The sequence below is a fragment of the Mya arenaria genome, chromosome 15, assembly GCF_026914265.1.
Source record: "Mya arenaria isolate MELC-2E11 chromosome 15, ASM2691426v1".
Taxonomy (NCBI): Eukaryota; Metazoa; Mollusca; class Bivalvia; order Myida; family Myidae; genus Mya; species Mya arenaria.
Window position 1 is genome coordinate 40848224 of NC_069136.1, and position 58897 is coordinate 40907120.

The 58897-nt window shown below is 36.3% G+C and overlaps 2 protein-coding genes and 1 pseudogene across 3 annotated transcripts; all 3 read left to right on the plus strand.

The window, feature by feature from the left end:
• The first annotated feature begins 2600 nt into the window (after positions 1-2600).
• LOC128220264 (monocarboxylate transporter 12-like) lies at positions 2601-9310 on the plus strand. 2 transcript variants are annotated; one of them, XM_052928594.1, is made up of 5 exons: positions 2601-2887; positions 3795-3938; positions 5936-6082; positions 7478-8743; positions 9076-9310. In XM_052928594.1, exons 1-5 carry the CDS (start codon positions 2842-2844, stop codon positions 9237-9239), a joined length of 1767 nt encoding a protein of 588 aa, XP_052784554.1. In that variant the 5' UTR covers positions 2601-2841; the 3' UTR covers positions 9240-9310. The 2 variants fall into 2 exon arrangements, with proteins under 2 accessions (XP_052784554.1, XP_052784555.1); XM_052928595.1 differs by lacking the exons at positions 2601-2887; positions 3795-3938 and adding an exon at positions 4538-4657.
• A 7081-nt stretch (positions 9311-16391) lies between these two features.
• Positions 16392-21353, plus strand: LOC128219383 (monocarboxylate transporter 5-like). The gene is made up of 5 exons (XM_052927193.1): positions 16392-16462; positions 18995-19138; positions 19595-19741; positions 20915-20959; positions 21117-21353. Exons 1-5 carry the CDS (start codon positions 16420-16422, stop codon positions 21242-21244), a joined length of 507 nt encoding a protein of 168 aa, XP_052783153.1. The 5' UTR covers positions 16392-16419; the 3' UTR covers positions 21245-21353.
• An 11041-nt stretch (positions 21354-32394) lies between these two features.
• Positions 32395-39654, plus strand: LOC128219384 (monocarboxylate transporter 12-like; annotated as a pseudogene).
• Positions 39655-58897: the final 19243 nt, after the last annotated feature.

The window sequence follows — 58897 nt, forward strand, 5'->3', positions numbered from 1 at the left end:
TCGTGTCCTTTTGGGTTATCTTTAAGGAGTTAAAGACGTTAAACATGCCTTTTTGTACACCGAGAATCTAACAACTTTGGGAGTTGTTATTATACAAGCGATGTTTTTCATCGGCGACAGGCTAGCATTTTTTGTATTTGTATTGACTGGATTTCTTTGTCGCTGCGGTCTTGTGTGATTTTATGTATAATGTGCGGCTCGTTTGCCTTCTAAATCGGGCCATGGTGAAGTTAAAGTTCGTTTCTGAAGTGAAAAAGTCGTTGACTTCAAATTATGATACACATCACATACCAAACTGAAAGACTCGTGATCATTAGCGGTTCCGAGAACTAAAAACGAATCCTCTCCTCAAGACTAAACAATTGTGCAGAAGTTTGTTTCAACGAAATGTGGGAAATGTACTTGCAATAAACAAAACTGGTGGTGGTGTCGGGGGTGGGGGCGCATGTAAAGGAACACAAGATCGGCCAGGAAACGTGTACAGTCGATTAATAACCATGAAGGTTGAAAAGTACGAACAAACGCATGCAAGCACAGTTAAAACATGCACCGATATGCCATATTTGCTGAGAAAACACCGAAAATTGTCGATAAAATCAACACGTTATTTGTTAACATTGCCTCCTTAGCCACACTCTGTTGAATAACTTTTTTTATCTTAGATGTTATGATACCAAACTAAGATGTCGATCGAAGAATATGTTTTTCGCCACATACTGGACGCATAAATTTTTCAAAATTTAAAGAAAATGTCCATTTACCAGGAAAACATTGGTATCTGAATCAGAATTAAATGTTAATGGATTGAAATATTTTATTAAATTTGAAATGAGCTTTCAAATCTACTAAGCGATCATCAGGTTAACTCAATGTTTATATTGGAAATGAATATGTTTGTAAAAATTACTCTTGTAAATGTCAAGATGATATAATATGTGTGAAAATATCAGCTTCTTGGATATGTTTAGAACATGATTTGTATATCTCATTATGTTATGTCTTTACCAGAAGTTAACGCCAAGCTATGATAGATAGTCATACTTTTGAAAGAATGCTTCATTATGCTTACAAACTTGATTCAAAGATTGGTCATTATTTAAACTAAATCGTTTATAGAGATATGAACGCTCACACTTCATTTTTTATTGACTTTATAGGTCATTTTAATTCTATTAATCAGGTAATTTGTAACGTATGCCAAGTCTTAGAAGTCGAATGCACTTTTGCTTTGGAATGTTATCATTATTCTGATATACAATGTAAATAAATTCAAATATATTAGAGATGAAGACCAAATATGCAAATATTTGAAAAAAGAGGACATGAAAAAAACACTAAGAATCTTTGTGAATAATATACCATGCATAACATGTATGCTACCTAATATGATCGTGTGTGTATAGCAAACTATTTCCATATGAAAGTTTTGCAATGTTAGGTTAGCTTTATGCCATGTGTGTAATAATATCAATAAGGCAATAATTCGTAATCTGTTAAGAAAAATTCATATTTTTTTAATAAGTGTTCTCTAAGGCTCTGTATGATTTCGTTATCGTAAAGTTGGCCTCAAATAGTGAGTAATCGATAATTGGGAATAAACTGATTCATCATAGATGAAAGTATTGAACGATGGTAACATCAGTTATCAGTTATTTAATATATATTATTTGTTGAAAATCTTACCTGAACAAAATACATCTTATTAAAAGGTAATAACAAGCTTGTATAAATCAGTTTATAACTGAAAGTTGATACATATAGAAAACACGTTTTCATCATTTACATTAATATGGCAAAAAATACTAACATTTGATTCGGATAAGTATAAAATTGATATAGTTTTAAAATTTTAATTCGGTTATGTTTTATATCATTAACGAACGTTTTGTATGAAATTATCTTTAGAGCAATAATATTAGTTTCTATTTTATTTAGTCATTTAACAAATAGTCGTACATTATAGAAAGTACAAATATCCACATACGTTAGTAGTTTGCCCTATTGCTTGATGTTTTTGCTATTGATGTACGGACAGTTAATATTGGTAATATGGTTTATATATATGCGTTCACCTGTAAATAGGATAAGATTTGTCCACATTGGCCACTTTTCAAGCGTAAAATTAACTTTTGTTTCCAATACATATGTAGGTGCTACAAATTTAAACGGTCGGTAAAAACCAGATCAGTTAGATCACTACTATTATTTAGAACTAACTGGTTCCTTAAAACCTATAGCACTCAGGTGAGAGATATAAGGTCATCATTGGCATCTTGTTGTTTGTGTTAAACTTGAATAAGATTCATGGTTTAAATAAAATATAAGAGGCTTGTGTGAATTTGAATACTTTTACTATAGTTAACTTAAGCTATTAAACTATTCAGGAAAATTGAGTATGCACTAACACAATAAACGGGTTAACAATTTAAATATTTATCGATAGGATTTATTTTAATGAATGGTTTTATATAGTAAACACAAGCTATGTTCAATTATAAATGGACTATAATTTAACGATAAATGCGGACGCTACTTCATACTGAAATAAGAAATCAATTTAATCACAGCTTGAATGTGATACAACGATGTTAAGGATATCGTTATCAGCTCGTAAGAAACTCATTCACAACTAGTTTATTACATTCAAATTTGTACATGTTTTGAACGTTTTTCTACTGTATTTATATGACCCCGAATAAGGATATGTTTGCATACATTGATAATGATGGAGATATAGGTATTTCATGCTGTATTCATCTTCGGTATGTAACGTAAGTGCATGGAGTATAGAAACGACCTATTTGTGCATCTAGACCTTCAAATAAGAGGTGCATCTTCAATATGTCGGTTCCGAAAGACAGTGGATGGTCATGGATTATTCTTATAGGTAAAATTAACTTAACATGCATAATTAATCATACAGCTTACATACAGTATTTACGAGTTTAATTGGTTAGGTTTTGTTTAATTACACACCCTGATTTAAAAGTTTTGATAAGATATTACAAGAATATATACCTTTTTACAAGTTTATTTGATTAGTTTATTTTTTAAGAAAAGTAAATGCAGTTTCGATTAAACCCAGGCATTTTTGACAAATTAAAAATTGTAAAACTGGCATGCTATCTTGTATAGAAATAGGGTCCAGTTAAATTCATTAATTTTTAATATATGTTTTTAATTCCAGGCTGGTTTAACATTATTTGTCATTAAAATGTCATCATAGTGCAAAATTATTATGAGATAATCTGCGATTCAAAGATTGAATTAAAAAAATGATATTAAAAGTACAAAATGTTAGAGTATGTGTATTGCAATAATGTTCGCATAATTCTCTATTCATTATAAAGGTGTTTGCGAGCGACAAACCCTGATATGTCTCTTACAATGAATACTTTTGCAAATGATTCTTTAATATGTCAATTTGAAAAGGGAAGCAATTTCTCGGTTATCATAATGAATAATTGATCAAGTTTATATGGTGAACTTAACAGGACAATCGATCACTGACCATGACTTGACCTGAGTACGGTCAACGACCAGATATGAACTCTGTATCGATAAATGTTATTATGAGCAGAAAGTGTAAACAACCGTGAATTCCTTTATTGATCTTTGTTTAAAATAAAAGCCTACCATTTAACAATTCTAATAAAGGAGTACACATTAAAGTTGAATGCCTCCAGTTTATAGTTTTAGGCAATCACTGCATGGGAATATTCATACATAGGTAATATGTATACAAACAACATTTTCATTCATAAGTAACCATTCTCAAAATGCTGTTGTTTCAGGAGCTACTATGCAATTAATGTTGACTATTGGTTTAGTCAAGTCTTCAGGGATCTTGTTCATTGCCTTTCAAGAACGTTTCGAATCTTCTTCGTCATTAACGTCACTACTGTCATCTGTGCAGAACTTTTCATACAGCATTACAGGCAAGTTTAAATAAACATTTGATGTGCCCCGGCACATACGCACTGCGTTCTTAATGTTTATCAAATAGATTAACCTTCAAGGTTGAATATATATAAATTTATATATTATAAACTGACTCAGGATTTGAATTTCTTAAAAGTGCACTTCAGATAAGCTTTACCCAACGAGGTATTAACGAGCATATAGTGAACCATTATTAATCATATAAAAGCTTTAAGATTTTACACGTTAAATAAGAGCATCCTTCGATATGTTGGTGTTAAAATGCATTTGTTTTCCTTACCGCTGGTGCGACGTTATATCCATTTCTTTTCATTTATCCATCGTTAGTTTTCTTTCCTCGCATGATGTCAGCCATCTTGTTAAATTGTGCATATTCCGCTGTTTTAAGGTCAAATATATCTTTGTATCTGTATCAGCCATGTATAAGGTGACTCTTTCCTTTGAATTGCTTATATTCCAAAACTTATAGCTATATTCCCATTCTTTTCATCTTTTTCAAGATGGCTGCCATTAATTTCTTGAAACGTTCTTTTTTGTGGCTATCACATGACTGCCACTCCATTTGTTGACACTGCCATCATTTTTCATGGCAGTAGCGTTCAGCCAACCTACGGTTGCTGTGCATGTAAAGAACGCAACGATTTTCGGTGGAAGTCAGTCTGAGTCAAGGCATTTGTTTAGATCAGAACCACGTTACGTTTGGTCAAGTGATAACGTTGAGTTTTAATTAAAATAATAACTATAATAACATTATATAGAACGGCTTGATTTTTTATAAATACTCAGTCAGCAAGGAACTTAAGTGAACTTGTATACATTAAAAATGTATTCATTTTTTTTTTACTCAGATTCAATTTTGTAAACAATTGATTTGTAGTTTTTTACAGACGATACATGTATTGAAGATAACAAGGACAGGTTTATACTATTTTGAGCAAAGGGTGACGTGTGTGTGTGTGTGTGTGTGCGTGCGTGCGTGCGTGCGTGCGTGCGTGCGTGCGTGCGTGCGTGCCTGCGTGCGTGCGTGCGTGCGTGCGTGCGTGTGTGTGTGTTATCTCGCTTAGATTGTCATACAAAGAACACTACTTAAATCGCGTTATACTGCATGAAATAACATCGCGAGATTCTGAATTCATAGAACAGATTTTTATATTATAAATAATATAATATTGTGTTAACGGAACGTGCGCACCAGCAAAGGACGTATTTGAGTGACCTTAAATACATATAATGATTTAATTGCATATCATCTCTGTTTATATAATTGTTCTCTGTTCGAGTATAGTTTCGCCTAATAAATTAAAAATGTAAAACATAAAAGCTGTTTTCAATACTGAGTTGGAATGAGTACAGACAACATGATTGTTTAGTTAAGATCAGAGTTGAGTCGGTCACCTGACACGCAAACTGAACTTGTAAGCAAAGCTCGTTTTTCGTAAAATTTCAACTCTCTATTGCCTTAAAACATGTCACATAGAATGTTTGTTATACTCCCTTAAAAGAGAGTTCCTCAAAACTATATTAAAACATGAAATTTTGAAACGTTTTAATTTTTGGCTTTCCCAACCCACTTTTGTACTGTCGAAGGCCGTTAAATATGTCCTGTCATAACATAAAAAACAAGTGTTAATGATTCGGTTATTAATTAGTCATTACATAGCATTAAATAAACATATCATCGGTCAAAACATAACAGAAAAATGTAAGGAATCATATAACATACGAACATTAATAGGCATTGAATTGTATGAATTTGATCTATAGTCGCAGCTTATAATATATCTTGGTATATGTATTTGTCATTATTCGATACACAATTTAAATAAGTACGGATATTCAAAACGTAAAAAGCAAACAAGTCCTTAAAACGAAAGATAAATTACGAACTTTGGTGTATTTCGCTTTCGACGCAAATATACAATCCTGCTTTGATTAGTTGCAGAAACTTCCAAAATAGGTCCCTAATGTTTTATCTCGTATTATCACATTGCAGCACTAATTGTGATGACGGTTGGTGTAAAGTTAACAACATGCAGAAACCTTGTCTTCATTGGCTCACTTACAAACTGCCTTGGTTACGTGTTGTCGTCAAGGGCAACAAACATATACGTGGTGTTGTTCTCCTACGGCATCTTAGGCGGTATGTTAATTCTAATTCATGTTTTAATTGATCGTTATCTACAATGACTTTCTATATCAGGTTATTTGAATACCTTAAGGTGTCATCCAATACCCCAATGATTTGAATTACCGGATTCCGGGCCCTGAGCAGTTCTCCGGATACAGAGGATAAGTATGCCAGATTCCACCCATAGCTTATTCCACAATAAAGCAAAAATGTATTTTATTCCCAGTTCGATCGTTCCTATTGCAATACTTTCGAATAAAAGATACATATTTCTTCTTTCGGGAGAGTACCAGAATTCCAGGTAAAACATTTACATATAAATGTATTTAATAAGACTCACGAATATTGGCACTTTTCAATTCATCGACCCGTTTGCAACGACCGTCAGGAAATCTAGGAACCACCGCTTATAACGTATAATTATAATTTAGCCAAATGTTGCCAAGTACATCTAAAAAAAGACATTTGATATTGACCAACGTTAACACACACGCATCTCTAAAATAGAAAATTATGCTGTGGGGTATGTAACTGATACTGCTCTTATCTAAATGTATGAATTATATTATAAATACGTAACATGCTTGTTAAAGGTATAATGGTGTTATTATTATTACTGTTTGACCTGGATAATTGATTAACGTAGGCATACAATAACAGGCAAATTGTTTCTGTGTGTCTTAATTAATCAAAAAAGCACTTTAATAGTGTCATCCCTATCATATCTGGCCTACTCATTTATGTTCTTCTCGCTATGCGGGTGATTTCTGTTAGAATTTACCTGCGATGACGTAAATATAAAATACGAAAATCAAGAAAAAATCGGGGCGTTTTATTTATAATTAACTCAAATGGTATTCATGATTCCGGTTGAAAATAAAGCGGTATTCCGTACATCGTTCCAAACGTATTGATATTTGTGTTATGTCTTGCATGGTCCTTACCGAATAAGATAATATTATAAAAGATGTTTTGTAGGTTTATTAAATTGTAATTACCTATTCTTACCTTACTATATACCTTTCGCTGTAGGTGTTCCGTCTGCATTTCGTAAAACACGACTTGTGTAGTGATTGTTCTGGTATTAAATTGTAAGTTTGGTTTCATTAGTTTAGTTTAAACTTCCTTAATTTTATAACGATTGTGAAACAAGCTTTCGCAACTTATATTAATCACTCTCGTTGGCACGATGTTGCGCGATAGTGTAGTCATGTGTTGTGTGAGAAACCGGAGTACCCGGAGAAAACCCACTTGTTCGGCTTGGTGACCACTAACCAAACTCACATGCGCCTAGGCCGGGACTCGAACCTGGGTAGCCTTGGTGAGAAGCGAGTGCGCTAACCAATGTGCTTACCGGAAAACCAGCTTTTTTGTGTTAAGATTCATGTTCAATATGTTTTTCTTCAGGTGTTGGAGGAGCCCTTACGCTGTGTACATCGCTAACAATGATCAGTCTGTACTTTGACAAGAAGCGAGGATTTGCAAACAGCTTGGCAGTTGGAGGAGGTTCTATTGGTGGTCTCGTATTTGCTCCTTTGCTAACTGTGCTGTTCCGTGAATATGGATACCAGGGACTTATGGTCATTGCCGCGATTGTGTTAAATGGATGCATAAGCGCGGTCTTATTCAGACCTCCCGAATTTTACAAGGAAAAAAATAAAATGGCTCCTGAGAGTCGAACACTTATGAATGATGAAAATGCAGACACCACTTACATTGAACATTACAAAAAGCATAATGAAAATGAAAAATCTAAATATGTTTCGGACAACAATTTTAGAGACTTTGAGTCAACACATTGTGGAAATAAACCAATCAGTAAAGATAATGGACATATTCTCAAATCCCCGCTACTTATGCGAGCTCAAACTGACACATACAGGGAAAGAAGTTACAGTGCAAATAACGCGGATACCATCGCAAGAAACAATTGCAAGAAGGTGCTTCGAGATATTGACAGACAAAATAACTTGTCTCTTAATTCAAGACGCAGAACGGTATCTGAAAACGTATCCAATTTACAAATTAAACAAAGGGAACACATATCGCCATCTTTAACAGTAATAGCATGTGTCGATTACATGGCTGCTTCTGTTATTAACCTAGCCGAGGATATCAAAGAGTTCGAAAATGTTGCTGCAACTTCAATGGGTGAGCCAAATGACAGGTCTAAAGTTTTAACATTTTTCAAAACTCTTAAAAACATATTTGATCTCAGTTTGTTGAAAACGCCCGTGTTTATTGCATTTGAAATTTCCGCAGTTCTGCAATGTCCAGGTACAATCCTAAGTACTTTATTTATCGCACCGTATGCCAAGGAATTAAACATCAATCCTGAACGCGTCGCCTTGCTTGTTACTATATATAGCGCAGTGGATCTCCTTTCAAGGATCATAATAGCATTCATATCTGACAACCGATATCTTCGAAGATCTTCTATCGTTGCCATTTGTTCAATGACTCTCGGAATTTCTTCTCATCTCCTTCGATGGTATACAACATTTGAGATTCTAGTTGCCTACACAGTGGTATTAGGCCTGGTGGGCGGAGCCTACTTTTCCCTTTATGCTGTTATAATAGTTGACTTTATGTCACTGGACAAACTACAAAGCGCCCTTGGCTTCACTGCGCTTTTTCAAGGTTTTGCCAGCGCTTGTACTTTCTTTGTTGTAGGTATGTATTTCCATGCACGTTTGTTTTTCAGTGTCTGATAGGCATATAACATTGTGCCTAAGGGCTGTTGTTATTTGCTGGGCCATCCGGCTTGTTTATCTTTTTTGTATGGTATTCCTTGTATGTTCTGATAATCTTCCTACTTTTGTATTACCGACCTTGTTACTATATTGTTTTCCTTAAAATCACATAATCTGGTATTCCTCAATTTTGTATTACCTTTCTTAATATTGCTATGCTATTTTCATTGAATAATTTAACAGTATGGGTTCTTATCATGGTTTTTGTATAGATCTGGTGCACGTTTAAATTTGTATCGTGTCCATTTTCAGGCTATTTACGCGACACAACGGGATCATACACTGCATCCTATCACCTGTTGGGAACCATGGTCATGTGTGGAGGAGTTATCATGTTCTTCTTACCAAAGGTGCAAAACCGGGTTCAAAAGCGCGATGGGCTTGCTATTACTGTTGAAGAAGACCCCACTACCTAATCCTGAAATTGATTGACATATTGTATTATTGCATTTATGTTTTGTTATGAAACATTAAAAATCACGGTTTACAGATCATTTGGTTTGTGGATAAAATATCGTAAAAACATATAAACGTTTCATGAATCATTGTCAAGAAGATGATGTAATGATTTTCAGATAAAACATATCGTTTTCGGACGGAATATTAGTTTCATTCAAATAATTAACGATGCCGGTAGTAATAAAACAACAGACACGAGCCAGCAAGCAATACGCTATAAGCACAAGCTTGTAATAATCAAATAATGATATTGGATCAAAGAAATTGAGGTTATTATCTACGGAGACTTGAACTATATGTCGCTCAATATCTATTTCAAGCGAACTAATCTTGCATTTCTTGTTTTGAAAATAGGTCATTTACTTACCTCAATAAAATGTACAAAAATAAAACTACCCGCTGATCGACCTGGAAAAAAATATGATAAAGTTTAGATGAAAACCTGCTCACATATCATGACAGTAAATGGTGCTCAACTCCATGAATTTATTAATATTTACTGACCTTTTTCTCAGTGCTATTCTACGACTAAGAAACCATATGGCTACAATTAAATGCAAATCAACCTTGACGAACAAAGCTGTAGTCCTGATTATTGTAAATATCAAATATCTTTATTAGCCTGAATCTTTAAAAACATGAATTAAATCAAAAGTACGATAATTGATACCATCATCAAACGAATACAAATAATATTTTGTCGTGCAAACATGCGACTTGGCTCCAAGTATAATTAGCAAATTCCTCTCCAAAATAATTTTGTACAGTTTCGTCAGACATTTCTTTGTCATGACCAGCGTCGGAGATAATCTTGGTCAGTGAAGTAGTATTATAAAGATGTGCCATATCCGACGAGTCTGGACTTTTCAGCTTTCCGAATTTGTCATAACATGTTGTTTTTTTGCCAACGGACAAGAAAGATACACCGAAAACCAAAATGACTAGTGTTGCATACGCGTACTAAGCTACTTATGTAGGTTTAGGGAAAGCGATGGCGTCTTGTTGATGATAGTCTCAGTACCGAAGACGGTCGATAGTAAGCTGTTATTATGAAATTTGTTAGCCTTAGTTTGGTGATGTAAAACACGACATTGATGTCAGAAGGCCAGATCAGTAGTAGGAAGAATATCGTTTATCATTTGAAACTCAACTCGTCTTTTGATAATCAGAACATTTTGCGTAGCCGTCATAGTCTTGCCTATTTCGAAAACAGATGGACTATACGGCTAATGACGAAGTGCTTTCCACAATCCATTTACCCTTTACAGAAAACAACGATTTGTTTATTACAATATAAGGGAACGATTTGATTAGCGTTACTTGATCGTTGGTGTATTTAGTGGAGTACCTTGTAAAGAAACATTCATGAATATCCATTGGAAAGAGAGAAATATATGGCAGAAATGCCAAGAGCGTGGCACATATGGACGAGAATAACTTGGCCATCAATATCAACTCTGGACACGATGATTTGCAACACGTCTTTCTAATTGTTTTCTCCAATATTGACCTCCAATTCAACATGTATGGCAGGAACCCATGCTTGTTTTTGTCGATTTGAATCTGAGTTACTCCACCGTAACTCAAAGGATCCAATGTTAAACGTTCGTCCGTCCATGATGTTATAAAATGCAAAGTCACCTGTTATACAACTACCAGAGATGTCAACATCAAGAATCATCCGGAGGAGTTGACTGACGTTTACCTTGGACACGAGAGATACAAAATATGAGAACATATACATTACGGAAGATGAACCAACCTTCTTTACTTTTCAACAAACGAAAAAATCAAGCGAAAACGACACGTTCGCGGTAGGAAAGTTGCCGCTGGAAACGCTCAAAATCACCGATGAATCTACATGATTCAATTAGATAATCCTTAATGTCATTTGTATATTCTAATGTGTTTAATTACTCCAAGGCACTATCTTGAAGTAGTTATGTTTCTTTTCTTTTTCGGTATTTGCATCAAAGCTGCACTCTCACAGATTCACCGTTTTTACAACTTTTTTTATTTTTTGTCTGGGAATGAGGAAATTTTTGCGTGAATATCTGCAAACCAATAATAAAAGATTGCTGATAAAAGATCAGGGCGCACATTTGCATATTTCCGTTCAAAAATTAATGCTTTATGGCTTAAACTGTAACTAACGGTTTAAGAAAAATACATAAAACATGAGTTTTTGAACTGAAATATGAAATTCTGCGATCTAATTTTTTGTCAGCAGTCTTATTTCACGAGTTTCCATGGATTTTCGCAAAAATTGGGTCGTTCCAAAACAAGAAATAAAAAAGTTGTCAAAACGTCCAATCTGTGAGAGTGCAGCTTTAAGGGTAGAACAATAATAGTTTCATGTATAAGTTTAATGTATATGAAAACAAGAAATACGTTAAAAATATTATATGTCACGTGTTTCCGGTCCGGATAGAAAAATCCGACCGAGGGCACCTGCATTACCGGCTACGCAGAGTACCCTAGGGTCGGACTTTTCTATCCGGACCGGAAACACATGATTAAATATTTTCTAGCATACCTTTTTTTCTGTAAAAAAATATATAGAAAACGCATTTTTGTAAATTTCCCCAAAAAACACGCACGATGTTGATTACTGACGTTATGACGCCCAGTAATTTTATATTCACTGCATACGTCAAGAAGTTCCTTAAGTATAACGTCTTTTTAAGGGTTATTTAGTTTTGTGTTGAAGCTTTACTTTTTGTAAAGGAATCACCTATTTAAATATCAAAGGTATAGTTACATAAAGTGTTTTATAAAAGGAATATAAAATATTGCGTCATAGCGCGTGACAGACTAGTATAGGCATGCCAAAGTTTTCCAGCACGGCTAAATTCTCCGGAAATGCCTATCCGGTGTGCAAAAAGAAGGTTTTGTGAACGGAGGATGTTTGGTTCACAGCCAGTCTTATCCTTTCGATTGCAGAAAAAAAAAGATTGAATTAATCCATCAACACCATTTCTTGTCCATATGGTTGATAATTAACTATCCTGTAAGGGGACATAAAACAACAAGCATCGTCATAATTGAATTAGTATTTACCAAACACATACACGATACAGTTACTAGAAATTCGATTATAATAGATTTGTTTCCGAAAGAGACTCAACAGCAACTACAAACTGTTTTGCAATATCCATTAGTTATCACTAATAGCATAATTAACGCAACGATCAAACATATAACCAGCTGTATTCTCGAGAGGAAAGTTAACATTTAGAAATTAATTGAAATCAATTATTTTAGCCGAGGACAGGCTGAGTTATGTTTAAGGTATCCGATATACGATGTGAAATGTTGATGCATGGATACTCAACATGATATGGGTATCATTTGAAAAGATTCCACGTGTTGTAACACCATGGCCTCTTGCCAATAAGTACATTTATGTTAACGTCATCATTTCTTTAAAGCTTTTTTGTAATAGTATCGAAAAACAAAGGACTTTGACCCAGGTCAATTGAAACCGGCGGAATTAACTGATATCCAGAAAAGTATTTGATAACCTTGTTTACACATATTCTGTTTAAACGGATTAGCTTAGCTCCATTCTACGTCACAGACTCTCTTATTGACTAGTCCCTTCGATGGGTAGAGCCGGTAAGATCCTTTAATATTGTCATGTGAGGGTGAAAGCACGTGATGTCAATAAACTGACACATGCATTAAGAATGGTCAACTGCAATTTGAGGTCACTTTGAAAGTATGAAAAGCTAATATGGAGCTAGAGCATCAGTTAACTTCTGGTGAAAATCTGGGAGTCTGTTTATAAGTAAAACGTCTGCGGATCGCGTTTGAAGCAGTTTGTTTCATTCTATTCTTATTCCCTTAACAAAATAACAGTATTAATACAGAAATATAGTAAACATAAACTAACTTAAAGTAGAGTTAATAATGTATAAAAAAAACATTATGTTCGACATTGAATTTTATTGTTTTAAAAAATGTGGGAATGCAAGAAATAGAAGTTAAAAACAATGAAAATGAGAGACATACAAGTATTCTAAGTTAGATGTTTTAGATATGAAAGCCCATTTATCTATATGGACATTAAGTTCGATTTATCACGATAGCTATTTCACGTTCAAGTTTAATGCGTATGCGCAAGTATTTTTAAAAATTAGGAAAGTTTGGAATCACGTGTTGGTATGTTGAATAAAATATGTAATACTTAATGAGTAGATTTGTGAAGTAAATACTGCTATATTTACTAATTACGTTTATCCCAAATACAATGTTAACCAGGTTGAGATCAATATATATACCTATTGTTTGGAGATAGGTCTTTAGGTAATTCCATGATATGGCAGTCCCAGAATAAGTTATTTATAGTTTCCATATTGCTAGAATACATGTCGCATAAGCTAATACAATTGGTATGTTAGTAAATATTCGTTTGTAGATAAGATTCTGGCTATAAGCTTGAACTGAAAAGCTCGTATAAATTGAAGCATTTTTTTCAGGTTAATATCTTAGAGTCTGCTTTGCTCTCGCCATTCATAATCATTTAGATACTACTTTATGCTATCTTACTGACTTAGAATACAACCTCATTCGCTGGCCCTTGTCAGCGCAAAATCTGAGACAGTTAGCGTAGTGAACGAGTTCTCCTCAATAATTAATATATTACCTCACGAACGAGTTCTTCTTGATAATTAGATGTTACTTCTGATCATCTACTTATTGGCTGATACATTGTAAGGCAAACTCTGACACAGGGAGTGTATCAGATGAGTGGCACAAGGCGAATCTTTAAACACCCGCGAAATTCTTCATTCTTAAGCCTAATACTAAATGATCGTCTTTCTGAAATTTAATTGTCTGAAAATGTAGGTGGTATTCTAGAACAGATTATAGCTGCCAATTTTCCCATTCAGATCAACCATCAACTATTTGGACATCTCCAAACATTACGGTTAACACTTATAAGCTTGACACATTTTATAGAAAGATATACGGTATTTAAACATAAACCTCGTTTAATGCTACAGGGAAAACGCCAAAGACATAGAACATAAAAAATACCACAAATAAAAAACATGGAACAACAGCACAAAACTCAATAAACAGCAAAGTACATACATACTTTTTAAGAAAAATATGTATGTTTATCAAGAATTGTTAGGTACCACCTTGGAACGGTCAGTAAATTGTAAATGTACTGTAAATGTAAATTCAATGTTATTTTAGTCTAACAATGATACCATGTAACCGACATGCTGCGAAATTATACTTATGTACATGTAATTTTATCAACATGATATAATAAGGATGTAAAATGAAATGCTTTGTATCAAACAGCAGGGTTTGGTCTTTTATCTTGATCGTCTAACCTTCGGATTCCACACACCTTGGCCAGCCCAATTGCGTTCATACCCCGATAATGACATCAACCCCGCAATTCACTCCTTAATTGAAGGTCAATCAATCTAACTAAATGATTGCAATGCAAATTGAGATTTATAGGTGGATAATTTACCAAGGTTGAGATTTTAGAAAATGAGATGTGCATGATGTGAGCACCGTAGCACAGTATCACCATATCAACGCGGTGATGCGTTGCTAGCACCGAATCACCATAAAAATCAGTTTTATAAGAGTATTGATCTCGAAGTAACATGAAAGACATGTTATCGCAGAAACAAGCAAGGGGACCATAGGGACCCATGTCAATGTGTAGCCGAGACCTGACCCTAGGTTAGTGTTAGGACGGACTGAAAAAATTATATCGATACTCGGTTTATGAAACCGATCAATGATCGATTATTAATCGATTTAATCATGATTTAATTATCTTTGGGCATCATATATAAGGCATACAGATACAGTACATGCACCAGTTTTAAACACCAATGTTCCCTTACAATATTGTTTGTACATTTCTTTGTATAAATTACATTATATATTCAGAACGCAACTTTCTTAGAGTGTTTACAAGTTACCTCACAGAACATCAGACCACAGGCTCTATTTTTTGTCTTACATTTAGTATTGTATACACATGTGTAAAATAAACACAAAGAAAGATTTTAATTTCTTTTTAAAAATCGGTCAGTAACAATTTCAAAATGAAGTTGAATATTTGATATGTTTTACAAGAAGATATCCTTTCAGAAATCTGAGAAAACTAAGTTCTTACATGGAACGAAGCAAACGGAAACATGTTTTAAAAATCACTTTTAAATCACAACATGAGAATTAAGAACTAATCCTTAAGCAGTTAAATAACAAAGAAATTTTGTAATAAGGTACTGTAGTGACATACTGACTCATTAAGAAGATAACTTAACATAGTAAAACATTTCGACATCAAATAAAAAAGAAAATTTGTCGGTAGCAACATTACCCTAGGTGATGGCATATATGAATATCCTAGACTTTTAGGCAGGCTGTTCGGGATAGGGACTTGAACTCCCTACCGTTATGTATCTAAAAAAAACGATTGCAAATCGCAAACTGGCTATTATCGGTCAGTCAGTAAATGTCAGCAATCACTATTTACTAGTTTTTCATCTTTCGAAAGAAAATCATTAACTGTAGCCAGTATAGGTGCAATATTCTACAAGGGTGCACATATAAAGTATTCGACATATATTGTAGTATGAGGTAATTTAACGAAATATGCAAAATTAAGATTTCCTCCGATATAAGTTTCAAATTCAGCACCCACACAATGTTCTTCCCTTGAAAGTCTTCACCGTGATAGTGTACTTAATAGCTTTAGCCAAGATGCATTAAGTGGAAGTTTTGAAGATATTTTCAAAAATAAGTTGAGACTTGAATATATATTATTCTTAAGTTAATACGCTTCTCGTGAAATATAGCTTTTGGTGACTATTACTGATTTAGCAAATTACATAGTTCATAAACTATGTATTATCTTATCAGTATGTATGTAATAGCCTAGCTTGCGAATGCCCCATTTCTTACTGATAAAGCAATTAACAAACGATCTTCAAAAGTATTACAAACCATACATTCGTTAAATACTGTTTGATGTTTACTTATTTGTCTTTTGTCCTTGCTGGAGATCACATATCATATAAAACATAAAACTCTTTGGAATACAATACGTTTAAGAACCTGTGTAACGTGGAAAGCTTAACACTAACCCATAACATGGTGCCACAGGATACAGGCTGGTCATGGATGGTTCTTATAGGTAACTGCCAATGTTCTGTATATTATTATTGTACATAAGAAACATGGCATGGTGCCACAGGATACTAGCTGGTCATGGATGGTTCTTATAAGTAACTGAAAGAGTTTTGTATATTAGTCTTGTTCACTAGAACCATGGAATGGTGCCGCAGGATACTGGCTGGTCATGGATGGTTCTTATAGGTAACTGAAAGTGTTCTGTATATTATTCTTGTTCGCTAAAACCATGGCATGTTGCAGCAGGATAATGGCTGGTCATGGATGGTTCTGATATGTAATTTCCAGTTCTCTGCAAACCCATTTCATGATGGCAGAGGACACTGGCGGGTCATGGATGGTTCTGATAAGTAAATGCGAAGATTTACGGGTTTAAAACCGACTTTGCTCATTTTATAGGGTAATGGTATGCAATGGGACTGGTCAAAATGGGATGAGTCCAAAGAACTCCATCGGCATTTTGGACTGCGCCATTGCATACCATTACCCAATGAAATGCAAAGTGTCGAATTATACTACTTATATTTACATTTGTTTACATGTACATTTCTGCTAAAATAAATAAATTATTCCAGAGCATATTCCCATTTTACTTTCTTTCGTTGTTCGTTGGATAAATTCGAACAGCTACGGTAACCTGAATCTTTAAAATCGCAGAAAAAATATATCTTTATAAATTGGTTTAATTTCTATACTTTCCAGGACAATTTTATTTAAACAATGTAATTATAATTGTATTTCTGCTAGAACAGCTACAAAAAAACAAGTTGAGATATAAAATGTTAATAATGACAAGAAAACAACAAAAATATCACCACCGACAACGTTCTCATTATATCTCGCGATAATACGCGTTACTAGCGTTGTTGGTCACGTAATGTAAAATTAAAGAGAAATTCCAGTCAATTTACCTAAGCGTTTTGTTGAAGAATAAGTTTATGTATGAAACTGTTGGTATACGGTGTTTGACAAAAGAGCAAGTCCATTGTCAGTTTGGATGAAACGACAGTGACGGTGGATGGGGTAATATGTTTAGCAATGGGAAATTCATTGCACTTTATACAAACATAAATCGAAAATTAAAAGCAACAACCATCGTCAAGAAATGAAGTGGCAGCGATAATATTTATGTATGGTATTCTTGTACACTAAACCCATGTCATGGTGCCACAGGACACTAGCTGGTCATGGATAGTCCTGATAGGTAACTTTCACTGTTCTGTGTATTATCATTATTGTACACTAAACCCATGTCATGGCGCCACAGTATCCTTGCTTGTCATGGATAGTCCTGATAGGTAACTTTTACTGTTCTGAGTATTATTATTGTACACTAAACCCATGCCATGGTGCCACAACACACTAGCTGGTCATGGATAGTTATGATAGGTATATTTCACAGTTCTGTTCGTAAGTATTGTAAACTAAACCCATGTCATAGTGCCACAGTATCCTGGCTGTTCAAGAATGGTTCTGATAGGTAATTTACAGTTCTGTATATAATTTTTCTTCACAAAACCAATGGCATGGTGCCACAGGGCTCTTCCTGATCATGGATGGTTCCAATAGGTATCTTTCTCTGTAGCAGGTTGAACAATGAACATGGGAAACATGTAAAAGAACTGAGCTTTCACAATAGTTTGTTTCAATTTAATTAGTACAGATCAGAATCAAGTGCAATATCATCCTCAATGTATGATCTGATGGCGACCTTCTTAGAATCTTCAACGTATGATCTGATGGCGACCTTCTTAGATTCCTCAATTTATGATCTGATGGCGACCTTCTTAGATTCCTCAATGTATGATCTGATGGCGACCTTCTCAGATTCCTCAATGTAAGATCTGATGGCGACCTTCTCAAATATCTCAATGTATGATCTGATGGCGACTTTCTCGGATTCCTCAATGTAAGATCTGATGGCGACCTTCTCAAATTTCTCAATGTATGATCTGATGGCGACCTTCTCAGATTCCTCAATGTATGATCCAATGGCTTCCGTCTCACATTTCTCAATGTATGATCTGATGGCGTCCGTCTCAAATTCCTCAATGTATGATCTAATGGCGACTTTCTCAGATTCCTCAATGTATGATCTGATTGCGATATTCTCAGAATCTTAAATGTATGATCTGATGGCGACCTTCTCAAATTCCTCAATGTATGATCTTATGGTGTCCGTCTCAAATTCCTCAATGTATGATCTGATGGCGACCTTCTCAGATTCCTCAATGTATGATCTTATGGCGACCTTCTCAGATTCCTCAATGTATGATCTGATGGCGACTTTCTAAAATTCTTACTTTTGCATTCCATTATTTCAAATCAGATTTGTTAAAGCACAACCAATTTAATTACTGATGCCTCAAGCAATAGGTCTGTATACGATGTCTATCTCACAGTGATTTGAAATTATGATGTAAAATATTCTACGTGTAAAATGAACGCGATTCTGATGATGTTTATTACCCGAAACCATTGTTATTGTTGTCGTTATTGTGAAATTATTTCGGTATTAATCGTATTATATTTTCAGGCGCAAGCCTTCAGCTGATGTTGACCATTGGGATTTTGAAATCATCCGGAATTTTATTCGTTGCCTTTCAAGAGCGATTCGATTCATCGGCAACAACCACATCCTTACTATCGACGGTGCAGAACCTAACATACGGTGTAACCGGTAGGAGGAACTGGTATTTGTATATTAGCTTTACGGATATCCGCAATTTAAGATTTAGATATAGACATTAAAGTTGTTTAAATATATTTGTCTTAGAGTTTGAAGTGGAATCTTTTGTGAGGAATGAGTGCTGAAACCATAATATGTTACACGACCGCTTTCGATTAAGGGAAACTAGATATATATAAAAGTATTCACCTGTCGCATTCGAGAGGCTAGATAAAAAAATGTAGTTGAAAAGTATATAAAAGCCGTTCTTAGAGCATCAAATATTCAATCCGTACCGTTTTTGTGAAACACGTTTAAAAATGAACTTAAAGCCCTCTTCTGTGCAGCAAGATACTTTGAAATATGTGTATTAGCATTTTTTTAAATAAAATCGTTTATAGTTTTTAATTTAACCATTTATTGTTGTAGCTGTTCTATTCTAAAAACATTACAATGTCAATATTCCAGCAATGTTTGTCATGACAATAGGAGTTAAACTGACGACTTGCAGAAATCTCGTGTTCCTTGGAACTTTATTAAACTCTGCTGGATTTATCATCACGTCTAAGGCTGTTAGCATAGACGTTCTTCTACTTTCATATGGAGTGTTAAATGGTAAGTATCTACAACATTTAAAGACTTATTATCGGCAGTTTTTATACCCAACGTTCTTTGTATTTTGTCGCAGTTGAACATTCAAATAGCCGATGATAGGATATTTATGAAATACTTGTAATGTTTTAATATTGAAAGGTACAACACCTTAAGTAAATATAATAAATATTTATATATATATATATACATTTCGACTGATAGGTATGGGCTTTGCATTCACTATCGGAACGTCAATGATAATGGTTAGTCTCTACTTTGACAAAAAGAGGGGCCTAGCTACCACCCTTGCAGTAGCAGGGGGCTCAGTCGGTGGCCTTGTTTTCGCGCCATTAATAACTGCTTTGCTGGAATATTACGGATACGAAGGGTTGATGATTATTGGTGCAATATATCTCAATGGTTTTGTCAGCGCGTTGTTGTTTAGGCCACATGGCTATTACAAGAAAACATGTGTTAAGCCAGGAGAAGACGAAAATGCATTGATGTTAACAGAAAATGTACACAATTATAAGGTAGTTAAAGAGACATCAGCTGACAAGGACAGTGAAAATAACGATGCCTGTCAACAAAACACCGAAGAAGATTACAGATGTGTATCTATGGTCGAAGAGATTTCGAGCAAAACGGCGCAACATTATAGAAACAGTTTCCTGGACCAAACTAAGACAGTTGTAAACACAAATGAGACAGATGTATTTACTTCTCTGAAAACGTCACAGTGCTCACGAATACTTAAATCATCAAAATACATGATTGACCTACGGCTATTTCGAATACCATCCTTCATTGCTTTTCTAACATCAGCAATTTTACAAAGTCCTGGAACTCTGTTGAGTACGGTTTTTGTTGCACCATTCGCGAAGGAAATCAGCGTTGAATCGGACAGAATCGCTTTACTACTTAGTATATACAGTTTAGTGGATTTGTTCGCAAGACTGTTGTTGGCGACAGTTGCTGACAAGAGTTACATACAAAGAACAACTCTAGTTGCTTGCTGCTCGTTTATAATCGGAATAACGGGACACCTTCTTCGCTGGTACACAAGTTTTCAGTTTCTGATGGCGTATGTGTGCATTCTTGGACTTGTGAGTGGCGTTTACTTTTCTTTCTACGCAGTTATTATCGTTGACGTTATTGGCCTTGACAAATTTCAACAAGTGCTTGGTTTTACAGAGTTATTTCAATGCGTGTCTGTTGCCTGTACGTTCTACATTGTAGGTGAGACTTCGCAAAGGTTTGATTGAAACGATTTAATTTACACAATTAAAGATGGATTTATTAAAGTCTCCATTTATTAATTATTTACAATCAATGAATTCTTGCCAATGTTGTATTGCGTCTTTTAATGTTGTTATTTTCTTTTAATATATTGCAGGTTGTTTGCATGATGTCACTGGAAATTACGTCGTATCATATCACCTATTGGGATCTATCGTTATTTTAGGAGGAATCATTATGTTATTTCTGCCGAGACCAAAGACGAAAGAAATCGAAATTACTTAATCTAGAACCTACTTAATGGCATGCAATGGAATCGTTGACAGAAAAGTAAACATTAAAATGCTGACATAAACGTAGTACAGGCATATTTATGTTGCCTAAATTTAACCAATCATATACCACATAAATTTTGAAACGAATAAACGTAAGAACTGATACATTTTAGTTAGCATTTTTTTTTACTTTATGGTACGGAATATTGGCATTTAATTCTGACATAATATGAATTAGCACCAAATTCACAAAATATACCTGTCACTCTCTTCGTCGGTGCATTTGATGTCGCATGCTATAATATATTATTATAATAAACACGAGGTTCACTAGTTATTGTACGTGTAGTTACATGTCCACGTTAGGGCTGCAGTATAGTTTGAATGCCGTTTTCGCTCAAATTGTCGCTCAAAACTTGTAGGCTAGCTGAAACTGGCATAAATAATTCTTCACGAGTTTTCGTATATGTCATTCTACACCTGTACAATATATATACATTGATGGATGACGAAGTACACATTCAAACGTGCTCCTTCAAGTAGTGTTAGCAACCTCCCTATTAATCTTTATATTGATATTTCTTATATAATTAGATTACATGTTTGAAAATAAACTAGTCCAAAAAATTGTTCTACTTCGTGGATGAATTTTTTAAGGTGTTTTAATAGAAAATATTTTACGTATGAATTATTTTGTCGCATAAGTGAGTAGTTATTCTGATTGGGAATCCGGGTTAAAGCATATTACTACCATAAAATATCACACAAATAAAAGAAATGTTAGCAGTATGTTTTATTTTACATTAGTTCCGTACACAAAAAAAGTCAATATCCAACGAACGGTTATAAGTTTGAGGAAGGTTTTTTTTTCATATCATGTCAAAACAACGATGTATACATAAAGGCCACCTGCACGGCTGCAGTTCACAGTTTTACAACAATGAGTAATAACCTGTTTATTTTACGGGTACCTCCGGAACCAAAATTACTTCAGATCCAAATTACGACTAGACTTTAATACAGACAAATATATATTCTGTTTTATATATTATTCCATCAATGTAACTTGTTCACAATGATGAAACTTATTTACAAAGTCAAACAGAAGAAGTTAAATAACTTTTCCAAAACATCAACATATAAGTGTACGTGTATAAAGGCGTCATGCGGATATAAAACATAGTTATCCAGTTCTGATTAAGAGTACAGCAAGGACAAAAATAACTATGATAACAATCTAAATATTACCCGTAAACCCCTCTTTCATACAAACTGGCATACTTTCTGGCAAACGGGGCAACACATTCAAGATTCACGAAAGCATTTCTCACTGCTTAACACGCAAGGCGTTGTCGTTTGTATGTCATTTTCGCCAATCCCGTTTATTAGCAATCGGCGCAAAATGCTTTAAGGGCTCCAAAATTTCCTTTTACGACTTCGCGGACATGTATGGACGTAAGCGTTTTCATGCGTAACCTTGGGAATGTCATCATAACTGCCAAGGCATTTTGACCAAGTATACCGGTCCTTCATCCTCTTGCCAGATGAGAACAATTTCACAAGGTACCCAAGTGTACCATAAGTTATCAGGAACCGACATACCCATACCAAAAGCAACAGTATCAATCAGAACCCTCTCATACGAATATGAACTTTCTAAACTTTCAATGGTCATATCTTTCTTACTGTTGTCAGTTGATGCATAGAACATTTCAACCTTCAAAAGTTGAGATTCTGGCGGATGAATTTTGCAACTGTCTACTATATATGACCACAACAGAGACATGGTATTATAGGACATTTTAAAGACATATAATATGTTTCTATTCAATATTTATGTTATGAGAAACTTGCTGATGGCATTGGAGTCATCATGGACGCCGTTAACTCAGAGTAATTAGATGTAAACAAGTTATCCCACCATAAGCAACGTACCGGAACATAAGGGAGGACATGAGCATTTCGTGCAGTTGTTTGGGGCAGAAAACCTGACCTGACATCACATTAACTCGCTCTGTCAAGACTCTAAGACAGAGTCACTACATTTTCAGAGAAGCTTGACAGGGCTCAAAGAGTAAGTCATTATTCACGGCTGGAACAGCTGAACATTTAGGTTTATATTATCATTTATACGGCTAAGGTCAACCGCTAATGGCTATTTAAGTACTGTCCAAAAATTAATTTAATCGCCTTGTTTACTAAAATCCGATGAAAGGGATTTGGTTTAGTTACATTTTACGTCACTGAAACCATTGATTGACAAGCTCCTTTTTGTGGCAATAGCCAGTAAAACTTTGATTATTGTCACGTGATGTAAAATGTATAAAATGATATCGTTAAACAATAAAGGGGTAATAAGGAAACAGTTCTGAATGGTCAACTGCAATTGGGGTCAATTCGAAAGTATAAAACACTTATCCGGAGCTGGATAGAGAGGGAAAAAGTTAGTAAATTTAGAACCAGAGTCTGGGTGTGTTTCTGGTTAGGAGTGTTTGTTATATTCTGCAAAGTAGTTAAAATCTGAGAGAGTGTAATTGGGTTTAAATCTTCAGGTCTACGGACCGAGTTTAGGCAGTCTGCCAGGTTAACATCTAAGAGGCAGATTTGCTCTCGTTTAATAGAAAAAAATAATAGGCATAAATAAATAAATAATTGCTTACAAATTAATTGGCAACTAAGAAATAAATAATTGCTAACAATAAAACTTGTATCATCAAACGTGGTTGTTTTCACTTTATAAATATACGATTAGACGGAATAGTGTATAGGAAAGGAATTAGAGTGAGGGTGCTACAGAAGTATTGAATTTACCGTTCACTATAGAAAGTATTTAAAAGCAATTAAGGAGCTGAATATTAACAAAAGTGGATATAGAATCGTTTCAGCTTTAATCTCGTCCTGTATGATCACGATATTATTCTTTTGTTAAACATGTTGTAGAATGGTAAGAGAGTCTTAATTGGTTATATGAATATTGCGAACGTTGGAAACTGGTTGTTAATACTGTGGGGGGGTAATGATTTTTAGAAAAGGGGGAAGACTTCCGGCTAATATATCATTTTTATTACAACGGAAATGACATTCAGATTGTTAATCATTTTAATTATTTAGGGATTGTTTTGACCCAATTACAATGGCAGGGTAGCATGTAAGGAAATTTTGAAAATGAACAATATTTTGTATACGTTTACTGATGTTACTGTAAGACATATGTTAGAAGTGTTTGATAAACTTAACACGCCATTTTTGAAATATGGCAAAGTGTTATGGGGCACTGTCAAGGGAAAATAGAGCGAGTGCATATATTATTTTGTAAAATATTGTTAGGTATTAAAATGAGTACAGAGAACAATTTTATTCATTGTGTACTTGGACTTGTCAATTATTAGACATTCAAATATCATAATATGATAAAATATTGAGTTAAGTTGCTACGTACAAACGATAATAAGTTGAATAAGAAAGTATACCTTACATTGTTGAATGAGTGTAAAAGAAACCCAAAACACATTGGTGTACACTCGGATGTTCTATTGTTAAATACAATAATGTCAATACAATTTTATGCAAAACTAGAATGGAAGATTTGACGTATCTGGTAGAGGATTGTTATACAAGCAAGTTTTAATCTTCAATCTTATGTATTTTCATTTGATATAAAAAACGTTTCGTTTGAGTTTATTTATAACCTGTGCCAATGTTTTGAAGACAAATGCCTTTTTATTTTATAATGTAATCGTTACTCTGTGGTGTACATAGTAAATTTATTCCGTTTTATTATAGAAGGAGATCAAGTAGGCAGAAGTTTTTACATAAAGTTACATCTTACAATGATGACATGTTATGAAAACTTAATATCTTTGCAAACAATGCCATGTATAACATGTATGCTGCTTAATATGATCTTGTGTGTATAGTAAATTATTTGCATGTGTTTTGCAAGAGAAACTAAGTTAGTAATATGCCATGTGTGTAATAATATCATTACTAGACTTACTTCGTAAAAAATTTGAGAATTCATTAACGTATTTTATCATAACTGTTCTCTAAGGCTCTCTTTAATTTCCTTTTCGTATACACCATTTCCATTATACCGTGTTAAAAATAACCTGCTTTTAAGAGACGTCACGACAGCCGATAGCCGAGAACAGAGCACTATTTACGCCAGATGATCCATTTTCATCGGTTGAAGGCCATATAAGGTAGGAAACAGAATTAATGTCTCTAACATATATTTATTTATTCATGTAGAAACTTCTCTTGTGTTAGCTTACCGAAATAGCCGCGCTTGGAAGCAAATAATCGGTTTGTCACATATTTTCGCAACTTCCTTTATTGTTTAGTAAATAAACATTGATCAACCCCAGTCGCGAATATATGTTTTCACGCCATATTTTAATGTTATATTATGAAATTTGACACATATCTTAATGTAAGATGTGTTGTTTTTCTTCTTTGATTGTCTTTTGTTTACAGTCAAACAGAATATGTTGTGTTCCTGAAAGTCACACAACTTGTCATGATGGAATACCTGCCAAATGACTGACATTGAAGCGAAAAGGTCCCGAAGTATTGCAGCTGAAATAATTCATGTGGAAAGAGCAATTAATAAATTTAAGATCTTTCTCATTGTCGATCAGAAGATTCAATTGTCACCTTTCGGTTGCAGTAATCAGATATGATTTACAACAACAACAACAACAACAACATTTATTTAGCATTAAATGTACAACATTCATAGCCAAAATGCTTCACATATTATCAAACGTGAAAGGTCATAAGAGAGAATTACAAATTGGATGTTATATTAAGATTGTTTTATGAATTAATATTATCATACATATATATTTATTATATGTTACTCTAAACGTGATCGTAAAAGAAAAGCATGGTATACAAATTTAGCAAGAGAATTTAGCTTTTTCTTTGTATTTGCTGACATCAAATCTATAAATTTTTGTTTTGTGGGCCAATGACAAAGATATGTTTTAAAATATTCCTTTCGCAGGTTATTATAATGCGGGCATACTAACAAAAAATGATATTCATTTTCTATGACATTCATGTCGCAATATGTACAAATTCTATCTGTTCTAGGTATATTAAAATGCCTTCCCTTTTCAATAAGTAAGTCGTGGGATGAGACTCTAAATTTAGTTAATGATATCCTATATTTATCTATCTGTATAAGATCTAGATAATTTTCATGTAATAATTCTTTTTTATACCAAATATATGTAGCCAATCTGTTGGATCCATTCACATCTGCACTCCACGATTGAATAAATATATCAATTATCCTCTGTTTAATTAGTTGTAAAGGTATAACTTGTATATCTTGTTCGATCCAGACGTCAGACATTCCAATTTCATCTAATATTGTTTTCACTTGAAAAGCCCAGTTTAATCCATTAAATGTGTTATTAGAATTTGCTTCGGTTTTAAGCATTGTGTATATATTTTTCACTAATGAGTTATCATTGCTTTTTAATATTTTAACCCAGTACCGTATCATATTTATTTTTCTCTGAACTTCCATAGGATGTCTTCCTAATTCACCATATAACGCTGATAAATTTGTACTTTTTCTTACTTTAAGAACCTTTCTCATAAATTTACAATGAATAATTTCTATATCTTTTGCAGGATAATATCCGAAAATTTCGGATCCATAGTTTAATATTGATCCTACCAGACTATCAAACAACTTGCATTGCTCTTTTGGATTTAGTTTTAATTGATTGACTGCGATGAATAAATTATGCAAAGCATATAATGAGTGTTGAGCGGTGTGTTTCTGCGTTCTGTTCCAGTTTCCATTCTTAAATAAAGTTATGCCTAAATATTTGAATGATTCTACTATATCTAGATTAGTATTATTGAATGTAAATGTATATTTTGTTTTTCTTCCCCTCTCAAATATCATTATTTTAGTCTTTGGTATATTTACTTTTAAATCCCAAAGGCCGCAATATAATTGTATATCATTAAGCATTGATTGTAGCGCTATAGGTGTATTGGCAAAAATAACTGCATCATCTGCAAATAATAGTAAGTATAGTTTGATATCATTGATACTGCATAGCCCATCTATATTATGATTAATATTATTAAGTATGTCATTGACGAAAAATAAAAACATCAAACTTGAACTGGGATCCCCCTGTTTTACTCCAATATTTGAGGTAAAAAAAGGGGGACGCCGTTTCCTTATATCGAACACAGGCTTTTACAGTATTATACATGGCCTGAATAGCTTTTACGAACAATGAGCTAACATTTTGGGTTATAAGTTTATGAAATAAATGAGATCTTGAGATTTTATCGAAACATTTCTCGTAATCGATAAAACAACAATATAATTTCATTTTTGATGCAAGAGTTTTAGCGATTATTGAATGAAGTATAAATACACAGTCAATTGTGGACTTTCCTTTCTGGAATCCGAATTGATTTTCAATTATTTTTTTCATTAGTGTTACTCCATTAAGTGAGCCTATTTGATAATATCGTTGAATAAATTTTAGCTATAATATTAATGAGTGTGATTCCTCGATAATTTTTTGCTTCTTCTACATTCCTGCCTTTGAAAATAGGGACGATAATACCTTCCACAAAACATGTTGGGTACTCCCCCTTTGCAAATATATAGTTATAAAGTTTAAGCAGAAACGGTGCAATATGAGGAAATATATGCTTATATATCTCTGCGGGGATATTATCTAGACCACTACTTTTATTATTGTTTTGGGAAAATACTGCATCTTTTAGCTCAGCAACGGTTATTTCTTTATCAAGGTATTCATCAACAATATCATCTCGTAGGACATTATCATCGTTACTAACGGGGGTGCTATATAAATCCCGAAAATTTTCGAAAAGATCAGTAATATTTAGATTTTCCTCATCTTGGGGGCGTTTCTTATACTGGTTCTTCCCCCTTTTCCAGAATTCCCTTGGTTTAGTTTTGCTTAATTTTTCTAATGTTTCCTTTTCCTTGGCTAAGTATTTATTTTTATTCTTGCGTTTAACCTTATTATAATTAGATTTTGATGCAATATAATTATGGCGCAATTCATCACTCGATTTATTCCGTATGAATTTATTCCTTGCCTTTTTAAATGTAGATCGTGCATTATAGCATTCTGCATTGAACCATACTTTCTTGTTCGGATGTGGTATTTTATCTGTATTTAATGTATTTCTGGTAATAGACATACAAGACGCAGACTCTTGAACTATTTGTATAAATGATTGCGTAGTTTCATTAATATTAGTGCTTGAGTTTAATTGCTCAGTCAATAATGTTAATTGTTCGTGATACGAAGCTATTTTATTATTTAAATCCTGTACCTTTGACAAATCCCATTTAATGTATTTTGATTTATTTACGTCATTTTCAGTATCGTTTGTATTATTTCTTTCTATCATATGTCTCCCAAAAGAACAAAATATACCAGAATGATCTGAGAATTCATTTGGTTCTAATATTTCAAAATTTGATATGTACTTAATATCATGGGCCTTCAATAATAAATAATCTACTACACTGGACCCTTGATGGGAATGAAAAGTATAATCTCCCACGTTATTATCCGTGTGCAATCGACCATTGCCTATAATATAAGAAGTGGATTGGCAAAGTTCAACCAATCGTTTACCGTATGAATCAAGCACGTGATCTTTAGACGCATGTGGGGGGATGTTTACAAAATCAGACAGCTGATTATCGTGATCAATATACTTGTCAAATGTAATAAAATCTATGATATTTGAACTTCTACTATTAAGATCACCGAAGACAAAACATTTGCCGTATGGAGAATATTTCTCAATTCCTAGTTCTATTTCTTCAAAAAAATCAAATTGATCATTTGCAAATATTTTCGAATTAATAGGAGGAATATATGTAAAACAAATATACACATCTTCATCAAAGTTAAATAACTGTTTTGACAGTTTTAACCATAATATACCATGTTGGTTTTTATCCACAATTTCATAATATTTGCATAAAGTTTTATGTATGTATATTGATAATCCGCCGCTATAGCGACCTTTTTTAGTATTATGTGCCTTATTTCCAGTAATATGTTCACTTACATAATTGTTTATCTCTAAATTTAAACAAGTTTGTTTTGAAATCCAAGTTTCAGATAATAGAATAATGTCATACTGCTGTATAATATCTAAAAAGTCAATATCAAATAATTTTCTGGATAGTCCATTCACATTCCATGACAGTAATTTTATGTCCGATCTCTCTTGACTGTCCTAAGCACGTGGTGGATCACAGAGCTTCCCGTTAACGAACGTTTTGTGCAGTGTCCTATTGATGAAAAGTTTATTTCCGGTAACGCGGGCGGTCTGTCCTCGCTCCTGGGCGTCCTTGATGAGCGGCGCGAACGCCTTCCTGGCGTCCCGATATTCCTGGGGCGTTTGGATGCCGATACCCTGGCTGCTATCCTTCAGGGCGGACCTCACTTCCGGTTGGAAGGCTTTGGTACATACCTCTTCTCTGGTGTTGTAGCTGTGGAATTTAACCACGATAGGGCGGGTTCGACCTCTTGATGGGGCACCAAGACGGTGGGCTCGATCAAATGTCATGTTATCAGTGTCTAGATCTAGTTTTAGTTTGATCAAGTCTTTGACTAACCTTTCACAGTCTTCGACATTTCCGGAAGGGCTCTCTTGGATGCCGTAAAACATAAGGTTTTCTCTCATTGAGCGGGCTTTTAAGTCTAAAAGGTCCTCCTTAGATTTTTCTGCTTCCTGTTGGTGTGATTTAAGAGAACTTTCCGCATTCTTACACATTCTGTCTAGCGTTTTCACCTGCTGTTGCATTGTAGCAAAGTCCTGCTTTCGCGCATCGTTTTCGTCGCTGATGTAGGTGCACGACTTTTCCATGTCGTTAACTTTAGCTTCCACAGATCCTATTCTGGTGTCGAAATCTGTCAGCTTCAGTTTTATAGAACTCAGGGCCTTTTCTATTTGGTCTATTTTCGGAATTTCCGCTTTGATGGATTTAATGTCCGCGATAATTTCCGCTGCCCAGGGGGGTGGGGCGGCACTACCCTGCGGGGTGGACGATGTGAACACTCCTGGGGACTGGGGGTTAAATCCAAATTGCATTGGCTGTCCATAGTTAAATACAGGTGATTGGTTAGGATTCATCACAGTTGACACATATGATTGTGAATTATAAAGAAAATCCGACTCAGTATTTATGCACGTGGCTATCGATCCAGCGTGGTCACTGTTTTCAATATGACTACCCGATAACGAGCGGCTAGCTTTTCTCTTTTTCGTCTTATATTTCTTATTTGGTTGATTGTTTCCAGTTTTTAACTCCACAGACACGTTAATTCAGGACCAAATTATACCTTGTCAAGACAGACAGACAGTTTTTTGACTTGCACATAGTACATCGTCACAACACATACATATTATAATACAATTTGTCAACGTGTATGGCCAATGATAATAAACAATAATAAATACACATTACAACATACAAATATGTAGAAAAAAATGAAAAAACACAATAATTAATATATGAGGAACAAGGTGAACATGGTTTATAAATGAAATTAAGTATTGACATTTAGTCAAGGCAATTAGTAAAATTGAAATGTGCTCACTTCAGACTTCAAATGTTATAATATTAATCTCACATGTTTAGGCATGTCAAGTGGTCCAATTTGTATTAGTACATGAAATTTGTATATTAAAACTATCAAGGTACATATTTTTGTTTACATGTGCTTTTATTATGTTCACTTTTATATGTCAGCCTTATAGTACTGAAGTTAATGATGCCTAATATGACACCTTTTTTCCATTTTAGCTTTAAATAATTACAGCATGTCTATAGATTTCCTTAAAGTAGCTTTAGTTTTTTTTCCAATTCTTTCCAAAGTTTTAGAATCCCTCTATGAGGAAAAAAAAAGTGCGCCATTTTGTTGTCTAACAAGAGAGCAGTCACAGACTCCACTTCTCTCTCACTAAGACCTATATGTCTAAGAAATTTTAAGTCAATACGTCTTTTCAAGTAATACGCCATAAAGTTTTTTGTACAAATTTCAAATTTAAAAACAGTAATAATTGAAAATTTAAAGCTAGAATTATACTCACATGTAAGACATGAACATATGTTTTCTGGCAACATGTGTTTCAAGTGTCATATGGATATCTTGACTTGTGTTTGAGTGTGTAATGAGTATCTCATTAGCCTGATTTTCTTCAATAAGAGACAAGCTAAAATAGGGGAGAATAAATTTGCTATTATTAACGCTAGAGTTACGCACGTAATTAGTCATACATGTACATATAATATGGAACCGGTATACTTAGCAAAATGGCTGTTTTAAAATGAAAATAAGGTTAATATTTAGCAAGAACTAAAACAAAACGTACATGTGAATGAGTTTATTGCACAGCACGAAGTTGTAAAAAATGCATTGCAATGCATTATGGTGATTTAAAATGCATATGCATGTTCGTCTATGCTAACAAAAAGTAAGAAAAAGGAAGAAAATATGATTATAAATAAGGGAGAAAATATTAAAATTAGTATCATTAAACAAAGCGTGATAGAAATTCATACATATATATTTCAAATCAAGGGTCTAAGATTTTAAACTTAATAACAAGAATATTAAATTAGCAGACAAGAGCACTGACAGTTAAAAATAATCAAACATACAGAATTCAGAGAAAATTATAACAAAACATTTCCAATGCAATAAATACAGATCATATAAATTCAGTAATATAATAACCACAAATAGAACATCCAGAAAAATAATAACAGAACATTAGATTTTAGTGGACTTTTTACAACACACACATATTAAACATTAATAAACAAAAACATCAGAAGTGCTCATCTTTTTTAATAAGTTATTCATCACTGTGTGGGAACGGACACCGGTTATAGCTCAAAAAGTTATAAATAAACAGACAATTATGCAGTTGTTTTTCTTTACCAGAGGTAAGATCTTGCTGTGTTAATGCATATCTACCATATCCACGAATGAAACAAGTGTTTGAACTAATAGTTCATGCTCTATTCATCTTTGGTATTTAACGTACGTGCATGGAGTATAGAAACGTCCTACTTGTGCATCTAGACCTTCAAACAAGGGGAGCATCTTCAATATGTCGGTTCCGAAAGACAGTGGATGGTCATGGATGATCCGTATAGGTAAACTTAACATTACAATCATAATTTCTCATGCAGCATGTATTTACCAGTTTAATGTAACTAATTACACACCAAGTGTTGAAAAGATATAACAAGAATATTTACCATCTGGCAAGATCATTTGATTAAGGTTTTTTTAAGAAAATAAAAGTAATTTCTATTCAACCCGAGAATAAATGGCAAACAATTGTATAACTGGAATACTATCTTGTATAGGAATTGGGTCCAGTTAAACTAATCAAATGTGAATATGTTATTTATAGATGCATTAGCTTAGTTTTTCATTACTTGTCATTAATACGTCATCACATTGAATAATATGAGGAGATCATCTGCGATTCAAACATTGAATTCAAAAAAAAACATTTACTAGTACATAATGATAGAGTGTATGTAGTGTACGATAATGTTCGCATAATTATATCTACATAATAAAGGTGTTCGCCAGCGACAAGCACTTATATTTTTCTTACAATAGATCTGATTGCAAATGACTTTTGCGTATTTTTTAGCATAGAAGTGATTTCTCGACGAGTATATTGAATAATTGCTAAAGTTTAATTCGTGTATTTGCGAAATCAATCGATCACTGGCCATGACTTGGCTTTAATACGGTCAACAAACAGATATGGAATCTGGTTTAAGTATTAATAAATGGTTTTATGAGCAGCAAGTGTAAGCAACAGTAAATAGTTTGTCACATTTAAGTATACCTTTACCATTATTAATCTATGTTTAAAATAATAGTCTACCATTTAATCATTCAAACGAAATATGTATATGAATATGCCAAAAATGAGTACACACTTAAGTTGCATTCCATCAATTTATACCTATATGCAATCACTCCATGTGGATATTCATACATAGGTTATAAAGATAGAAACCAACATTTTCAGTCATTAATAACCATGCGCACATAGTTGTTGTTTCAGGAGCTACAATGCAATTACTGTTGACTATTGGTTTAATCAAGTCTTCAGGGATCTTGTTCATTGCCTTTCAAGACCGTTTCGAGTCTTCTTCGTCATTAACGTCACTACTGTCATCTGTGCAGAGCTTTTCATACAGCATTACAGGCAAGTTTAAATGGCCCTAATGATGTGCCCCGGCACATACGGACTGTGTTCTCAATGTTAATCAAATAGATTAACCTTTTAGGTTAAAACTATTGTAAACATTAGAACAGTATTTTCCTGAAAATCATAAATTTTGACATATTATATTGAAAGTAATTATGCCTCCCTTCGAAGAAAAGGGGTATATTGATTTGCACATGTCGGTCGGTCGGTCGGTAGGTCGGTCGGTCGGTTAGTCGGTCGGTCGGTCCGTCGGTAGACCAAAGCTTGTCCGACTGAGAAGGTTTGGCATGACCAGTAGATGACCCCTATCGATTTAATGGCTCAGCGGGTCAAAGGTCAAGGTCACAGTGACCTTTAATGGTAAAATAATTTTAAAGCTTGTCCAGGTGATAACTCAACAATGCCTAGACCTATGGTCATTAAACTTGATATAGAAGTTGGGCCTGACCAGTAGATGACCCCTATTGTTTTGGGGGATCATCGGGCCAATGGTCAAGGTCACAGTGACCTTGAGTGGTAAAAACTTTTTCCGAGTGATTACTCAACAATGCCTGCACCGATGGCCCTTATACTTGACTTGTAGGTTGGCCCTGATCAGTCGATGACACCTATTGTTTTGGGGGGTCATTGGGCCAAAAGTCAAGGTCACATTGACCTTGAATGGAAATAGGTTGTCCAAGTGATAAATCAACAATGCCTGCACCCATGGCCCTTAAACTTGACTTGGAGGTTGGGCCTGACCAGTAGATGAACCCAATTGTTTTTTGGGGTCATCAGGCCAAAGGTCAAGGTCACAGTGACTTTGAATGGTAAAAGGTTGTCCTTTTGATAACTCGACAATGCCTGCACCCATGGCCCTCAAACTTGAATTGGTGGTTGGGGCTGACCAGTCGATGACCCCTATTGTTTTTGGGGTCATCAGGCCAAAATTCAAGGTACAGTGACCGAGAATGATAAAAGGTTGTCCAAGTGATAACTTGACAATCCTTGCACCCATGACCCTCAAACTTGACTTGGAGGTTGGGCCTGACCAGTAGATAACCGCTATTGTTTTGGGGGGTCATCGGGCCAAAGGTCAAGGTCATAATGACCTTGAATGGTAAAAGGATGTCCATGTGATAACTCGACAATGCCTACACCCATGGCCCTAATACTTGACTTGGAGGTTGGGCCTGACCAGTAGATGACCCCAATTGTTTTGGGGGGTCATCGGGCCAAAGGTCAAGGTCACAGTGACCTTGAACAGAAAAAGGTTTTTCGAGTGATAACTCGACAATGCCTGCACCCATGGTCCTCAAACTTGACATGGAGATTGGGCCTGACCAGTAGATGGCCCCTATTCATTTGAGGGGTCATTGGGCCAAAGGTTAAGGTCACAGTGACCTTGAATGGTAAAAAGTTGTCCGTGTAATCACTCAAAAATGCCTGCACCCATGTTTTTCAAACTTGACTTGGAGGTTGGGCCTGACCAGTAGATGACTCCTATTGATTTTAGGGGTCAATGGTCAAGGTCACAGTGATCTTAAAAGCAAACTCAATAATTCCTGGACCTATGGTCATCAAACTTGACATGAAGGTAGGGCCTGACCGGTAGATGACCTTCTTGACTTTTGGGTTCATCGGGCCTAGGTCAAGGTCACAATTACGCAAAATGGTTAACAAATCTTCTCCCAGTGATATCTCAACAATGACTGAACCTATGATCATCAAACTTGACATGGAATTTGGGCCTGACCAGTAAATGACCCTTATTGATTTTAGGAGTCATTGGGTTAAAGGTCAAGCTCACAGTGACCTTGAATGCGAAAATGTTTCGAGTGAAAACTCGACAATGGCTGCACCCATGGCTCTCAAATCTGACTTGGATTTGTGTCTGTCCTGAAGATGACCCCTTATGATTTTAGGGGTCAAAGGTCAATGTCACAGTGACCTTGAATGAAAAAAGCTTGTCTGTGTGAAAACTTGTCAATGCCTGGACCCATGGCCCTCAAACTTGACATTTAGATTTTTGGTGACCGGCTGATGACTTCTATGGATTTTGAGGTCATAGAGTCAAAGGTCATGGTCATAACCCACTCTATCCTCACACTTTGAATGGTCATAATCTTAAAACTGCCTCAACGACATTCAATGTCAGTGACAAATCAGCTGTCATTTCGGTACATGAATATTTCATTCATTTGTCCATATAATCCTGACAACATTGCGCTCAGGGGGGGGGGGGGAATAATGTTTGATAAACAGTTCTTGTTTAATTATATACTAACCCCATTCAATTTAGACCATGTGGACATTCGGAGGGAACCTATCATAAACTGATTCCACATTTGTATTCTCAAAATAGCAATTCAGATTAACGTTACCCTATCCGGTAATTACGAGCATATAATGAAGCATTATTAAACTTATACATGCCTTTAGATTTTAAATGTTGAACTACAGCTTCCTTCAATATGTGTTTGTTAACAAGCAATTGTTTTACTCACCGCTGGTGCGACGGTATATCCATTTCTTTGCATTTTTTATCATACGTTTTATGTCTTCGCATGATGTCAGCTATCTTGTTATTTTGTGCAACTTCCGCTGTTTTAAGGGCAAGATATATCTTTGTATATGTATCTATATCAGTCATGTATAAGGTGACTCATCCCTTTGTGTTTATTATATTTATATTCCCCAAAAAATGAAAGCTGTGTTCGGAGCCTTTCTTTGCATCTTTTTCAAGTCGGATGCTTTTAAATTTTGTGAAACGTTCTTTTTTGTGGCGAGCACATGACTGCCACTCAACTTGTTGGCATTGCCATCATTTTTCATGGTAACTGTGCGAGAAAAATGCGCCACGATTCTCGTTGGCAGTCAGTCTGAGTCAAGGCATTTGTTTAGAGCAGAACCACCTAACGCTCGATAAAGCTGTATACATTTTTTTCTTACAAACGTTTTGATACAATCAATATAGTTTTTACAGAACAGACATTTATTGAAGATAACAAGGACAGGTGTAAACTATATTAGACAATTTTGGTGACGTTGTGTGCTATCTCGCTTTGATTGCCATACGCAGAACAATATTTAAATCGAGTTAAATTGCAGGAATAATATCGCAAAAAGTCCGTAATGACATTAGATAAATACGCTTTGTATTTCGCAATCCTTATTGCAGTGATTAGACGCAGAAAATTCCTAATTAAGTCCTTAATGTTTTTTATCTCATATTATCACAATCTACAATGCCTGTCTATAGCAGAGTATTTTAATACATAAGGGTGTCAACACCCCTCGAAAACCTATTGGAGCGCCTGATTCCGGGCCCTTAATAGCAATTTTCCTGATACAGAATATAAGTATGCCGGATTCCGGCCATAGAAGCTTCCACAAGAAAGCAAGCGAACATAATGTCGTTCATTTCCAGTTCAATTGTTTATGCGGTAATACTTTTAAAGAATAGATACATATTTGTTTTCTTGAGGGAGAGTTCCAGAATCCATTTACATATACATGTATATTGTTAGAATCACGGATATTGGCATGTTCCAAATGGTCGACCCATTTGCACCCAACGTCAGGAAATCATGGACCGCCGCTAGTCACGGTTATTAAGTAAACTTTGACAGTATTGGAATGGCAAATATAACTCAAAATAATATTTTACAGTGAACAAAAAAAGAACAAAAGTACTTCTGTTTGGTATTAAAATAATACTGCTCTCATATCAATGTATAAATTATATTTCCATTACAATACATGCTTGTTGAAGGTATTGTTGTGTTATAAATTTTTGCTTCATTGGATTATAGATTAACGGAGGCATACAATACTAGGAAATAGGTTTCTGCTTGTCTAATTTAATACAGAAAGCGCTTTAAAGCATCATCCCTATCATATCTGGCCTACACATTTATGTACTTCTCGCTATGCGTGTGTTTTCACTGAATTTACCTGAGAAGCCAAGAGTTAAAATACGAAAATCAAGCAAAATTAGGACGTTTTACTCATAATAAAATCTAATCGTATTCAAGATTCCGGTTGAAATTTAAGCGGTATTCCGGATGCCGTTCCATAAATATGCGATATTCCCAAGTCCTTCAAGGAGATGGTGTGACACCCTCCTTAATAATTGTATAGGAGTTATCATTACTATAGTATCAGTAATTATATATTGATATCATTGTTATGGCGTGTATGTTTTTTACATTTAATTAATAAAATCATATTGAAAAAATGTTTTCGTTGACAATCAAATTGTAATTTCCTAATCTTCTATATTTGTGTTGAAGTCTTATTTTTCGCCAAACTCTACTTGAATGGTGTATACTTTGATGTCAATTTGTAAGTTTCGTTTGATTAAGATTCATTTTCAATATATTTTTCTTCATGTTTCGGAAATGCCCTTACTCTGTGTACATCGCTAACAATGATCAGTCTTTACTTTGACAAGAGGCGAGGATTTGCAAACAGCATGGCGGTTGGAGGAGGTTCTATTGGTGGTCTCGTATTAGCTCCTTTGCTAACTGTGCTGTTCCGTGAATATGGATACCAGGGACTATTGGTCATTGCCACGATTGTGTTAAATGGATGCATTAGCGCGGTCTTATATAGACCTACAAAATTTTACAACGAACAATTTAAAATAGTTCCTGAAAGTCAAACACTTATGACTGATGAAAAGGCAGACACAACTGATGTTGAGTATTATAAGAAGCATAATGAACATGAAAAATCAAAATATGTTTCGGAAAACAATTTTAGAGACCTTGAGGCAACAACTTTTGGAGAGAAACCAATAACTAAAGGGTATGGGCGTATTCCTAAATCCCCGCTACTTTTGCGAGCTCAGACCGACACATTCAGGGAAAGAAGTTACAGTGCAAATAACGCGGATGTCACTACAAGAAATAACTGCAAGAACTTGCTTCGAGATATTGACAGACAAAAAGTTTGTCTCAAAATATAAGGCATACAACGGTGTCTGAAAACGTCTGCAGTTCACACATTAAACAAAGGGAACATATGTCCCTATCTTTAACAGAAATAGCGTGTGTGGATTACATGGCTACTTCTGTGATGAACCTAGCCGAAGATATGAAAGAGTACGATAAAGTCACTTCAACTTCAGTAGGTGAGACCAATGACAGATCTAAGCTTTTAACATTTCTAAAAGCTCTTCAAAGTGTATTTGATCTCAGTCTGTTGAAAACGCCCGTGTTTATTGCTTTTTAACTTTCCGTAATCATGCAGTGTCCAGGTACAACCTTGAGTACTATATTTATCGCACCGTATGCCAAGGAATTAAACATCAATCTGAACGCGTCGCCTTACTTGTTACTATATATAGCGCAGTGGATATTATTTCAAGGATCATAGTAGCATTCATATCTGACAACCGATATCTTCGAAGATCTTCTATCGTTGCCATCTGTTCAATGACTGTCGGAATTTCTTCTCATCTCCTTCGATGGTATACAACATTTGAGATTCTAGTTGCCTACACAGTGTTATTAGGCCTGATGGGCGGAGCCTACTTTTCCCTTTATGCTGTAATTATAGTTGACGTTATGTCACAGGACAGACTACAGAGTGTCCTTGGCTTCACTGCGCTCTTTCAAGGTTTCGCCAACGCGTTGACATTCTATGTTATTGGTATGTATTTACATGCATATGCCTCGTGTCTTGGGGCTGTTGTGATTTGTTTGGCCATCTGGCTTATATTTGTATGGTATTTAAAGTATATCTCGTTAGTTCTGATACTCTGTTCACCTTTGTATTGCCGATATACTTGTAACTACACTATTCTCCTTAAAATCACATATTCTGGTATTCTTTTCAAATTTGTATTACCTATATGAACGATATTATGCGATTGTCATTATAAAATTTAACATAACATTATGTGCGGTGTTAATGGAGTTTTAGAGGGCGAGCTGGTGCCCGTTTTAATTTGTATCTTGTCCATTTTCAGGCTTTTTACGCGACACAACGGGATCATACACTGCATCTTATCACCTGTTGGGAACCATGGCCATGTGTGGAGGAATTATCATGTTCTTCTTACCAAAGGTGCAAGACCGTGTAAAACAACGCGGTGGTCTTGATATGAATGTTGAAGAAGACAAAGATACATCATCCGATAAATGATTGACATATTGCGGCACTGTTGTTATGTTATCAAACCTTGTAAATCGTGGTTTACAGCTCATTATGGACTGAATATCAAATAAATAAATGTAAACGTTTCATTGATAATTAATCAAGATAAAGAAATCAAGCGTAGAATTACCGAAAAGGGATTGCTAGAGTTAACTCCCTTATAATTAAGATTTTTAATTCAGCAAAAATTGCAAATTTGTTTTAAATGCATTTCTATATATTGTCATTGGTAATGATATAATAGCTTGGCGGTAGGCCATAGGACTTAACTACATTGGACTTGTTATACAAAAAGCAATTACGAAGACGTTCAACACTTCTGGGCATTATTTTATTTTTTTCTAGTGTTATACTTTCATTTCATGAACGCAAGTGTATTCAAATATAAGTATTTTTATACTATGATATGTTATCTTGTGTTGGGTTTCTGCCTTTTATCAACTCATAGAGTGGTACTTGGCATGCTTACCAATTGAAAACATTTTTCCATTTCTACACAATTCACAATTTCCAATAATGCTACAATTACTGATTTTATTGTGTGGTGATATTGAAAGTAACCCAGGTTGATCTAACATTACGAACAGATGCTTCTCAGTCGTGTGCCAAATTATTAGAGGTATACGCAATAAAATACAATATATCCAAGACAATTATTATGACTACGATATTTAGTGTTTAACCGAATCATATCTTACTACGCGATAAGCGACGATGTCGTATCTATTGAAAGCTACGAAAGTATATTTCGATTCAGCTCATTCAAGTGGTATTGCCGTAAATTCAAGTGCACAAATATGTTCCAAAGTAATTCGCGATTATGAAAATTTACTACCAGAGTCGCAATTCTTGACTGTATGTGATAAATTGGAGTTATTCTTTATATGCGATGTATATAGACCTCCACACTTATCTGTTGAATTTTGGGACAGATTGAGCGTAGCTGTAGACCACAAATAACGATAAATACGATAAAAAAATATTTTCCTTGGTGATATCAATGAAGATCAACTTAATTCAAGGAATTATAAATTTAGCGACATTCTAGCAATTAGTAATATGCGAAATATCATTCAACATCAACTAGTGTGAATGTTACATCCTCTACGCTCTTAGGCCCAGTTGCCACTTTGAAACAAAACACCCATTAGACGTCGGTATTTAAGACACCCCTAGCGGAATAAACGATCATTTTTAAACATACCTTTTCGTTTAAAGTAGTTTTGATCATGCAAACGCTTACATTCAAAGGATTGGAATTATAAAAGAGGATATTTTCAGTTTTTAATAATCTTATTTTTACTATTGATTTGTCCTTTATTCGAAATTCGCCAATAGATTATGCATGCGAAATTTTTACTTCTAAATTTATAGAATTGGCATGTGTGTGTATTCCATCGAAAGTTGTAACGATTAGACCTAATGATAAACCTTGGTTCACTACATAAATTCAAGAAATATTTCGTAAACGCAACCGACTAAAACGTATTGCGATGAATTCTTGCAAGGGTACTAAATGGAACAAAAACAAACAAATACGGAATTCCTCAAATAATATAAAAAACCACGCTAAAGAAATGTTCTATAATAGTATTGAAGATAATATAAGTGATGCAAGTCAAGCAAACCCGCGACAATATTAGAAAATAGGTAAAATGTAAAATGTTGTCAAAGAAGGAAAATAGTAATACAAACGCTATTCCACCACTTTTGAATACAACAACAAATAATCTTATTTCCACAGATAGTGGTAAAGAGAATTTACTAAATGATTTCTTCACCTCCATATCTCTGAAAATGACGTAAAAGACATTTTAAATAATCTGGTGATAAATAAAGCATGTGGACCGGACCTGATAAGTCATAAAATGTTAAAAGAAACGGTTTTTACCGAGACATATCCGTTACAATTACTGTTTAATAAATCGCTTCTTGACTGCGTGTATCCTGTTCTTGGAAATTAGCCAATGTGACTCCTCTTTTAAAAAAGGTTGAACGATCTCTTTCGTCCAATTATCGACCAATTTCGTTAATAAGTAGTGTAGGCAAGGAAAGTATTGTCTTCAAATATGTTTACAATCATGTACATGCCAATAATCTTATTTATAGTTTACAATCTGGGGTTTTGCCTGGTCACTCCACGGTTTTTCAGTTAATTGACATATACAATCAAATATGTAAGGCATTTCATGAAAAGAAATCAACATGCATCTGTGACATTTCCAAAGCTTTTGACAGGGTCTGGCAAACAGGCCTTTTTATAAGAAAATGGCATTGGACACAATGTGAAAGATTGGAGTTCTTCTTATTTGTCGTATAGGTCACAAAGAGTCATTGTTGGACAAACGTTTTCTAAAGTTACCAATGTCAATGCTGGTGTACCTCAAGAGTCTGTACTTGGTCTTTTGCTTTTTCTGATATTTGTTAACAATATTGCCGACTCCCTTGAAAGTACAACGCGACTATTTGCAGATGATGGCTCTCTAGCCGTTTCTTCGTCAGATACCAGCCATATTGAATCTACACTAAATAGCGATCTTACAAATATTTTAAATTTGGATTGTATTGTTCAATCCCCTCAAGACGAAAGTTATGTTTTATACGCTATGCAATCAAATACTACCATATATTGTGTTCGCCGGCACCTTGTCGAACTTTGTTCAAAACCATAAACACTTAGGGCTTTGGTTTACAGCTAAAACAATCATGACACGAGCATATAAGCCACATTATTAAATCAGTCTCTAAAGTGCTTGGGTCAATGATGTTGTTAAAATATAATCTTGGTAGAAACACGCTTAAACAAATATACATCTCGTTTATGCAACATCTGCTTGAATATTCATTTTTAGTTTAAGATAATTGTGCCGTCTATGAGAAGGCATGTTTAGTAAAAATGCAATACGAAGCGGCTAGAATTGTAACTAGGTTAAACCGATCAGTTCCTAATCATAGACTTTTATTTGAAATTGGTTGGATTCCTCTAAGTGAATGCAGGGAAATGCAAGTAAATTTTCATGTATCGTCAAAATGTCGGTAGCTTGCCACAGTATCTTCGCGATCAAAAACCACAGACAATTGAACAAACAACCAAGTATATGCTTCGAAACAGACACAATTATGTAACCATACATAGACGTTTAATTACTTACTCGGAATTAACATTCCATCTTCCATAGCTTTGTGGAACCGACTTGATGTTCAGGTCCGCAACAGTAACACGCTCAACGAATTTAGGACACGTTTAAAGATACATCCAAAGGCTCAATTGTTATCTTGTCGGGGACAGATTTTCTAATATCCACCATACAAGAATCAGAAATGCTTGCAGCAACCTTAATGCACATCTCCATATAAATTTTCTTCGTGATTATCCTATTTGTGACTGTGGACAAGGAACAGAAGATGCGAAACATTTTTTAATGTAGTAGATATGGCGAAGAACACGTGTAATTGTTTCGAAATACTCCAATATTGCATCCTTTAAGTACACCAAAATTAGAACAAGTTTGTTTTTATTGAAGTTTTTATGTTAATAGGTTTAAAGAAACGTTTCTTTTGATATCACGCTCAATCACGATATAAATGGTCTGGGATGTTATAACATTACATGTTTTCTCTTTTGGTTGCAACGAATTCTCTTATTTTCCTACATTAAATAACTTATCATTTCCTCCTTTTTCTTCTTACGTTTAATCATGGATTAAACGACATTGACGCTATATTGACTCTTGGGAAGGGCTGAAACTAATGTTGTAATAACTTATAGCCCATTCCATTTGTTCTTTTTGTTTGATTTGATTGTAAGTGTATGTGTAAATAGTATGTAATTTATCATTCATGCGAATCATTCTTAAATTGTTTTTATTGATAAAAGCGTCATTTACATACATCTATAAACAAAATCTAAGTATGTGCTCATCGAACAGAAAATAAAATATGAATAGGTTTAAATGAAATACTGCTTACATATTATGACAGTAAAAGCGGTTTACTTCCATAAGTTCATTAATATGTTCTGAGCTTTCCAATAAGGCGGAAAGCTAGCAAATTATATACAATAGAATATATAAATAGACAAATTATCACATACGTATTGAATGCAATGACCTTTATGTTGTAATTTGTTTATTTTGTTGAAATATGAATGCTTGTATTAATGATCTATGTGCAAGTGATAAACTGTGTGACTAGAATTCGTCTAGTACTTTTCGTGTGGCAATATTGCCTGAATAACGATCAAAACAGGGTCGGGGTAAAACAAAAGGAAACTACAGGAAGGCAATCCCATTAACATTTGACCAATATCATGTGAAATGGCACAATAATTAAAGCCAAACAAACACCAAACAGAAGTCAAAACACCTCAAGACAACAAACATTAAACAGCTATCAAACTATGGTCATTTGTATTAAAATAGTACTATCATTTGGTTTACGTTGATTAGCGAATCGGATGGCGGGCTGGCTCGTGTAATTACATATGTGCTAAATTGCATGGTACCTTATAAATCATCATATCAAATATCACTTATAATAACAAAATAAATGTACTAAGAGCGTTAGACTGTATAAATTTGAATCGTATGATTATCCGGCTATACTTATATCAATGCCGATATACAAGATTCACACTTTCATTGCCAATTAAAACAAACGCAGTAATTAGTATATTTTGACACAAACATGCCAACTCATTCGCAAGTACAAGTGATTCTTGAAAATTCATTTAATATCAAGAGCATGCTTATGCCTGCTGAAGAAAGATGCAATTTGTCGTCTTCACTTTAAATTCCACTGCAGATCGGTTCTGAACAGCATACATCCTCCATAAGAAAGAAAATTACCGTTCGCATTCATACACTTCTACTTTCTATTTTGTTTCGAAATGTTAGAGTAGATAAACAAGATGATCTCAATGGCTACTTTTGACTATTGCGAACATTATGCTGACCAAAACAATGAGGCTTCTTCAAGAAGTTTGAAGAAATGTGAAAGGGCAAGTCATGAAAATTGGTTTGATACTGAATGTAATTCAAGTAAAAATATTTTTTTATTATTTTCTAAATATCGATAGAAAAGACAAATCAGATACAAATAGATCAAATATGGTAAAGGCTAGGTCAATTTATAAATGGTTGTGTAGGAATAAAAGAAATACTTATGATAAAGATAGAACAAATAAGCTTGAAAAAACATTACCTAATTCCAAAGAATATTGGAAAATGCTGAAGAGTATATGCAATTTGAACAATAACAATAAGCAAATGCCAAGCTCTGATAGTTTTGCTGATTATCTTAAAACCTAATAACCCAGAGACACATTTTTACCAACAAGATGATGATATATTGTATTTTAATGAAAGGTATATGTATGGAGAATTTACATGTATGTTTGATAAACTGAATCAAGAGATCTTGTTAAAAGATATTGTTAAAGCTTGTAAAGAATTGAAACCTGGGAGCTCAAGAGGACCTGATTATGTCATTAATGAATTCTTTAAATATGCTCCCAATAATGTACTTGAATACCTACATAAGTTGTTTAATAAATTGTTTGATATAGGATATTTTCCAGACATGTGGACTGAAGGATATAGGCGAATGGAAACGGTGACGCAATAACGTAAGAGATGAGCCGACGGTAGCCTAACGAAGGGAATAGAGAGACCTAAAGTTCAATACCATAACCAACCTCCTATCATTTTTGGTTCTAGAGATATCTTCGAGACTAGCTTCCCTATTACGAGCTATATGGGAGCGCGTTAAGAGGACAAAATATCGCGAATTTGGTCATGATTTGCCGCTTGAAACCGGCGACCAAATATCACCCAGACACACTGGTGCATCTTGTATGCCTATAAGGTTATTTTATACGCTAAAATGGCGCAAAAATGCCTTACAATTGTGAAGTCAATCTTGAAGATATTCCACAATCCCTGCATCTGACCGGGCTGGGACCATTTTTTCATTTAGGGGACGCTATACCCTAGAAGATGCACCCAGCGGGGTGTCTGGGATGATATTTGGTTACCGGTTTCTAGCTCGTCAAAGTATGACAGAATTCGCGACATTTCGTTCTTCTTACGCGCTCCCAAATAGCTAGTAAGGAGAAGCTTATCTCGAAGATATCTCTGGAACCAAAAATGATAGGAGGTCGGTACTGGTATTGAAATTTAGTTCTCTCCATTCCCTACGTAAGGCCACCTTAAAATGGGGTAGGCAATCTCGAAGATATCTCAGCAACCCTGTACCTGACCGGGCTGAGATCAATTTGTCCATTTAGGGGATGTTATACCCTACAAGATGCACATGGCAGTGTGTCTGAGATTATATTTGGTCACCGGTTTCTAGCGCGTCAAAGTATGACCAAATTCGCGACATTTCGTCCTCTTAACGCGCTCCCATATAGCTCGTAATGGGAAGCTAATATCGAAGATATCTCTGGAACCAAAAATGATAGGAGGTTATTACTGGTATTGAAATTTAGGTCCCTCCATTCCCTACGTTAGGCCACCGTCGGCGCATCTCTGACGTTATTGCGTCACCGTTTCCATTCGCTAAAGATGTACACATACAAGTATTATTTACAACTTTTCTGCGCTCACTGCACTAATAAGGGCCGCTACTACTGTTGCCATCTTGGCTGTATCTGTGTGTGAGTTTTTTTCAATAAGCTCCCTTTAATTACATTATTTTCCATGACATTTTTTGTGTTAATGTGACTTTTTTGGTCACTGTAAGTATTCTTTTGTATTTGATCTTGTATTAAAGCTGCACTCTCACAGATATACAGTTTTTTTTGTCTTGGAAATAGCAATTTTTTGCGTAAATATCTGCAGACATATGATATAAGATTGTTGACAAAATATCAGATCGTAGATTTTCATATTTCCGTTCAAAATTAATGTTTTATGGCTAAACCGCTTTTAACGGTTAAAGAAATATGCATAAAACATTAATTTTTAAACTTAAATATAAAAGTCTGCATTCTACTTTTTGTCAGCAGTCTCATATGACTGGTTTCCATGGATTTTCGAAAAAGTAGTTCGTTCCAAGACAAAAAATTTAAAAAATGTCAAAACGTTCAATCTGTGCGTGTGCAGCTTTAAATGTGGCTTTTGAAATCCAACACAGTTATTTATGCTGCTTGTGTGAATGTTAATATAGTTATCTATAATCCATGTACTTACTTTTATGAACAAACAGCAAACAGAGACTGCCAGATACTGACATGTCAGTCTTGTGAATGCAAGTAAAATTGAGTTCAATCGTTAATAGCATACTTAAATGCCTTTAACTTGAGGTGAATGAGCATTTTTTGTCTTATTTTAAAGGAAGCTACATTTGATTATGTTTTATCATTGAAGCATCAGGTTGATATTCTCTCTGTCATGAGAACCCCATTGAAGACATTGTGTTTTGGGCTTATATGAAATTGCTTTCTGTATGGCAGTAAATATGGATGTTTCATTTCTTGTTTTATATAAAAACACCGTTATTCTGGTCAGCAATGCATTTTTTCAATATTTGTTTGTGAAGATTATCATGTAAGCTCTAAGCGTATACAATTATGATGACTTTGCGATTGTTGACTTTTTTGAAATGTGATTTTTTTTTTTTGTGAAAATTGCTTTTTATATGCTACAAAGTACACTTTTTGCATAAAAAACGTAAACAATTTTTGTGTTTTATTAATGTATTCCTTGAAACTCTTGTTGACATCCCCTTATAAGGTATTTCCTTAATTTTTTACACCTCTGATATCATTTTATATACAAATATGTGTAAAAAAATAATTCTTCATGTTTAATTTCGGCCATGTTTTAATCCTTTGGGGATGGGCATATTGATATCACACCGTCCCTCCTTCCAGTTTTCATTGTCTGTAACTTTGTCATGCATAGAGGGATTTTAAAATAATATGGCATACATTCGAACCCCGTTGGCTCGAACTCGCTTGGCTCGAAATCTTATTTCGCACGAACTATATGTAAAGGACCGATTTCTTGAAACTGAGGATGAACAATCCCTCTTGGCTCGAAATTACCGAGGCTCGAGGTATTTTCACTGGTCCCCATGAGTTCGAGCCAACTGAGTTTGACTGTGTGTTCTATACAATTAATAAAAGCGACGTGTCATGTAAAGGACCTACAACCCTCAGAGGCCAGGGTTATACCTAGAGTTCAATCAGTATTTATTCATAATTTAATATCATGTTTAACATAATAGTTACGAAACAGTTTCAAATGCTGAAGTTTATGTGCTTAATTATAATATTTAATTTCACTGATTTTGTTTCATACATTAAAATTGTATCATGTTTTGAACTTACATTTATTTCACCCCTCAAAAAAGTTTGATAGGGAAATATTGGAGGCACAATCTAGTCGGTTAATAATGGCAAACATTTGTGGAACAACTCGGACATTGGATGGTAATGGCTGGCGTATTTGTCATGACTTACAGCAATTTCTTAGTAGAAATATGTGCCATGAGTTTTACACTTTGGGCGAGTTTGTGAAGTAAGTTTCTACAACAGTTATAGTGATATCACTCGGATACTTATCACACATTACAACCATATTGGGAAGAAAACTTAAGTTGTATTAGGATTTTAAGAATGACTGTTCAAAGAATGAGGAAAGCTATACTACTCACCCGGGCGTAAGCGTCTGTCTCACACCTAGTAAACGTTTTCCATGTCAGCACCTTAAAGTCATTATCTCAGCAAATTTATCATTTAATGCATTGAAATTTAAGATATTGACAAACCACTAGTATAGTTATTTTGTTATTGGCACATAAACTAGTCTATATAGATATTGACACATCAACTAGTCTATGTAGATATTGATACATCAACTAGTCTATATATATATATTGACACATCAACAAGTATATGCAGGTATTGACACATCAACTAGTCTATCTAGATATTGACACATCAACAAGTCTATGTAGCTATTAATATACCACTTAGTCTATGTAAATATTGACACATCAACTAGTCTATTTTAATATTTACACATCAGCTAGTCTATAAAGATATTGAAACATCAGCTAGTCTATGTAGATATTGACACATCAACTAGTATATGCAGTCATTGACACACTAACTAGTCTATTTAGATATTTACAAATCAACAAGTCGATGTAGATATTGACACATCCACTAGTATATGAAGATATTGACACAACAACAAGTCTATAGAGAAATTGACACATCAACTAGCCTTTGTTGATATTGACACATCATCAGGTTTATGTGGATATTGACACATCAACTAGTTTATGTAGATATTTACAAATCAACAAGTCGATGTAGATATTGACACATACACTAGTATATGAAGATATTGACACAACAACAAGTCTATAGAGAAATTGACACATCAACTAGCCTTTGTTGATATTGACACATCATCAGGTTTATGTGGATATTGACACATCAACTAGTTTATGTAGATATTGACACATCAACTAGTCTATGTAGATATTGACACATCAACTAGTCTATGTGGATATTGACACATCAACTAGTCTATGTATATATAGATACATCAACTAGTCTATGTACATCCTACTTCTTGTTATTTGTGTGAGAGAATCGACACAACAAATGGAAAAGATTGTCAAAATTAATTAAATCGGTTACTAGTAACTCTTTTTAACTTTCTTTTTTCATGCATAAATTTACAAAGGAGGGACGTAGCTTCTTTACTAGCTCCCTGTTGCGTCTAGTTTCCGACTCTTATACTAGACAAAAAGCAAGCTGTTATCTTGACAAGACCATATACAAAGTGTTAGGGGCAAGTAACCCTGACAGACCATACACAAAGTGGTAGGGACAGGTCAAGTTAACCTAGACAAACTATACTACACAAGGTGTTAGCGGCAGGTAACCTAGACAGACGGTACACAAAGTGGTAGCGTCAGGGAATCCAAAAAGACCATACACAAAGTGTAAGGGGCAGGTAACCTAAACAACCATAATACACATACCATACTACACAAAGTGGTAAGGGCAGGTAGTCTAGACATACCATACTACACAAGGTGGTAGGGACAGGTAGCCTAGACAAACCATACTACACAAGGTGGTAGGGGCAGGTAGCCTAGACAAACCATACTACACAAGGTGGTAGGGACAGGTAGCCTAGACAAACCATACTACACAAGGTGGTAAGGGCAGGTAGCCTAGACAAACCATACTACACAAGGTGGTAGGGACAGGTAGCCTAGACAAACCATACTACACAAGGTGGTAGGGGCAGGTAGCCTAGACAAACCATACTACACAATGTGGTAGGGACAGGTAGCCTAGACAAACCATACTTCACGAGGTGGTAAGGGCAGGTAGCCTAGACAAACCATACTACACAAGGTGGTAGGGGCAGGTAGCATAGACAGACCATACTACACAAGGTGGTAAGGGCAGGTAGCCTAGAAAAACCATACTACACAAGGTGGTATGGGCAGGTCACCCAGAAAAACCATACTACACAAGGTGGTAGGGACACGTAACGTAGACAAATCATACTACACAAGTTGGTAGGGGCAGATAGCCTAGACAAACCATACTACACAAGATGGTAGCGGCAGGTAGCCTAGACAAACCATACTACACAAGGTGGTAGGGGCAGGTAGCCTAGACAAACCATACTACACAAGGTTGTAGGGGCAGGTAGCCTAGACAAACCATACTACACAAGGAGGTAGGGACAGGTAACCTACACAAACCATACTACACAAGGTGGTAAGGGCAGGTAGCCTAGACTAACCATACTACACAAGGTGGTAAGGGCAGGTAGTCTAGACAAACCATACTACACAAGGTGGTAAGGGCAGGTAGCCTAGAAAAACCATACTACACAAGGTGGTATGGGCAGGCCACCCAGACAAACCATACTACACAAGGTGGTAGGGACACGTAACCTAGACAAATCATACTACACAAGGTGGTATGGGCAGGTAGCCTAAACAAACCATACTACACAAGGTGGTAGGGACAGGTAGCCTAGACAAATCATACTACACGAGGTGGTATGGGCAGGTAACCTAGATAAACCATACTCCACAAGGAGGTAGGGGCAGGTAGCCTAGACAAACCATACTACACAAGGTGGTAAGGGCAGGTCACCCAGACAAACCATACTACACAAGGTGGTAGGGACACGTAACCTAGACAAACCATACTACACAAGGTGGTAGGGGCAGGTAGCCTAGACAAACCATACTACACAAGATGGTAGGGGCAGGTAGCCTAGACAAACCATACTACATAAAGTGGTAGGGGCAGGTAGCCTAGACAAACCATACTACACAAGGTGGTAGGGACAGGTAGCTTAGACAAACCATACTACACGAGGTGGTATGGGCAGGTAGCCTAGAAAAACCATACTACACAAGGTGGTAGGGACAGGTAACCTAGACAAACCATACATCACAAGGTGGTAGGGACAGGTAACCTAGACATACCATACTACACAAGGTGGTAAGGGCAGGTAGCCTAGACAAACCATACTTCACAAGGTGGTAAGGGCAGGTATCCTCGACAAACCATACTACACAAGGTTGTAGGGACAGGTAGCCTAGACAAACCATATTACACAAGTTGGTAGGGGCAGGTAGCCTAGACAAACCATACTACACAAGGTGGTAGGGACAGGTAACCTAGACATACCATACTACACAAGGTGGTATGGGCAGGTAGCCTAGATATACCATACTACACAAGGTGGTAGGGAAGGTAGCCAAGACATACCATACTACACAAGGAGGTAGGGGCAGGTAGCCTAAACATATCATACTACACAAGGTGGTAGGGGCAGGTAGCATAGACAAACCATACTACACAAGGTCGTAGGGGCAGGTAGCCTAGACAAACCATACTACACAGATTGGTAGGGGCAAGTAGCATAAACGTACCATACTACACAAGGTGGTAGGGACAGGTAGCTTAGACAAACCATACTACACAAGGTGGTAGGGACAGGTAACCTAGACAAACCATACTACACAAGGTGGTAGGGGCAGGTGGCCTAGACAAACCATACTACACAAGGTGGTAAGGGCAGGTAGCCTAGACATACCATACTACACAAGGTGGTAGGGAGAGGTAGCCTAGACAAACCATACTACACAAGGTGGTAGGTGCAGGTAGCCTAGACATACCATACTACACAAGGTGGTAGGGAAAGGTAGCCTAGACAAACCATACTACACAAGGTGGTACGGACAGGTAACCTAGACAAACCACACTTCACAAGGTGGTAGGGACAGGTAACCTAGACATACCATACTACACAAGGTTGTATGGGCAGGTAGCCTAGATATACCATACTACACAAGGTGGTACAGGAAGGTAGCCTAGACATAACATACTACACAAGGTGGTAGGGGCAGGTAGCCTAAACATATCATACTACACAAGGTGGTAGGGGCAGGTAGCCTAGACAAACCATACTACACAAGGTGGTAGGGGCAGGTAGCATAAACGTACCATACTACACAAGGTGGTAGGGGCAGGTAGCTTAGACAAACCATACTACACAAGGTGGTAGGGACAGGTAACCTAGACAAACCATACTACACAAGGTGGTAGGGGCAGGTGGCCTAGACAAACCATACTACACAAGCTGGTAAGAGCAGGTAGCCTAGACATACCATACTACACAAGGTGGTAGGGACAGGTAGCCTAGACAAACCATACTACACAAGGTGGTAAGGGCAGGTAGCCTAGAAAAAACATACTACACAAGATGGTAGGGGCAGGTAGCCTAGACAAACCATACTACACAAGGTGGTAGGGACAGGTAGCCTAGACAAACCATACTACACAAGGTGGTAAGGACAGGTAACCTAGACAAACCATACTTCACAAGGTGGTAGGGACAGGTAACTTAGACATACCATACTACACAAGGTGGTATGGACAGGTAACCTAGACAAACCATACTACACAAGGTGGTAAGGGCAGGTAGCATAGACAAACCATACTACACAAGGTGGTAGTGGCAGGTCACCCAGACAAACCATACTACACAAGGTGGTCGGTACACGTAACCTAGACAAACCATACTACACAAGGTGGTAAGGGCAGGTAGCCTAGACAAACCATATTACACAAGATGTTAGGGGCAGATAGCCTAGACAAACCATACTACACAAGGTGGTAGGGGCAGGTAGCCTAGACAAACCATACTACTCAAGGTGGTAGGGGCAGGTAGCCTAGACAAACCATACTACACGAGGTGGTGGGTACACGTAACCTAGACAAACCATACTACACAAGGTGGTAGGGGCAGGTAGCCTAGACAAACCATACTACACAAGGTGGTAGGGGCAGGTAGCCTAGACAAACCATACTACACAAGGTGGTATGGGCAGGTAACCTAGACAAACCATACTACACAAGGAGGTAGGGGCAGGTAGCCTAGACAAATCATACTACACAAGGTGGTAAGGGCAGGTAGCATAAACGTACCATACTACACAAGGGAATAGGGGCAGGTAGCCTAGACAAACCATACTACACAAGGTGGTAGGGGCAGGTAGCCTAGAGAAACCATACCACACAAGGTGGTAAGGGCAGGTAGCCTAGACTAACCATACTACACAAGGTGGTAGGGACAGGTAGCCTAGACAAACCATACTACACAAGGTCGTAGGGGCAGGTAGCCAAGACAAACCATACTACACAAGGTGGTAGGGACAGGTAGCCTAGACAAACCATACTACACGAGGTGGTAAGGGCAGGTAGCCTAGACAAACCATACTACACAAGGTGGTAGGGGCAGGTAGCATAGACAAACCATACTACACAAGCTGGCAGCGTCAGGTAGCCTAGACAAACCATACTTCACAAGGTGATAAGGGCAGGTAGCCTAGACATACCATACTACACAAGGTTGTAGGGACAGGTAGCCTAGACAAACCATACTACACAAGGTGGTAGGGACAGGTAGCCAAGACAAACCATACTACACGAGGTGGTAAGGGCAGGTAGCCTAGACAAACCATACTACACAAGGTGGTAGGGGCAGGTAGCATAGACAAACCATACTACACAAGGTGGTAAGGGCAGGAAGCCTAGACAAACCAAACTACACAAGGTGGTAAGGACAGGTAGCCTAGAAAAACCATACTACACACAAGGTGATAGGGGCAGGTAGCATAAACGTACCATACTACACAAGATGGTAGGGGCAGGTAGCCTAGACAAACCATACTACACATGGTGGTAAGGGCAGGTAGCCTAGACAAACCATACTACACAAGGTGGTAGGGGCAGGTAGCATAAACGTACCATACTACACAAATTGGTAGGGGCAGGTAGCCTAGACATACCATACTACACAAGTTGGTAGGGGCAGGTAGCCTAGACATACCATACTACACAAGGTGGTAGGGGCAGGTAGCCTAGACAAACCATACTACACAAAGTGGTAGGGACAGGTAACCTAGACATACATTACTATACAAGTTGGTAGTGGCAGGTCACCCAGACAAACTATACTACACAAAGTAATAGGGGCAGGTAGCCTAGACAAACCATACTACACAAGGTGGAAGAGCAGGTAACCCAGATGTAGACATACTTTACTTAATGTGGTAGGGAAGGTAACCTAGACAAACCATACTACACAAAGTGGAAGTGGCAGGTAGCCTAGACATACCATACTACACAAGGTGGTAGGGTCATGTAAACTAGACAAGGTGGTAGGGGCAGGTAGCCTAGATATACCATACTGCACACGGTGGTAGGAGTTGTTGCCTAGGTATTCCATACTACAGAAAGTGCAGAGGGCAGGTAGCCTAGACAAACCATATTACACAAGGTGGTAGGGGCAGGTAGCCTAGACATACCATACTACGCAAGGAGGTAGGGGCAGGTAACCTAGACATTTCATTGTGGTTCGGGCATGTAGCCTAGTCATACTATTCTACACAAGGTGGTAGGGGCACGTAGCCTAAACATACCATTCTACATAAGGTGGTAGGGGCACGTAGCCTAACCAAACCATACTACACAAGGTGGTAAGGGCATAACCTAGACATACCATACTAAACAAATTTGATGGGGGCAGATAATCTAGACAAACTATACTACACCAGGTGGTAGGTGCAGGTTGCCTAGACAAGCTATACTACACAAGATCGTAGGGGCAGGTAATTTAGACAGACTGTACACTAGTTTGTAGGGACAGATAACGTAGACAAACCGTACACAAAGTGGTAGGGGCAGGTAAACTTGTAATATCGTACACAAGGATGTTGGTAGAGGTAACCTAAACAAAGTGGAAAAGCAAAGGTTACTTAGACAGACCGTACGCGAAATGCTAGGGTCAGGTAATCTAGACAGACCGTACACAAGGTATTAATAGTAGGTAACTTAAACAGACTACACGTAGTGGTAGGGTAAGGAAACCTAGACAGACTGTACACAAAGGGGTAGGGCCTGGTTATACAGATAGACTGTACATACAGAAGTAAGGGCAGGTATTCTAGACAAACCGTACACAAGATGGTAGGGGGAGGTAACCTAGACAGACCGTACACAAGGTGGTAGGGGCAGGTAGCCTAGACAGACCGTACACAAGGTGGTAGGGGCAGGTAATCTAGACATACCATACACAAGGTGGTAGCGTGAGGTAACGCAGGCATACTGTCCGCAAGGTGGTAGGGGAAGGCAACCTAGACAGACCGTACACAAAGTGGTAGGGAACTGGTAATCTAGACAGACAATACACAAAGAGATAGGGGGCAGGTAATCTTGTCAGACCGTACACAAAGCGGTAGAGGCGGTTAAATTAGGCAGACCGTACACAATGTGGTAGGGGCAGGAAATCTTATCTGACCGTAAACATAGTAGTAGGGTCAGTTAATCTTGACAGACCGTACACAAAGTGGAAGGGCCAGGAAATCTAGTAAGCCCGTACACAAAGTGGTAGGGTCAGATAATCTAGACAGACCGTACACAAGTCGGTAGAGGCAAGTAATCTAGACCTACCTTACACAATCAGGTAGGGTGAGGTAACCTAGACATACCGGATACATGGTGGTAGGAGCAGGTAATCTAGACAGACCGTACACAACGTGTTAGGTCAAGGTTATCCAGACAGACCATACACAAAGTGATAGGGGCAGGTAATCTAGACAGAACATACACAAGGTGGTAGGGGCAGGTAACCTAGACAGACCATACACAAGGTGTTAGGGGCAGGTTATCCAGACAGGCCATACACAAGGTGGTAGGGGCAGGTAACTTAGACAGAACGTACATAAGGTGGTAGGTGCAGGTAATCTAGACATACCATTCACAAGGTGGAAGGGTGAGGTAACCTAGACATACCATTCACAAGTTGTTGGTATGAGCAGGTAATCTAGACAGGCCATACACAAGGTGGTAGGGCCAGGTTATCGAGACAAACCGTACAAAAAGTGGTAGGGGCAGGTAATCTAGACAGACCATACACAAGGTGTAAGGGTCAGGTAATCTAGACAGACCATGCACAAGGTGTTAGGGGCAGGTTATCCAGACAGACCATACACATGTTGGTAGGGACAGGTAACTTGGACAAAACGTACATACGGTGGTAGGGGCAGGTAATCTAAACATAACCTACACAAGGTGGAAGGGTGAGGTAACCTAGACATACTGGACACATGGTGGTAGGGGCAGGTAACCTAGACAAACCATACACAAGGTTGTAGGGCCAGGTTATCCAGACAAACCGTACACAAAGTGGTAGGGGCAGGTAATCTAGACAGACCATACACAAGGTGTTAAGGGCATTTAACCTAGACAGACTATACATAAGGTGTTAGTGGCAGGTTATCCAGACAGACCATACACAAGGTGGTAGGGGCAGATAACTTAGATAGACCGTACCGTACATAAGGTGGCAGGTAACCTAGACAGACCATACACAAGGTGGTAGGGGCAGGTAACCTAGACAGACCATACATAAGGTGGTAGGGGCAGGTAACCTAGACAGACCATACACAAGGCGGTAGAGGCAGGTAACCTAGACAGACCGTACACAAGGTGTTAGGGGCAGGTAACTAAGACAGACCATTCATAAGGTGGTAGGTGCAGGTAATCTAGACATAACCTACACAAGGTGGAAGGATGAGGTAACCTAGACATACCTGAAAAATGGTGGTATGGGCAGGTGACCTAGACAGACCATACACAAGGTGGTAGGAGCAGGTCAGACCATACACAAGGTGGTATGGCCAGGTAATATAGACAGACCGTGTACAAGCTGGTAGGGAGGGGGGGGGGGTCCTCAGACAGACCGTATACAAGGTGGTAAGGGAAGGTAACTTAAACAGACTGTACACAAAGAGGTTGGGTTAGGCAACCTAAACAGACTGTACACAAAGTGGTAGGGTTAGGCAACCTAGACAGACCATACACAAAGTGGTAGGGCCGGGTAACCTAGACAGACCATACACAAAGTAGTAGCGGCAGGAAACCTAGACATTCCATACACAGGTTGGTATGGGCAGGTTACCTAGACAGACCGTATACAAGATGGTAGGAGGAGGTTATCTAGACAGACCGTACACAAGGTGGTAGGGGCAGGTAACCTTGACATACCGTACACGCAGTGGTAGGAGCAGGTAATATAAACAGACCGTGCACAAGCTGTTAGGGGGAGGTAACTTAGACAGACCGTACACAATGTGGTAAGGGAAGGTAACTTAAAAAGACTGTACACAAAATGGTAGGGTTAGGTAACCTATACAGACCGTGCACAAAGTAGTAGCGTCAGGTAACCTAGACATACCATACACAGGTTGGTAGGGGTAGGTTACCAAGACAGACCGTATACAAGATGGTAGGAGGAGGTAATCTAGACAGACCGAACACAAGGTGGTAGGGGCAGGTTACCTTGACATACCGTACACACAGTGGTAGGAGCAGGAAATCTAGACAGACCGTGCACAAGCTGGTAGGGGGAGGTAACTTAGACAGACCGTACACAAGGTGGTAAGGGAATGTAACCTTAACGGACTGTACACAAAGTGGTAGGGCCGGGTTATCCAGATAGACCGTACACAAAGTGGTAGGGCCAGGTAATCTAAAAACAACATACACAAAATGGTTTGGGCAGAATATCCAGACAGACTGGACACAAAGTGGTAAGAGGATTGATATCTAGTTATACCTTACACATAATGGTAGGGACAGGATATCTAGATAGTTTTTTCACAAAGTGGTAGGGGACAGATAATCCAGACATTGTGACTACTGTGATTATATGTTTGTTAAATCATGTATTTAGATTCTCTAACAAATGCCCCTTCTTTTTGAAATTTTGCGCAATCCAAACTCAAATCATATGATAATTGTTTGTTTCAGTCAGATCGAAATATATTTCATCCACTGAGCACCAACGGCTATATTAAAACGGTAAAAAATATCAGTTTGAAACAGTAAAATCTTTTTTTTATTTCACTGATGTTTATCCCTACAACCAATGGAAAGCATATATTAAAAGTGTATAGTTGTGTCTTGACAACAATAAGTAATGGAAATAAAGATAATTTTTTTATTATTGCACGTTTCAATTTTTTTTTATTGAAACCAAAACCAAATGCGCATACAACAGGTAGTTGTCAATAAATTCTCAAATGTGTTTATCTGAATACTCGAACTCGTCTTTTGTTTATTTTTTGTAGCAGCTGTCTCATCCTCATCCTAGATGGACATACGCCTTAGAAATCAAAACCAGCTGTTACATAGATTTGCCAACCAATGAGCCTTAAATTTTGACAGAGATTATTGAATCAGAATTAATCCCACGATAAAAATATATTTTTTCCAAATTTTGTTTAAAGGTTTAAGGCGAAATGACGTCAATACAAGTGATATAATACCAGTCACAAATGTTGTAACGGAAGTTGTGGTTTTTCACTCGAAACAGGGAACGTCTTGTGATCACGTAGACACTGTTATTACTCACACACGTGCAGTGTTGCTGTGGGCGGTTTGGCGTTTCCAAGCGACTTGGTTGAATGTGTTCATAAAAACGACACAAAATGTTTATATGATACAAGTAAATTAGTAATTTCTAATTTGATCTGAAATAAGATTGTAGCGAATATCATGCATTTTTATACACATATTCATACTTATAGCTTGTTAGTTTATTGTAATAACACTCCCATCAATTTTCTGTTATTGTTACTGAGTCCACGAGGGTGCCTCGTTGTG

Bases quoted from the DNA above. Each gene is read 5' to 3' on its own strand.
- LOC128220264 (XM_052928594.1), top strand. From the start codon at position 2,842: ATGTCGGTTCCGAAAGACAGTGGATGGTCATGGATTATTCTTATAG. The intron at 2,888-3,794 runs GTAAAATTAACT...CTGTTGTTTCAG, and splicing joins GTCATGGATTATTCTTATAG to GAGCTACTATGCAATTAATG. The intron at 6,083-7,477 runs GTATGTTAATTC...GTTTTTCTTCAG, and splicing joins CTCCTACGGCATCTTAGGCG to GTGTTGGAGGAGCCCTTACG.
- LOC128219383 (XM_052927193.1), top strand. From the start codon at position 16,420: ATGGTGCCACAGGATACAGGCTGGTCATGGATGGTTCTTATAG. The intron at 16,463-18,994 runs GTAACTGCCAAT...TTATATTTTCAG, and splicing joins GTCATGGATGGTTCTTATAG to GCGCAAGCCTTCAGCTGATG. The intron at 19,742-20,914 runs GTAAGTATCTAC...TTGGTTTTACAG, and splicing joins TTCATATGGAGTGTTAAATG to AGTTATTTCAATGCGTGTCT.